The sequence below is a fragment of the Juglans microcarpa x Juglans regia genome, chromosome 8S (genome assembly GCF_004785595.1).
Source record: "Juglans microcarpa x Juglans regia isolate MS1-56 chromosome 8S, Jm3101_v1.0, whole genome shotgun sequence".
NCBI lineage: Eukaryota > Viridiplantae > Streptophyta > Magnoliopsida > Fagales > Juglandaceae > Juglans > Juglans microcarpa x Juglans regia.
In genome coordinates this window covers 14,298,037-14,360,266 of record NC_054609.1, presented here as the reverse complement: position 1 = coordinate 14,360,266, position 62,230 = coordinate 14,298,037, and the positions used below count along the sequence as shown (strand labels likewise).

Here is a 62,230-nt window from a genome sequence, read left to right as displayed (position 1 = left end):
CAAGTCCATGCCACTGTCGTAAGATGATTTTATTTCTAATCTATTCATCATCATACAACTGTCTCTGACCATTATTACGAATTTAGAATATAGAATTTCAGTTTGACTCTTATCCCTCATATGTTCTTCAAATGTATCTGATCAGATGAGACAAGCAATGAACAAGTTTCAATCTCTTATTGAGGACGCCAATATGGAAGAACTGTCATCGGCATTGAGCGAGTTCGAAAGCCTCGAGGATTTGCAAGAGGAGTACATGGTGCAGCTTGAGACTGAGCAAATGCTTCTTATTAACAAGATAACAGAGCTTGGTCAAGAAGTTTTTAACTCATCTCCTTCCTTAAGCAGAAGATCTTCAGGCACCTGAAGAGTTCCTTCCAGTTTTTATGTTGGTGATGATTTCTAGCCTTTGTGTTTAGTATTGCTTACACAAAAACCATCACAGAGAGATAAAGTGTATATGGTTCTATTCTACCACTAATAAGTCTCATGATTCATGATGTACCTTCAAGTCGCGTATATTGAATATGAATGATGTGATAATTTTATGGTATCGAGGGAAGAGATTTTATTTTATTTTTGTTGGGATAAATAATTTTATTCCACCTTGTTAGCTTCTGAAACCATGAAACAAAAACTCACAAAATCCTTACCCATAGATGCTTGGTGAAAGCATAAAAGAATTCTCTCTTCTTTTTTTTCTTTTCTTTCAGAGACCCCAACTTTATTGATATTCTCACTTATGGCGGAAAAATACCGTAAAAACATAATTCTCAATATCCGTATACATATCAGATATAGATATTGCCTCCCTCTCAAAATCCATGGATGCAGTTGTAGAAATTGGTGGCTCTACGGCCACCGCTAGAGCTCTTGTTGGGGGCTCCCACTAGTTTTTTTTTTTTTTTTTATTTGCATGTATTTTTTTTTTTTTACACTTGTAATTTTTTTTTAAAAAAAAATTCACAACATTATTAAAAAATATTTAATCATTAAGTTGAAAAAAAAAAAAAAAAAAAAAGACCATCAGTAAGCCCCAACGGGAAGAGCAGCGTTTTCCTTGTAGAAATTGCTCTAAAGCAATGCTATTCATTCTTTTATGTTGATGAGAGGCTGCTCCCCGTTGGTTCAAATGATAGTTTTTATAAGCACATCACAGTCAAAGGAACAAAAAGGCAAGTAATTGAGGAATAGAGAAGAAACAGAAAACAAGAGAAAGCAAAACAAGAATAATACAACCCTAAAGGCCATATAAAGACTAAAATACTATTGGTATATGTACAAGGACTAGAGTACCCATACTCTATATCTACGAATCTCATGATTATACTTGTTTCGAGAAAGAAAAAAAAAAAATCCCAAATCCAGCATCATCCCTGATCCTGCAGACTTGGGCACTGTTTATGTAGAATATGGAGCTTTAAGCAGTCATTCCAAGGAAAAATAATACTCATTGTTGCAGATGCCTACTTCCAAAGCCGCAATAAATAAATATGAGAGAGAGAGAGAGAGAGAGAGAGAGAGACTTCATAAGAATCATGTTCACATATTTTCTATGCACCGGGGGGTCCACTACAAAATACGATAGACATAAATATTCGAGGCATAAACAACAGGATATGACAGAAGAATCTGGAAATGCAAAATACTAAAGAACTTCAACAACTCATTAAATGCAGCGAGCAAACATTTTTCATGATCATAAGCCGTAACCTAGTTTTTGGAATGGATTTTGTATCTTCTATATAATTCTTCACAACAGCTAATCCATAACCTAGAAACATAATAATGACATTCATCTCTCCCAAAGTAAATCTTAAAAAGGACGTTCGATGCCGTCCTTCCCTTCTAAATAAAATCAATTTCCATAGCCTCATTGGCGCAGTATTTGCTGCAGTTGAAGCACTTGATTCCTTTGCTCCGGAGGCAGGAGATTAATCTGTTCCGGAGTGAGGCTCATGACTTGTTGAAGTAGTGCCTTCTCCATCTCCGGTGTCAACTGGAAATGAGCAGCAGCAAAGTTGATCTCAAGACATTAACTAATGATCCAGTTGATATAAAATTCAAATAGTTGCAGAGATTTTACCGATTGGTTGCGCGCTGGCTGATTGCCAACACCCATCTGAGCAGGAACTACTGGTGGTGGTCCTGGAAGACCTGGATGCTGTGTTACTGTAGAATTCTCGGGCGGGCCAGACATCCAAGAAGATCCTCTATCCACTTGCATGGAATTTCCACCTTGATTGCTGAATTCTGTCCCTAAATGTTGACCTCCTCCCTTGAAAAATAAAAAGACAAAAGTGGATAAGGTAGCACAAAACATTTGCCAAATTGTCGAAACCATTCAGCAAAAATAATTTAGACATGGTTAGTAAAAGAAACTAGCAAGGGGCCATTGTATTGAGCATAAAATAGAAAGGTAAAAAGATTATGAAGCCTATTTCCATTTTTCTGAGGTAACAATTGATCAGGTCAATAAGTTATGCTAGTTTTATCAAACCATAACAAATAGTTCAATATCTGCGATGATGGTGGTGTAGTAACAAAAATATTAATCATTTTGAAAGTTCATCAATGTCAACAAATTGTCTACGTTCTAGACCTTCATATGCCTTTAAAAGAATTTGAACAATAAAAACAATCATTGAATAAATCTCAAACAAACATATAGTACTGAAACTATGCTAGATTGAAAACTCATATTGGTTAAAATATCTAGTACTCTAAAAGAAAATGATATTCATTCTAGATCTATAATTTCAAAAAGTGAAAAAGAAAATGAGATTATGTTATGTCATTTTACAGGTGGCAATATAACCAAATCTAATATCTACAAGAATTTTTGCAGTTTTGAACTGGGCTTTATCAAGAATTACAATGGGCTGATGTTAATTCTCTGTTCACTTAACCTGATTCAAACCAAACACCACCCATACATGACATGAAAAAACAGGTCAATGGTAGCATTTATGTGCGTGCCCAAATCTCACACACTAGAGCAGCTTCATCCATATTATATCAATACACAGCATTTAAGATTCAATAACCTACACCCCAATGACCCAAATCGGAAGAAGTCTCATGACAATCCCTAACTTTAAATTGATGACCCAAAAAATGGAGATCACAACCACCTGACGCATCCATCAACAAGATGATTTTTTTAATTTTTTAATAAGTAAAAATATTGTATATATCAAAAGGAGAAACCAAGTACACTAAATGTATACAAGAAAACACCTTGCCCAAAATGACCCAACAAGCCCCTAATGACCCAAAAAGCCCATAAAAAAACCAACCCAAAGTACATCCAGACCCGACCCCAATCCCTTGTTTCCCGTAAAACTAAAACTCTACCCGAACACCAACCCCAACACCTTGATTCCCGTCTTCACAATGCCCTCCCTTTAGACTTCCCTCTAGTTGAACTGCCACCCTTAGCGTCGTAGTTGATTGCCGAAAAAAGACATTGTAACTCTCTGCTTTTCTTGAAGCTTGATTTGGTTTCAAGTGTGCGGCTTGCCTCGATCGCAATAATTAGTTCGTTAAATTGTTCTTCACATCCTCCATATGAAATTCTCACAAACTGCTAAATCTCGTTAACTTTAGGCAGAATCCAATCTGCTATTGGAGGAAGAGAGACCAAGGGAGCCACAATATCCTCATCAAACTGCACTCCTGACTCTAGACATTCCTCTACACAAGGCACCAATGCCAAACCCATTGGTTCTCCAATAACTCCATTGGTTCTCTCCAATGGTATCGGGGTCCCCATTGGAGTTTTTGGGGTGACAGCAAGTCCCTTCACTTGCTGGGGATATTGATTTTTTAATTAAAAAGCAAACTGGTTCAAGGATGTGCAATGATAAAGGAAAATGGAAAAAATGAAATTTACATCAAATACCATGTCTTTTAGTTTGAAATCACTCTAATTGACTGGGGACCACCACTTTTATCATATCAAATGTACATAAAACTTTGTTTTCATGATCTAAATTCTCATTTTGAGTGTTCCAGGTAAAAAAAAAATTAGGAAATCACATAACCAAACATCTAGTTAAATTGACCATTCATAAATTTGATATATTAGTAGAGACAGTACATGCTGGTGAGTTACCAACTCTTTATTTATGTATGTTGGCAGGGTAAATTTTAAATGGGAACCCAGCTTGTTCAGGGTAGCTCAATCATGGGTATCCAAAACTCTTCCTCAAATCTCCCATCCTGAGACGTTAGACAAAAATGGTTTCTAAACATCCAAGCAAGAAAATGCGTGCATGATTATTTCTATTCCACAAAACCTGATTGTTATCCCCACCAGTTATACAGTAGCATAATTCCACCATAAAAAGTATCTATGAAACCTAGAAACCTACCTATTTCTATTCTTAACAATTACCGACTCTCTAAAGTCATCATTACTTGACTTAGAAATGCATACATATGGACACGGGAAAGCACAGTAAGCCTCGATCTATTTGCACAATATACCATCAGAATGGAGGGCCCTACCTACATACATGATTGAAAGAATCACCATGTAGGGTGTGCTTCAATCTAACATTCCAAGTATAGCTGTGATGTCCATCACAAAGCCAAAGAGAAACGATAAATTCATGCACCAATCAATAATAACTGTTCCCTTCTCATGTATACTTCATGTGCACTTGGGCTATGCCTCCTTTTCTTATGAATAAAATTCTTGATTACTTGTCAAAAAAAAAACTGTTCACAAAAGAATGGCTGGAAATGTAATACTGCGATCCAATGACTAAAATTACAATACCTGATACAATGATTGAGGTAGTGGCTGATTTAGAAGTGGTGGCTGCCCCTGTGGAAATGAAAGCCCAATGCTAGCAGGAGGTTTGCCGCCAGGCTGAACAATTTATTGATAAAAGAGAAAAATTTCAAACAATTTGTAACATCTAATACATTTAGCAATGACAACAATGTGATCTTCAGCTTACATGAAAAAACTGCTGTGACGGATGCTGAGAAGCACCAGGATGTTGGAAACCCACATTAGGCCCCATTTGGGGAGCATACTGATGATGGTAAGCTGGAACTGAAGGTAATCTAGGTTGCATTGGCAATGGTGGTTGAAGTGGCAGATGAGAAATTCCAGGTGTCTGTAGTGCCTGTTGCAACTGGTTGGTAGTATTTGGCATTTGAGGTTGTTGAAGCGGAGGTGGCTGTGAAGAAGAATAAAGAGGAAGTGAAGGGATATTAGGAAGTTGTGATGATTGCGGAAGAGACATAGGGGGCATTTGGGAAGTAATGTGTCCCTTTGGTGGCTGTGGCATCTGCAGGGGATGTGATGACATGGGCTGAGCCTGGAGATTTAGTGCAGGAACAGCAGCAGATGAGACAGGTATCGCAGCTTGATTTTGGTGTTGTTTCATTGTAGGAGGGATCTGAGATGCACCGGTTTGCTCCTGCAGACCCACTTGACCTGGTGATGAGTTAGCAGACTGAATATTTGATGGTAGAATAGGCTGTGCTGATTGTTGAGGATGCTGTGACACTGTTGGCTGGATATTTGGAATCTTAAAACAAAGCAAAATTTAGCAAATACATTAAAGCAAGAGAGACAACCTACAGGGCCAAAGCCTCATAAAGAACAAAAGAATACCGCTTGAGGGGGCTGGACCATTCCAAGCATAATTTGTGCCTGTTGAAATAATAGTATCAAATGTCAAATAAAAAGTTTAAGGTAATATATAACAATAACTGGGAAAAAAAAAAAAAAAAAACTATGCAACTACATAACCATCCATAGCATATATCACCCAGGCATGGTACTATACATCTCATTCGTCAAGAAAACAAAATGATTTCCAATGGGACCTTAACACATTTATAACTAACTTGCAAATTCCTAGACAAGCCATGGGAAAATTGCCTTATATTATTCTCAGATACTAAAAGTATCGCAAGATTGCATAAAGAACTAATAAAACTGGCTGGAAGATGATCCTGATCTGCATTATGTGGTGCATATGGCAAGAGGGTAACAATCGGACATTCGAAGATAAGGAGCGGTCACTAGAGGAACTTCGATCTTTATTTTTCCGTACTTTATTTCTATGGGCCATGGCTATAGATTTTAATGGCCTAGGGCTATGCCTATCTCTACTAATAATATCGTTTACTTATAAATAAATAAATAAAACTGGCCACTGCTCAGCCAACTACACCTTTAATGTTTTCTTGAATTTCAAAAATATATATATCCTAACAAGTTTAATAACTTGTTAATGTATTTGAGAAACATTAGTTTGAACTTGGTATATTACAAGGGCAGGGATAAAGGAAACAAAGTCTCTCAAAGATATATCCAAAATAAACATAAAAGAATTGGCTTTTTCTCTCATCACCTTACCGACTAATGGTGGCTTGATAATAACTTACGGTATTTGACTTTGATATTAGTTCCAGCATGGGCAGAAACAGTCTAGCAAATTGTCACTTGAACTTTGTTATGACACTTGCTAGTGTTCACAATGCCTACACTCTTGGTATATATCTTATTATCCCTAGGATGATATTCCCTATGTTTTTCAATACTTTCAAAATAGAGTTTTAAGGTGTGATTCAGTACAAGGAAAACCATTTCTGAAACAACACGTATTTGTACATTTACCAAATTTCTTAGGAAAAAAACAGCCCACCATCTACAGTTGAATATAACAAGAAGTGTGAGGAGGAAGAAAAGGAAGCAACTGTAGACCAATAAATCAACATGAGTTAAACTTGGCAGACAACTATTTCATATCAGAAATAATAAGTGAATGTTCGCAATCCAAAAGGAAGAACAATTTATATGCCCAAAAAATATGGACCTGTTTTCTCATAAAAATCAAAGACACTCTTCCCTTTCCCAAATCCCTCCCATCATGACAGTTTAGCCCAAGAACTCCCCAAGTTCAAAGGTACCACTTGTATGAAGTTGGTTAAACAAGAAACAGTTCCTAGTGGAGTCTTAGTAAGGTAGTATTTTCTCCGTATTACCAATATGGAATTAGGCGGTTCAGATTATGCAAAAAAAAAAAAAAAAATCAACGCAATCTCAAACAAAAATAACGACATAAAATAGAAAAATATAATAAAAATAACAGTGCTCCTAGATAATTAAATAACACTTGCAAACACCACTTGGACAAATAGATTCAATTTTAGCATTGGTTTAAATGAATTTGATTCTTCAAACAAAAAGAAACAATAACACAAAGTAAAACCCTAATTGCACGAAGTGTTTCCCATTGAAGAAAACACCGAATTTCACACCCCTTCAAAATGGGAAAAAAAATAAATGAAACGAAACAGGTCTATTTCTAAACCTAAAAATAAATACCTGAAAAAGGGCTTTGGTTAGGAGCGGGTTCTGGATGAGGATCTGCCTCGCCTGTTGCTGGTTCTGTTCGATCAGAGTCTGTAGTGGGATAAAACAAATACATTATAGCAATTATATTTTACGAGATATGAGGCGGTAGAAAGTTCCGGAAGTAAGCAAAGGAAGGTAGGAATGAGGAAACAAAATTCAGTTCAAGAAAATTGGAGAGAGAGAGAGAGAGACAGAGAGAGAGAGAGAGAGATGATGGTAGACCTTCATCTGAGACATGATTTCATAGAGCTGGTGCTTAGACATTCCAGCAAAGTTGGCCGATAAGCCGTCGCCGGCGACTTGTTTTCCCGCCATTGTTTCAGAGGGGAAGAGACCGTTTTCAACTTTTCGGGGGAAGTAGGATTTTATTTGTTTTATGTTGGGTTAGCCTGAGCTCACCGGTCGGAGAAAAGGAAATATTTATGCATCGCCTACAGCTGCAGTACATCTCATGTGCTGCGGTTAAAAAAATTAAAAAATAATGTGAGATGTACTGCGAGTTATATGTTAATATATAGTAAGCTTCCGAAAAAAATGGTTACTCTTTTTTTTTTTTTTTCTCTTCTTACTTTCATATTTTAATCATTTTTTTTTCCAAAATAGTTCATTTTAATAATTTTTTGTTACTAAAAGCTTATTTTAATAAATTAGATACAAAAAATAAATTCACGTAATAATATAAACAAATGATTAATTATTTTCTTTTTTTTTAAATAAATCTATTTCTTATATCATTTTCAAAGTATTTTATTTTTACTTATATTAAGTCTCGTTTGGATTTAAAGTTTATCTCAACTTATCTCATCTTAATTTATTTATTTATTATAAATTTATCAAATTGTCATATAAAATATAATAAACAATTTAATTTTTCAATCTTAAAATAATAATAATATAAAAAAATAATATTCTAACAATATTTTATTCAACTTTTAACTTTCATTATAACTCATCTCATCTCAATACACTATTCAAACCTCACCTAAGTCTACAGCAATTCTTTTAGTTAATTCTATTGTAATTATTTAAACAATTTTGATTTCTTAGGGCTGTTTTTTATTTCACATTTTTTTTTTTTACTTGATCCCTTCAAAAAAGAAAAGACCATTTAGTTTTTATTTTCCAATATAAAAAACTATAAATTTAAATAATAAAGGACAAAATCACTCTTCCTTCTTTCATTAATATTTTGTCTTCTTCCCATTAAACCACATCATCCATTCATGCGTTAGAAAAAAACTTCTTGTTTTATGTATAGTATTTTGTCTTCTAAAGTTGGTAATAAAAAAAGATTTGTGTTTAAATAATTTCACACAATCAAGTCATAAATAGAGTTAAAACTACAATAAAATTAAAACACAAACATTTTTCATGTGTGAAGCGACTAGTTACATCAAGAATGGAAGACTATATGAGGGGAAAATGTTCTGTACTGACTCTTATCCTCCTATCTATTTGTGTTGACATGACATTATCCATCAATACCTAAATTTGTAATTTTATAAAACATGAGGTGATTTATTAGTTAAAATCCTTAGAGGTTGCCTTTAAGGTTTTGGTGGTATGCTCTCTCTAGATCTAAGATTTTAATCATCTTAAGTGCAAACATTTTTTAAAAACTATAGATTGGGAGAACTTCTCCTTAAATTACCCAATATATAATTGCGAGAAACTTCTTATCGAGAACTTGTACACCTCAGAATTAGTTGAGAGTTTGTTCTCGGATATCCAATATCAACAAAAATTATTAGTTTATAGACAATGTCGCATTAGCACAGTATAATAGAAGATAAAAGTGCAGTGCATAACATAACTCTTAAATCAGGACTTTAGATATTGCAAGTAATGTCCCTATGCAATAGTTGGGTCTTTTGGGGAGTAACTTTGTTGTCCAAGCATGGAGCCATCTCCCACCGTTGATGGGATGTTGGATCATTAAGAAGACAAAATGTTTTGATCAGCCTTGCTATAAAGTAGAAACCCAATCAAAGAAGAGCAAAACCAAAAAGATGGTATCATGCCAAAAGTAACATATATCATTGAAAAGCCCTGTAATTGTCTCTGATTTCAGATGCATCAAACATTATGCAATTTGGACTTCTGTAGAAGTTCTTATGATAATTTCACTTCCTTTCAATTTTCTTTTGGTTTATTCAACATGTTCTTTTTCTCTAAGTGTCCATTATTGTTCCCAAGTATTCTTTTTTTTTTTTCCAATAATGAGAAGACTAATATTATTTACCAATCTCGAAAATAATATTCTTTTGACGGTATAATTAGGGCTGTAAATGAATCAGTCTGTTCGATAGCTCGCTCGGTACTCGCCCAGTTAAACTCGAATCTGAACTCGACTCGTGGGAAAAAAAAAAACTCACCCGTGAAAGCATATACCCGCTTGATTAGTAAATAACATATACCCGACAAAACTCGACTCGACTCAGTTAAGACTCACTCATTAAGGACCACTCGTTTATGCCCGAGTTAACTTGTTAGCTCGACTCGATTAAATTTCATTCATATATTGATAAATATATACATACACCTATGTATATGTATATATATATATATATGTATTAGCTAATAATATAAGCATAGTACTTTTATAATTAAATATATAATATGTAGCCTAATTACTTATGGCTATATATTGAATATACTTCATAACTATATTTTATAATTTGTGCAATAATTAGTCGATAAGATTTAATAATTTCGTATACTAGTATGTGAGAACTATATATGAAATAAATATATGTTATCATATTATGTGTATGTATTTATAATTTCTGTAGGCATATAATATATTGTTATTATGGATAAATATCAATTAGTTAGATATTAATTATTTATAAATTTTTAAAATCTAATAATTCAATAGAGGTTCTACTTGTTAGTTGTACAAATTAAATATTAGATTTTTAATTTTTTATCTATCTAATTTATTAATTATTAAATCTTATTAAATAAATAAATAATTCAAGCTGAGCTCGAGCTCTTTTTGGAACGAGCTCGACCTCAATCTCGAGTTGAAAATTTAGCTTGCCGAGTTGAGCTCAAACAAAGAATAAATAAAAATCTCGAACTCGAGTTCGAGTTTGAGTATTTTGAGTTAAGCCGAGCTCAGCAAAAGATCAGCTCGATTACAACCCTAGGTATAATTCCTCGTCGACATGCTTGAAAATACAAGTCCCAATGAGATCAATTAGATGTTGAATCACTCTAGTGGATTGGATTATTCATAGGTTTGTGGTGTTCATCCCTACAAAGCAGAATTTTCCTAACGTAAATATCAAAAGACAAAAAGTGTCGTTCAGATTTGGCAGGACGGCTAGTGTGACAGAATTGGCAGTAGAAAGTTGAGAAGCATAGACACGCTTGGGATTGTTCCTTAATTTTCTCTGGTGATACATGACTAGCCTCTTGTAAAAGGCATAAAAAGTGTCAACCTAGCCAAGTCTCTATTCAAATCTTGAGGCTCAATGGATCGGTAACACCATTGAATCTGTAAAGTTCAGTAATAAACACTGCTATAGAAGATTGAATATCTTCATATGCATTCAAAGGGCATCGAACCCACAAAATTCTACAGTTATCCTCTTCTATTGTTGTACAAGAAAAAAATGTGTACATGATTTTAAATGGAAAGAATGAGAAAGAATTCCTATACCATCTTTTCTATTCACACAAAAGAATAGATCAATCAGGAAATCTGTTCTTACTCAAAACATGTGACCAATTGCACTTGTTGATGCTCCTCTAATCAATGGGGAGGATTGTGTTCTTGAATGGTGATTGATTCTTTGGGAGAAATTTCCTTCCTTGGGTCTAGGCGATGTTGTGGTTGGTGCCATTTCACCGCCAGAACTTCTTGGTGTCATCACCTTTGAGCTCAGCCCTCTAACAAGTTGAGGAGACAAGTAAGATCTAGAACAGGCGGCACTTCTTGGAGATAAGTTCACTTGCTCCAAAGCTTGGAACTGGAGCTTTGAGGGATAGTCCCTTACACAGCCAATTCGGGGTCCAGCTCCAGTAGTCCATTTGAAAGATAATTGCTTACCTAATTGATAGGACTTCATTCCTTTATGTGAATTAATCCTTTTGAGAATTGATTCTTCAGGAATGATTTCCACTTCATTCTCTTCATGTTGTTCATTAAACTCGTTCTGCTTCGGAACCATCTGCTCCAGTTCAGAAGGAAATGCTTCTTCTGCCGTTTCATAACCATCCATGGGAGATTCAGCTGGCAAACTGTTACAACTTGATCCCAATTCATTCCTTATTGGTATTTCAAGGTTAGCCAATTTTTTACCAAGCCTTCGTAACCGGCTTGACATGGGCAGTTCCAATGCAGCAGTAGTCTCATCTTCTATCAAATAAGTTCTCTCTTGAATTAAGTCTTCAGCATTGGTCCCTTCAGTCTCGGAGCCACTCAACTTTTGAGTCAAGTCCTCTTCAGATGAACTTCTGAGATGAATACTGCTTCTTTGCTTGCTAAACAATTCATCTTCCTCATCATCTGGACTCATCTGAATGTACCAGAAAATAACATTCTCAGCATATTGGCTTCTAATTATTATCTGTAACAAAAAAAGAAGGATAAGCATTTCCAAGAATATAAAGCCCCATTGTGTTTACCTTCACATCTGTGAGACTCACGTTATTCCCTTTGAGAAAGGTGACAAAGTCCTTAAAATTTTCTTCTGTAGGTCGATAATGACCACTGTGAGGCCAAACTGCCTGATGAAGTAGCGATTATTAAGAAACTGTGGTGAAAATGGAACTATAATTGAACAGAAGAAAAATCTATTAGTTTTTTCCATTCTTCTACCATGATAATTCCTTGAGATATGATGCAATAGCTATACCTTTAGGATGCCATCCTCAATAACTAATCTCCCTGCAGCAGACGTAGCTCCTCCGGCCAAGAAGCTAGAATGCTGGAAAGTACCTTTCTTCTTCTTGCCAACATACAAGGTCATGGATGTGCTTAGGACAAAAATCCACTTGGCATCCTTGTCTTCTTCAGTGGTGTCAAGGAGCTTCTCTGATTGCTTGTAGAAGAACTTTCCATCCTCCACAACAACTTCATAGGCCATCCTTTCCATCTATAAAAAGGTGAAAAAAGAAGGGAGAAAAACTATCATTAAATAACGTGAAAACAAATTAAAATAAAGGATGATAAAGTAAAGAAATAAATGCTTACCGGACCCAAATATTTGATACACTGCTGCTGGAGTTTTGATCGAGGGCATCTTTCAACAAGATTTACTTCCTTCCCTTCTCCTATATCCAGCCTGAATTTCCAAAACCAGCATAATTATATTTAAATCCAAATACTTGACATGTGGAATCAAAATTCTCAGTAGTGAAGGAAAAAATTTTGAGTAAAGAATATTACCAGTAGAAGAAGGGTTCTTTACACTGACAATGAAGCCAATTATCATAGTAATAGTGTAAATTATGTCCATATCGATGCCGTGGGTCAATCTGTTTTAGAAAGATATTAAAAAAAAAAAAAAATCAGTATAGAATGATGAAGAAAAAAAAGACAAATTCTTACGCTAATTTTTTCTGGTGCAATTGACTTACAGCTTCAAGCCAGTGTTGTAAAGCAAGTTTCTGAGCTCTATCATTCTTTGATAAACCTTTTCCGACCTGCAGTAACAAAGAGATGCTTAAACTTCGAAATAAATAACACAACACAAAAGCAGAGCATTACAGCAATATGTTTAAAATTTACCTTGGCCGCTCTGGTTCTTGCTCTTGACCATCGCGAAATGGCAGATTCATGCTTCTCAATATCAAAGAATGATATAGAACTTCTTTTTAGTTCAGCAAAATCTAAGAGCTTCCACCTATCATTAAGACATAATTGCATTAGCACTAGACAGAAAGACATCAGATTTTTGTAAAAAAGGACAGTGTTGGTGCATGTAAACAGGATGTATACCAGCTCTGCTCAACCAGAACTGCACAATCTGCCAGCTTCCTTCTGGTTCGGAAACTTTTGTACACTTTCTGCAACTTTAGTGCAGCCACATCCTTGGGATTAGGGGGATCCAAAATTGGCAATGATTGGATCATCGCCACATGACCATCTGATCTTGGGGATTGATTATCCATCACTTTGTTTTGTTGTATTTTTGACTCAATGTGCATATTATCCTCTAATGAAGGAGCCTTGACTGAGACCATTTCTTCCAATTCGCCACTCTTAAAGCTAGACGATGCTTCTAATTTCATCTTCCCACAACATAAGGATTTGAATATCATGGGTTCAGAATCTCGACTGTTGAAACTGACAGATCGCACTGGAGTTTTTATTTCATCCTTCCCAAAACTGATGGACTTGACAATGATAGATTCTAAGCCATTTTCCACGTCACTGTCATTGGAAAATGGGCAGGAAAAAGAAATCCCCATTTTACAAGGAAAGGTGTCTTGGCAATACTAAAATCAAATTCCTGTCAAAACAAAACGAATACATAGAAGTTAATGGAAGTAACATGATTTATAATCCATCATGAATAGCAAACATATCAAATAAAGGACCATAGCAAGCTGCTGTCAACATGAACTGCAAAAAACTTTCAAATTTGAGAAACCAGAGAAATCTTCAAAAAACAAACAATCAAAATATGAGCTTCGATCTACGAAACCTATGGATTCAAAAGTAATTGATTGGAACGGGGAAAAGCTAAGAAACGCTACTTTCTCTTAATAACATTGTCTATTAGGTAGAACGATCAATGTTTGATATAACTGGGGAAGACAAGCATGTCACTTTCCCATCAACCAAACAATAAGTTGACAATAAACCCAATAGAAAAGACCATGGATCTGGACGACCGATGATCCAAAAAAAAAAAATTTCAAACCGAGAGGAAAAAAAAAGGCAAAACACTTCCCTTTGAAACGCAAAACCCACTACAGAAAACACTAACTACCCATTTTCATTCAAAGAGAAGATTTCTCAAGCGAATAATCTAACGAAATCAGAAAATTATACCATGTCATCATATTCCAACTCACAGCACCCAGAGCACGCATTTCATCAGAATAGGATAAAATAACAAAGGCTGAAGCAGATATATAAATATGTATACCATTCTGTGGCTCCCTCTCAATGAACTAGAAAACAGATCAGCAACAAGAAAACCATACGAGGCAGACCAACACTAAAGAAGGGAACTTCAAAACCGAAAAAAAAAAGTAAGTGCTGTACCTTAAATTGAGGATCAATGATTGAACCAAGAAATGTGTGTATTAATGGAAAATAACTCCGAATTTAATGGGTGGGTGGGTGGGCAATTTTTTTCTTTTTGTTCCTAGTGAGAGATTGGCTTCCAAAGATAATATTGCAAGGAGAGGCTTCTCTCTCTCTCTCTCTCTTTCTATGCAAAGCTAAAACTTGAACGTTTATAACTTCGGACGCTGAGTGTATTACTATTATATAGTGGACAGGAGAGAGAGAGAGCGAGAGAGAGAGTGCCATTTTCCAACCACATGAGCAGGCCAGGACTGGAAGAAGGACGTAATTTGGAAGCCTACGACCATACTTCCCAAAATTTTCCGACTTTTTATTTCCAATAACAGGGCAAAAGAGTTTTATTATCATCATTTCTATACATCACATTTAATTTAATTTTTATTATTTTATTCTTCCTAAAAACCATAAATGTTCATTTTCTATTTTTTTTCTTTAATGGATAAAAACCATAATTCATTTTCCATTTTTCTTTTTATCTTTTTATCTTTTTCTTGCAATTTCCTAATTTTTTTTTATTTTTTTATGATCCAAATTAATTTTTCCTTTGCTTTGTTTCCTTTATTATGCAATTTTTATTCCTGTTAACTTTAGGAATCCAAATGGATCCTGTAATGTTCATAAATCTTGATTCTTGGGATGTTCTTTTGAGAAATATTAAACTTTATTTGAGATTTGACCATTTTTTATTCTCTAGGCTTGGCAATACATTTTTTTTTTAATTATTATTATTAATGGTAAAGGAAAGCACTCGGAATGTACTTTGATATGAAATGGGCAATTTTTAATAGAGCGATATATGCTAATGAGCTTTTACTCGTACTCTTCTAGTCTTCTGTGTTTGGTAAGAAGATTTTGCTTTATTTTCTCGGAAATTGTCATTCTCTCATAAAGGTCAATTTCACTACAAGTCAGAGTGTAATCTTTGGAATTGTTTTCTCTCTTTTATTTTAAAATTATGTTATAAAACTTATATAGTAAGTAAGGGGATGGTAGGATAATCAGATGAAATCAGAATTATGTAAATAGTAGTCAAATGGTTTGAATTGAGTTGTTTTATTGAGTTTTTAGAAATGAGTGAGAAAAAAGTTGAATAAAAATGTTATAAACTTAAAAAAATTTTAAAATATTATTTTTTAAAATTATTTTTGTTTTGAAATTTGAAAAAAGTTGAATTATTTTTTATGTTTTATTTGAAAGTTGTAATAATTAGATAATAATTAAATAAAAAAATTATTTTTTGAAATTATTATTATTACTTTTTTTTTAATGATGTTTGGGAAGGAAATAACTAATGAGATACGAAAATTTAAAATGAGATAAAACTATATGTATTCACAAACAGCCCTTTAATGTCAAAATATATAGTAATGCTCGTCTTCATCTTAGATGTTGTAATCCTCAGTCACATTTCGCGATGTAGCAATTCTTAAATTTTTTTATTCAAGTGATTGATAGAAGAAACCATTCGAAATGTTTCATATTATCAAGTGTGATTAAGGTCTTGTTTGGATATAAAAATACTTTCAACTCATCTCATCTCATCTCATCATTATAATTTTTTAAAATTTTTGTACAAAATATAATAAATTATTTAACGTTTTTAAATCTTAAAACAAAAATAATATTAAAAAATAATATTCTAACAATATTTTATTCTATTTATCTAAAATCATCTCATCTCATCTTATTTTATTTCATTTTATTATCAAAACGAGTCCTAAAAATGATAAAATTTAAGATGAAAAATGATGTGACGTAACTTGGCAAGAACAAAAGTTCAAGAGCTATATACCTAAAACATTAATTTGTCAAATCTTTCAATATTTAAGTATTTTGGATAGTGAAAGCTCAGGGCCTTCGAAACTTCCATGCATTTTTCTGGTAAGCCTCACGCGTTGACTTGAATATCCCACAAGAGGGGTTGGATGGGTTAATACTTAATAGCAACAAAAAGTCCTTTTGAAAAAATAAACAACAGAGAGTCCTTTAACTCCGTTTGGATATATTTCATCTCATCGTTATAATTTTTTAATTTTTATATAAAATATAATAAATAATTTAATTATTTTAAATTTTAAAATAATAATAATATTAAAAATTTATATTTTAATTATATTTTATTCAATTTTTAATATTTATTTAAAATATTTTATCTTATCTTATTACGTAAATGGTTGTAAAAGTTGAAAAGTTTCCTTTTAATTTAATAAATAATGGATACGAAACGTTCAAGCTTATGATGGGACTTCAAGTTTTGTTTTTATATGACCAAAATATATTTATATATATATATATATATATATATATGTGTGTGTGTGTGGTGGTTGATTTAATTAGATCTTTCTGTTAAGCTATAAGGAGACAGAGGAAGATGAATTATTTCCCTTTTATTTTTTAGGATAATGTTCACTTAAAAGAAATTTAAGGAATTCGAATAAGGTAGTTTGATCTTTAGAAATATATAATGACAATTGTGAGTGAGATTTACATATTTTGAGGAAAATTAAATCCTTAAAGTTTTTATTCAAATTAATTCGAGACTCAAATAAGATAGAGATAGATATATAAAATTAGTTTCATAATTTATAACTCTGCACCATAGAATTCGGATTCCAAATTTTAAAATTTCCAAATTCTATTATTTTGACAGTGATGAGGTAAGTGCTTTCCATGTATTCATCCAAATAATTCTCAACCCGAGTTTGTGTACCCTATTTTTGGACCCCTTTCCCCACTAAAGAAAGGGAAAAGCCTACCATCTTTGTATTTCAAAATATGTGGTTTCAATATATATAAAACATTTTCTGTACATTTTGGTCACACATTTTGGTCGGTGATAGGATACACTAGTCGATGCCACCGCCCCCTCTCCATCGCCATGTATGGCCCACGAGCTGGCTCCGCCGCATGCCCTTTTGATATGCCACCAACTATCCCACCTGATTCTAGGTATCTGGCCATGTTTCAGCTTTTCCTAATCAGTTTGAGAAAAAGGACGTGAAGATTTTCGTCAACAACTCTAAAACAGACAACTCCAGTACTTCTTTCGCAGATGCGGATCACAATCACATTCAACAAGTCCATAGTTGGATTTTAAAACCACTATTGTAGTGGTTCCTTCCTTTGCCAAGCCAAGGAACAAGGGCAACAATCTAATTTATTGGTCTATTGCCCATTTATTTTTAATTGTTTTTGTTATATGCATTGCAAATTCTGTACATGGGTTTTTATCAATGTTCCTTTTCCTCACCTCTTGTATTCTCTTTTTTAATTTCAATGCAAATTTGATGAAAACAAAAAGAAAGATAAAATTTGTGTATATAGGAACACTATGGAATAAATAAACTTGACTAATTAATCAACTTTTTGACAAAAACCAAATTTATTTTTCTGATAATATCTTTCTTTTAGAGAAGTAAAAGTAATATTTTTATAATTGTTTTATAATTCTATTTTAAATAGAAGACAATTATGTAAAATAAAATGTATTATTTTTGCCAACGTGGTTCACACCAGATCTACTAGACAACGCATCCCTAAAACCACGTCATAACCTATATTTTCGCCCTTTTATTTTATTCTTGTTTTCTTGCATATATAAATTATTTATTCATAATCCAAGTCATCTCCAACTGTCATGTTGGATCTCCATGCAAAATTGAGATACATTAGACCAACAAATGTTTGTTTTAATTTTCTAATATATTAATTTAATAGAAGTTCATGCCAATTTATATATATATATATATATATATATATATAAGAATTCTATTCATCAGCTACTATTCACTCTCACACTTCATACTTAAATTTTTTTTTTCATAAAATGTGGAGTGTGAGATAATGAATAGTAATTGATAAAAAGAATTTTTCATATATATATATTTTTTATAAAACAGATCATAACCCTTCATTAAGAGAGGACTTACAAAGTTGACTTAAAAAAAAAGTCAATTACAATCGTTAGTTACTTCTTAATACACTTTTATAATTGATATGATCTAGTTTAGACAATAAATCTCTAAAAACCTAAATCTTAAATAAAATACTACCTCTATCCACGACTATTCATTACTAGTTTGATTGCATTCCCATAAAAAGTGTAGCCAATTGCTCAGGTCTTGCTCTTGTTTTGGACATCTTTGGGACATGCATTTCGTAACAGCAGCTACTGTCCACGGACAGTTATGAGACACGTGTTTCACATCTAACAAGTCTATTTTTTCACAAAAACTAAGCCTGGTTTGTATTTGCAAGTCATCTCAACTCATTTCAACTCATTTCAACTCATCTCACTACTATTCATTATGATTCATCAACTTTAACTCACAAATTTCACAACTATTCATAACTCATCTCAACTCATATTCGAATCCAAACGATACCTAAGTCTAAGCCTAATCCTTATCTGTATCAATAATACAATATCCTAAAAAGGTGCACTCCCACAATCTTTATTAATGAAATGGTTAGAAAATTAAAATCAATAAAAAAGAAGAAGAAAAATTCTACATAAAAATCTTACATCACACACTTCTATCTAAATCAATATAAAATTTATCATTTTTATCATTATATCTTAATAATTAAATATTATGTTTAAATAGAAGAGCAATAATAAAAAATCAGATATTGATTAGATAGAGATGAGTGTGGTGTAAGACTTTCTTATAACATTTCTCATTAAAAAAAAAATTAATATTTTCTAGAAAATATGGGATAGAAAATATCAAACACAATATTAATTAATTTTCATATATAATTACGTATACCAAAAAAAAAAATTAATTGATGGATTTTGTATTGAGTTTGAACCATAATTATTAAGGAGACAATAAAAAAATTATTTATTTCTTATAAAAATATTTTCATCGTAAATAATAATTATCTTCTAAAATAATGCTTGTTTTTGGGGGAGAGATAGAGAATGGTATTGACTAGAAACCACAGTTTTAAATTTCGTACCGTACCGGCCGGTACGGTCGAAATTTTTCGTTTCGGCCGTCCGGCCGGTACAGGTACTATACCTGTTCCGTACCGGCCAAAATACCGGTCGTACCGGCCGGTACCGGTCATACCGGCCTAAATTTCGGCCTGTACCGGCCTATATTTCGGCCGGTACCGGCCGATATTTCGGCCTGTGTTTTTTTTTTTTTTTTTTTTTTCATTTTTTCAAACTACAAACTTATTTTTTAACCCTCAATTCAGACTAGACTATTTATAATTTATATATATATATGTATTTGTATATAATTTATTTATAAATAGACTATTATTTTAGAATATAATTTTTATATGTATTTATATATATAATTTATTTATAGATCGACTATCCCGAAACGTTATCCCGAAACGCTATCCCGAAACGGTACCGGTACCGAAATATTTCGTTCCAGCGCCTTGACCGGTACGGTATTCAAAACATTGCTAGAAACACTATTTCATAGCAGTAATCATTCCATTATATATATATATATATATATATATATATATTTTGCCTTTATTTGTTTTCTAATAAAGAAAAAAAAAACGTATAAAAAGCCAACCGGACATGATGTCATACTTTGATTTGAATTGACTTTTATTTTTATGAATTCCTGAAGGGTTTACTCATTTTTCAACAAAAAGTCTTTGTTCAATATTCTTTACTTTTTCAAGTGGATGTAGATTTTGTGAGCTGGATTCAGCAAACGGAGATGATGCTAAAATTAACAAAAATAACTCAAAAATAATAATAATTTAGATATCACACTCTCATTTCCATCCCTTATCTATCAATTTTTAAGAGGATCCATAGATCGAAAAACTATTATATTTTATTTAATAAGATGAAAGTGAAATAAGATTAATGTAATATACAACGGTAATAAGAAAATAAAAAAAAATCTATTTGTATATTCTACTTTTCACTGAAAAGAAATTCATAAATTCATAATAAAATAAGAAATACCTTTACCATAAAATGATTTTATAAAAATAAATTTATAAATTAATTTAATTTGACGTAATTCGTTATATTATAAAATAAATATAATATATCATATAAAATTACCTTAGGCCATCTTATTGGATTAGCAATTTCAAAAGTCAAAGTTTGCCTAATAAGTCATTTTTTAACTTTTGTCTAATCACTCAAAACTTGAACTTAAATTAATCATCAAGCTCTCTATAATAATAAAATATTATTTTTGTAGTCTCCAACAATCTCTAATAATCATTTTTATTTTTATTTTTACAATCTAACAATCTATAAAATTGATAGAAAATTATATGAACTTGCTACAACAGCAAGTCATATTTGTCTTTAGCTTTGGTTTTACTGTATCATGGGCTGGATGGCTTTGACTTGACTAATCCAATGTAATCTAATTTATAATGATTTTAGCTTTATTAAGAGTTCAAGTAGTATTTAAGTTACGTTTAGATGTTGAGATAATTTTAGATGATCGGAGTTGACATGTGAAAGATAATATTTGGTGAGTTCATCCAGATGTGTTCAAATGTAAATAAGTTGATAAGCGTATTTAAATATAAAATTAGATTGAGATAAGTTTAAATTTATTATAAAAAATTAAAAAAAAAAAGATAAATTTTATTAATAATTAATTAAAAATGAATTGAGATCAATTTGTATTACAAATATAACCTTAATCTTAAGCTAATCCAACGAGAAATAATGATCTTTGTTTATAAAATGAAAAATGTGCGGTGACAAAATTAGGGAAGGTACCGCCCAACCAAGGATAGGACAGCACATACAGCTGGCAGCTGGCTAGTTTGGTAATAAATACGACAGTTGGGTAAGGACTCTGGAGTACTGAAACGCGCTTAGGTTTTTATCAAGTAAGAGGCACCGACCTTTAGATCAGCCAGACCCTTCCTCATTCCACCCGCCCGTGGCCCTCACGTGTCACTCTAGAGTCTTGGGTTGACTGTTTCTCAACTGCTGATTTGCCTCTCACTTGCCAATTTATCCGAATTTTTAATTTCTTTAATCGGTAATCTTACGACAGAGATCAAGGAATAGTTTAAATTTAGAAATGAATTGGAATGAATCGAGAAATAATAAAATATAATATTTTTAAAATATTATTTTTAATATTATTATTATTTTAAAATTTAAAAAATAGAATTGTTTATTATATTTTATGTAAAAATTTAAAAAAATTGTTTTAAAATTTAAAAAAGTTAAATTATTTATTATATTTTGTATAAGAATTTAAAAAAATTATAATGATGAAAATGAGATGAATTAAGACGGTTTGTAAATTCAAACGAGGTCTAAGGAATTCACTAACAAATATTTCAAGACTTTCAATTACAGTACGTCCATTTGCCTTCAAAATATCTTTTAAAATGGTTCTTTCTTAGTAAGACTTGATAGAAATTAAGAAATTAATCTCAAAATTTATTTTTTTTCCTTATATTTATATTGTGGTTATTGTTTTGGAATATATTCCCCTAATATGTATAATTTTTTATTTAAATAAAATTAGGATGAGGAAGAAGGGGAAGGGAGAGAGAAAAAAAAAAAAAAAAAAGCACCGACCGACGGCGATATATAGATAATGTTTGGTTTTCGTGTCGTGTTGCACGAACTACGACACTGCTGGAAAAAGTCAGCCTAAGATGTGTTGACGTTTGCTGGATTTCGCTAATTTTCCCTATCCACACAAAATCCTCTCCCTGGATCCTACTCAATCTTTTATATTTTATATATATGGAAAATTTTATTTACAATTTTGAGTGAAAGATTGTAGTTTTATTGATAAATGAGTATTAAAAAAAATATTATTATTTAATTTGAATTTTTTTAAATATAATTATATGAACTTGAATAAATAATCTCTATTTGAAAACTATATATAGACTAACTATATATATATAGTTGTCAACTTCTTTTTTCTTTATATATAGAGACATAATGTGACGTGGAAAATATATAAATATGTTATGTACAAGTTTAAATTTTAGAACATCAACGTAAAAACGATTTTATTTTGTCTAATTTATTTTATCTTATTATTATAATTTTGAGCAATGTTATATAACCTCCGCATACCATATTTTTATAAAATTTCAAACTTTTTAATTTTTTTAATTTCTTTTTAAGTTTATTCTTTTTAAACTAATTTAATTCTTTTATTTATTATTTATATATTAAATATTTGTTAAAAAAAAAAAATTAAAAAAAGTGTAGTGTGTGGATGTTGTGTGAATAGTAAGAGATTGCGTAGATTTTTTCTATAATTTTTTAAAATTTTCACACAAAATATAATAATCAATTTAATTTTTTTAAATTTTAAAATAATAATAATATTAAAAAATAATATTTTAAAAATATTTTATTCAATTTTTAACTTTTATATAAAATTATCTTATCTAACCATCTAAACGGGATTAAGATATAGAGACATGTCAAATAGAGTTTTAATTTTTTTTCTGAAACGAAGTACAGTCACAGTTTAAAAAAAAAAAAAAGGTTGTGTTAACGTATGGTACTTGTAAATAGTATAACTTTATATTCAATTTTTTCTTTGTTTTAAAAAAGTTATTTTGGAAGTAAAGAAATATATGAAATAGTGTATACGTATTTCACATATTTTATATTTGGTGGTTTATTTCATGAATATACAATAAATTCGTAAAATACGAGAAAGATGTATATTTCTTTTTTTCTTATTCTTATCATTCTTATTTACACCGATATTATAGTATTTGAAGTGTATTTTTTAATCTTAATTATTTATTTATAATCCTATTTAAAATATATCACATCAATCAGTATCACTAGAGATTATACAAATCAAATATAAAGAGTAAGGTTGCCATATACAATATAATATATAGAAAACCATAACGAGAGAACTTGTAATTTCAAATAATTAATTCTATATATAATCATAAAGTGTCGAAACGTCGCATAATAGTTTTGAAAAATAATAAGGTTTACTATTAAAAAATTAAGAGTAATTTTACATATAACCGTAAAATGCGTAAATAACGTGCAATCGTTTTAAAAAAGAGTGAGGTCTACTATTAAAAAATTATTATTTTTTTCATGTAGATCTCATATTTTATTCATTTTTTTCAAAGCGATTACGCGGCGGTTGCACAATTCACGATTGCATATATCTTTTCTTAAAAATTAATTTTTTCATGTGAATCTTATATTTTATTCATTTTTTTCAAAATGATTACGCGACGATTGTACAATTCAAAATTGTAAATATTTTTTCTCATTTCAAATTACATTTGTTTACGTCAATTTTAAAAAATTAAAGTGTTATGATGGATAATGCAAGGTTGGGATCTTTCTTAAACTCACGAGGAAAAGACCTTGTACACTAATATTTACATCTTATACATATAAATATAAATATATTTCTTTTAAATGAAAGAAAATGTTTGGATAAAATGCTGGCAAAAAATGTATTTTGTGCAGATAAAGATAAGATCCAAAGAATTTGTGCAGGGAGGGATTTGACTTTGGATTGTTTTGGGTGTTATGATGGGTGGCTATCTTCTCCCAGTTATTCTTATTAATTATTATAATTTTTCAAACTTTCAAATAAAATTTAATAAATAATTTAATTTTTTCAAATATCAAAACAAAAATAATATTAAAAAATTATATTCTAACAATATTTTATTTAATTTTCAACTCTCATTTCATCTCAATTCAACTCACTATCCAGACCTCCACAAAGATTGTTTGGAAATATGTTTCATCTTTTCTCATTTCATTTCATTTCATTTTCAAATAACATTCAAACATAAACACTTTCAGTTTAATTATTATAACTTTTTCAAACTAATCATTACAACTTTTTTAAATTTCTAAATAAATAAATAAAAGAATTCAATTTTTTCAAAATTCAAAATAAAAATAATATTAAAATATTATATTATAACAAATTTTAACTTTATAATATTTTTTGTTCAATTGTTTCTCTCTTATTTTCCAAAATTCAATAAATACTTAACTCAAATTATCTCACTATTATTAGTATTTACAAATTATCTTACTATCATTCACAAAATTTTCATCTCATCTCATTCCCCAAACATCTCAATCTGATTTGGTTTTACAAATCTTTCAAACCATATAATTTGATCTCAACTCATATATAAATACCATTCAAATGCAAACATTTTTCAATTTCAAATTTTTCAAATTTTAATTTTTTCATCTAATTATTATCTAATCATTACAATTTTTTTAAACTTATAAATAAAACAAAAAAATAATTAAATTTTTTCAGATCTTAAAACAAAAATTATATTATAACTTCTTTTAACTTTATAATATTTTTATTTAATTTTTTATTTTTTATTTTCTAAGATTTCATATAATATTTAAATTCAAATAATTTTATTACTATTTATAGATTATCTTATCTCATCTTATCTCGTATTTTCTCACTATACAAACGAGTCGTAAAACTTACATGCTCTAAATTTATACGTGATGAAAAATAACTTTGAACTGTTATTATTAAAATATTATTTTTTAATATTATTATTATTTTAAAATTTAAAAAAGTTGAATTGTTTATTATATTTTGTATTGAGATTTGAAAAAATTATAATGATGAGTTGAGATGAATTGAAGTGAATTTGATAACCAAACGAAGCCTTAATTTGGCCTGTGGGTGTGCTGAGAAAAAAAAAAAAATTGGCCTGTGGGTGGGTAGAACTCGACTAGCAGTATACCCATGGAGCATCGTCCTTTTTCCCTACACAACTGTTTACTCTCTCTCTCTCTCTCTCTCTCTCAACAAGATTTAAGAACTTGTCAAGCAAGTTTATACAAAGTCTTGCACCTCGACAACTTGTCCAGCAAGCACAGACAGACTCTGACTCGATCGTCAAATCAAAAGACGAAAAGTGCAAGTCTTAGGATTACAAGGTCAGCTGTAATGTTTGTTTTTCCTTTTCTGCCCCTATAAAATGTTACACTCTTTTGACAATCATAACCATGACTGACATCTTCAACTTTTTTCTTATATTGTCCCTTTTGAGATGCATGGAATGTATATTGGGCTATATTGACCCATTATTTAATCCTTAAAGTCAATCATTTTTTTTTTTTTTGTTTCTAAAAAATAATAATCTTCACCGTCACTGCCACAAAACATAACAAGAACTTTGTTCATAAGTGTTTAATAAGATAAACTTAAACCTTTCGAGATGGACTCGTTTGTTTTTATAATTCATTTCAATTCATTTTATCTTACCTCATTTAATTATTATAATTTTTTTAAATTTTTACATAAAATAAAATAAATAATTCAACTTTTTAAAATTTTAAAATAAAAATAATATTAAAAAAAATATATTCTAACAATATTTTTATTTAACTTTTAATTTTTATCTCAATTTATCTCATCTCATCTGTTGAAACTAACGATTCCAGTCTTTTATTATTATCAGTAGAAGAATAATATCTTAAGAAGTACTACTACAATCATAAAAAAAAAATCATAAATATTATAGCCACGTCATCAAATATTATATAACTTTACCGTAAAAATAATTTTATAATCTGATGTATCGCATTAAACCAAACTAGTTTATGATTTACTTGTGTTAAACCTTTTTGTTGGTAAAGAACTTTTATAATGCTTGTGGCTCATTTAGCGGTGCCTTTTTTGACTAAGCATTAATATTATTGTTAATATCAAATGGGTATTTATCTTTGATGATAGATTAAGTTAATAAGCAATTGTGAATTTGACCATATATAATTAAATACTTCAATATTTTTCAAATTCAAAAGTTTAAACTCACAAGCTATGAATAATGTATTCATTAATTAATGCTTAAACATGTATAAACTGACAAGTAACAAAAACAAGGGAATGTTAGAGTAAATAATACGCAAAACTGATCAATTTTTTTTGAATAAAAGCTTAAGGTTGACTTTATTTTGAGTCAGGCATAGACCCTAATTTTATGAAGGTTAGGACTAATTAGGGTTTGATGATCATGAGCACAATTAACACTCCAACTCATTTTTTAACCCTAAACCCACAAAAATTAATTTCCTTCAAGTTACCATACAGTTTCCCACTGATTCACCTTTCCTTCAATGTCATTGACTTTAGTATTTAACACTAATTATTATCAATTAGAAAAGAAAATCTCATCAACTTGATAATTACTTATAATTTATAAAGATCAAATTGCTCTTGTAGTATTTAATGTAAGTAGAGAGAGCGAGAGAGAGAGAGAGAGAACTAGAGCAAGAGAAAGCACAATAGGTGCTCGAAGAAATGCTGCAAAGGGCTTTGTATTTCTGAAAGCCCATAGGCCATATTTATACTACACAATTTAAGTAACCAGCAGTTCATTTATCAATGCATTTGAGGCAAATTTCATTTGAGTTTAGTAACTAACAGGGACCACACTATTCGGTTAAGGAGAGGCACGTCCAGTGCCTTCTAGAATATTTTCTTTGGGCATATTTTGTGGCAGTTTAGCTGTGGCCTTAATACTCCCCCGCGATCCAAGCATCAATGAAACAATTGTTAGGCTGGATTGAAGTTGAGCAAACCGAGAGGAAGAGAATGACTTGGTGAAAAAATCTGCAATTTGATCTTTAGAAGAAACAAAGGAGACTTGAAGAGACTTGTTAGCTACACGTTCTCTAACAAAGTGATAATCAAGTTCAATATATTTAGTTCTAGCATGCAGGACAAGATTATGAGAGAGATATGTAGCCCCCAAATTATCACACTAGAGTGTGGGGGCAGCCTTAAGATTCACACCAAGCTCTTTTAAAAGGGATTGTAGCCAAATGATTTCAGATGTTGTATTAGCAACAGCTTTGTATCAGCATCTGTTGAGGAGTGTGCAATTGTTGGCTGTTTCTTAGAGCTCCAAAAAATAAGGTGGGTATCAAAGAAAATGCAAAAACCTCCCGTAGATCAACGGTCATCAGGGCAACCAGCCCAATCAGCATCGGAGAAAGCATTTAAGTGAAAAGAAGACTTGAGACTGAAATGAAGACCATAATGTTGTGTATGACCAATATAGCGCAAAATTCTTTTGGCGGCTTGCCAGTGAGGCAACCGTGGATAATGCATATATTAACAGACCCAATTAACAACAAAGGAAATGTCTGGCCTAGTAAAAGAAAGATATTGAAGACTACCCACCACATTGCGATAAAGATGGGGATCCTCAATGGAGGGTCCATCCAGTGCATTGAGCTTAGTTGATGGACACATAGGGGTGGACACAGGTTTAGCTTGATGCAAATTAGTTCAGACAAGCAGATCAACAATATACTTAGACTGAGAAAGATATAAGCCAGATGACTTACGGGTGACCTCAATGCCTAAAAAGTAATGCAACGGGCCAAGGTCTTTGATAGGAAATGTAGTGCCGAGTTCAGAAATGAATTCAGTGACCAAATGATCATGTGAACAAGTTACTACAATATCATCTACGTAAACTAAAACATACATAGAGATAGAGGCAGTACACTGAATAAACAATGAGGAATCAGATTTCGAACAGTGAAAACCAAATGAAAACAGATGATCAGCGAGTTTGGAGAACCAAGCCCTAGGGGCTTGTTTCAACCCATAGATGGATTTAGTTAACTTACAGATATGAGTGGGAAGATCTAGATTCATGAACCCGGATGACTGTTGCATGTAAACATCTTCTTTGAGGTCATCGTGCAAAAATGCATTCTGAATGTCCAGTTGAAGCAATACCTAGTTGGAAGTCACGGCCAAAGAGAGGAGCAATCGAATCGTAACAGGCTTTACTACAGGACTAAAGGTCTTCGAGTAATCGATCCCAGGTTGCTGGTGGAAGCCTTTGACAATCAGACGAGCCTTTCTCCCTTCTAAGGTTCCATCAGCCCTCTGTTTGGTCTTAAGGACCCATTTAGACCCAAGGACATTTGTAGAAGCAGAGGAGGGAATAAGGACCCAAGTATTATTGGCTAGAAGGGCATGAAATTCGACAACCATCGTAGCACGCCATTCCGAGTATTTGGAGGCTTCGGTAAATGAGGAGGATTCTTCTGGAATGGATGAAGATGAGGACAAAGTGAGAGAGACCGACAGCTTTTTGTGTGGCCAAGGAATGGTGCCATCCTTTCGGATTAGTGGGCGGTGAATGGAGGCTTTCGAGCGAGTGGCCATAGGGTGTAGAAATGAGGTTGGACCGAGAGAGTGAGACTCAGAGGGCACCGAAAATTGAGGGGCATGATGAGAGATGGACGACAATGGCTACGAGGGAGAGAGAGGCTGCGTGGGAGAGAGAGGCGGCGTAGGAGTGATAAGGGTATTAGGGTTAGGTATCAAAGGAGAATGAGAGACACGTGTCTGAGTTGAGAGTGATGGGCTTGATGTTTGGGTAGAAGATGTTGGGGAAGGAGGCATGGCAACGGGTCGAGATGTTGTAGAGGGTGGGCTGGACGGGTGAGAAGAGGAGGGAAGGGATGAGCCTAAGTGTTGAGAAGAGTTTGGGCTTATGGGTAAGGTAGAGTCCAAATGATGATGATATGGTAAATGGAAGGGAGGGGAAGATATATGTGGGTTGGGCGAGATGGAAAGGGCCGAATGTGGACTATGTGCTGCAAAGGGAAAGTTGGGAAAACAACATCACTGGATATATAAGTTCTACCTGTAGGCAAATGAAGACAAATATACCCTTTACGATCTGGACTATAGCCCATGCAAACACAACGTTGAGAACGAAGGTCCATTTTATGTTTATTGAAGGGCCTTAAGTTGGGCCAGCAGGCTACTCCAAAAACTCTTAAAAAGTTACAATCAGGAGTTTTTCCAAATAATTTTTGAAATGGAGAGGATTTTTTAAGGACGGGTGTTGGCATGCAATTAATCAAATAGATCGATGTTTGAAAGGCTTCAACCCAATATTTTTGTGGAATGGAAGCATGAGCCATGAGAGATAATCCCGTCTCAACAATATGACGGTGACGTCTCTCAACTGTGCTATTTTGGGCATGGGAATAGAGACACGTGACCCTACGAAAAATGCCAAGAGAATGAAGAGCATATTTGCGGGGGCGAAATTTACCCCCCCAATCTGATTAAACGGCGCAGATATTAGTGGAAAAAGAATTGGTAACATATTTATGAAATGCAAGAAAGACAGAGGAAGCACTTGATTTGGTTTGAAGAGGGAACATACAAATATATTAGCTAAAATTATCAACTATTGAAAAATAAAAGTGACACCCTAAGGAGGAAAGCACAGGCGCATGTCCCCACAAATCTTAAAACAATAACTAAGAAGGTTTGGTAGAGACAGATAGTGATGGTGGGTGGAGAAGAGTATGACACTTTGCTTGAATACATAAGGAACACGGGGAGACAAGGGGACTGGGAGTAAAAGGAAGATTAAATTGACATAATGTATATTGGGTAGTCTTGTAGTTAGGATGTCCGAGACGTGCATGCCAAATGGAGGAGGTAGTGCGTTCACCCAAGTAGGCCATAGGAGCAGCAGAGATTTCCAACTGAGGTGACGGCACCGGTAGAACATAGAACCCATTATCCATGTTGCCCCGAAGAAGTTCCACTCGAGTGCGAGAATCCTTTACAACAAAAAAATGAGCATGAAATTTAAAGAAAACAGGATTGTCAGTACAAAATTGGCAAACCAAAAGAAGATTTTTCGTAATAGAAGGGACATGAAGAATTTTATTGAGTAAATAATCGCCAGTAGGAGTAGATAATTGACTAGAACCAGTGTTGTGAATTGGGAGTGATGAGCCATCACCGATGCTGACACTGTCTGGGCCGCTGTATAGAGTAGATTCCAGGAAGAGATTTGCAAAGTCTGAAGTGAAGTTGTTTGTGGCAGCTATATCTAGGAACCAAGAATTTGTAGAAGGTGCCGGGTTGGGGAAAGTGGTGGTGAGGTTGGCTGTATAAGTGGAGGAAGTAGGTGGGGATGGTTGATATTCTTCATAGTGATGGTAGCATGTTGTAGCAGTATGTCCCTGCTTATGGCATACCTGACAAGTAGGTTGAGAGGAGTTTGGGTATTGGCCACCCCTTCCTCGACCATGTCGACCTCCTCGATTTGAGGTTGAGTTGCGGCCTCTCTTGAATAAGAAGGGTGGACGAATTATTGTGGCATGGGCAGCAATGGAAGAACCAGAAAGCAGAGTATTATGTTGATGAGTTAGACGAGCTTTATGATTCAAAAGGTAGCTGTAAATTTGTTGTGGAGAAAGGGGATCTGGTCGAATGGTTATAGCAGAGACTACGAACTCATAATCTGAGCCAAGTCCTGCAAGAAGATATAAAGCAAACTGAGAGGGAGGGAGAGGATGACCAGCGGCTCCAAGGGAGGCCACCATAGAGGTAGCTCGATTATAATAATCAGTCATGGATTCGGAGCCCTTCTTAAGAGTGGCTAGTTGAAATTGGGTTTGGATTACATGGGCTAAGGACTGGGCAGCATAAAGATCCCGAAGGGTAGTCCAAATATGGTGAGATGAAGGGCAATCCAGAACATGTATTCATTAATTAATTAATGCTTAAACATGTACAAACTGACAAGTAACAAAAACAAGGGAATGTTGGAGTAAATAATACGCAAAACTGATCAATTTTTTTTTTTAATAAAAGCTTAAGGTTGCCTTTGTTTTGAGTCAGGCATAGACCCTAATTTTATTAAGGTTAGGACTAATTAGGGTTTGATGATCATGAGCACAATTAACACTCCAACTCATTTTTTAATCCTAAACCCACTTGATAATTACTTATAATTTATAAAGATCAAATTGCTCTTGTAGTATTTAATGCAAGTAGAGAGAGAGAGAGAGAGAGAGAGAGAGAGAGAGAGAGAGAGATGTTAAAGTTGTTGAATTTGAAATAAATAGTAGTCACCTACGTTTTCTAGATCATTTTGTTGGATCTATGATTAATAATAATCTAATGATATAAAATAAAATGAGAAGTCTACTTGCATAAAAGAGTTTCATAAAAATAAAGCTCATAAATTAATGTGATTTTATATCATACGTTAGATCTATTTTACAATAAAATTAGTTTTACAATCTGACTAACACAAAATCACGTCAATTTATAAGTTTATTTTTGTAATTCCTTTTGTAGTTAAAGCATTTCTCTATAAACATCAAACAATATTATATATATATATATATATCTCTATATATATATTTATATGCATGCTTCCCATTGTGAAGTACAATAGCCAAGGAGCATGCATGATGCTAGAACATCTACAACTAAACAAAACAAAATCATGTTTGGTTGTTAAACTACTTATAAATGCACAGAATGTGGTAGCTCTACAAAAACACTGACTCTGTTTCTAATAATTCAAATTTCAAAGGTCACTACAAGGGTTTTGTTTTTTTTGCTTTAAAACCCACAACATGATCAAATAAATAATTCAACCAAAAGAAAAAACAAATGATTCAACAAAAACCATGGGAGTCCATTGTTTTCTTAATGTACTCTTAAATCATTGACTAAAGCATTTAATAAAGAGAGAAAATCATCAACTTGGGAGTCATGGGGTCTTCAGAACAAGTTGTTGTGGCTCAAGCTCGTACGGCTGGGGTCGACGCTCATATCAAACTTTACCTAATGAGCAAGTTGGCATATACTTTCACAAAGACAAAGCCATCCCCAAGTAAATACCATTATATATTTAAATATATCATTATTATATATGCATGGACGGTCACGCTAAGCGACTGGCATACACACTCGTAATTGAGCTAGCCTCACATCTCTAGAGCTATCGCAGTATGAGAGGTTCTATACGCGGATTTAGATACGTCTCATTGACTACCTCAATTAGAATTAGTTCCAACAAAGCTATAGTCCGTTATGGAGCCATTAATCAAGAGTAGGGATGCTTTAATCAAGAGTAGGACTCACTTCTTCAAACTCCTTGTTCTTATTATTATAATTTACCAAAAAATAAAAAAAAATCTCATTTAGGACTTGCATAACAAGTTGCAAAGAAAAGTAATCATACCGACACAATCTTTTTTGGAGATTGCTACACCCACAAAAGCTTTTTACCTTCTGCCAAAAGGCAAATGTTTTTTTTTTTTTTTGCTTTTTTTTCAATCATTTTTTTAAACACTTTAAATATTTTTAAAAAATATAAAAAAAATTATAAATTCATTTAAAAACACTTCCTCAATCACTAAGTAAAAAAAAATTTAAAAAAAATAATAAAATGCAATTCGGCAGAAATTTTCAGGAATAGTATTTTTCATATTTTTTTTTGTGATTTTGTTTTAAATGGAGAATATTATTTTATTAAAAATATCCAATTATATAAAAATAAAATTGTTAAAAAAATGTTGCATTGGACGGAGGCAGCATTTGATAGTACGGAAAATCAGATGTGACAATAAATGTAGTTGGTGAGAAGCACGCACGAGTTAGAAAAGAAAATGTTACTTTGACGCCTAATTTTGACACTTCTTATATTTTAATTTTTTTTTACTTAATGATTAAGTAAAAATATAAATTTATTGATTTTTTTTATATTTTTTAAAAATATTTAAAAAAATATATAAATTAAAAAAAATAAGAACATGAAATTGTGTTAAGTGGCACGCCAGCAATCAATGCTGGCAGCAACCTAGCACTACTCGAGTTAGGGCAGGTTTGGGGGATGAGATGAGACACAAAATTCTCATCTCATCTCATCTCATCATTACACATTTTTTAAATTCTCATATAACATATAATAAATAATTCAACTTTTTCAAATCTCAATTCACCTTTTTCAAATCCCAATACAATAATAATATTAAAACACAATATTTTAAACTCTCAAACAAAATACAAAATTTTCATCTCACACTCCAAACCTGCCCTTAGAAAACATGATTGTTCTTCCTGGATTTTCCAACACATATGATACTAGGAATTTTAGTTGGGTTGGAACATGTCTATTTCCACCTAATAGTGTTGAATCTAGCTATGCAAACACTTTCTTCCTTTTCACTTTTCTTATTTACAAGTCAGTGTGTAAATACATTATATTTGTTTGTGTAATTCATTATAATTATGAAAATTGTCTAATACTAATAACCTTTTTTTTCTCTTTTAAATACTAACTCAATGATGTGTTTGAGTTATCAACAAGCAAACTTGTAAATAGATTCGTTCCTACTTTCAAATAGTGTCATCAGTTGGCACTCTCAAAATTGTAAGTGTAGCCATTCTTCATCTCTAATAGGTAGGGTTGGCAATTTGGAAGGTCCGGATTTTTCGACCCAAATAACAATCCTAGACATTCTTGATATACACAAAAATCAAATAAAATGAACTTACAAACTGACACGTCTTAATGCAAAACGTCAGATTGTAAAATTTTTTTTGTTGAAAAGTAAATCTAATGTTTCATATTAAGTCACGTCAATTTGTAAAACATAACTTAATACTTTTTTTCCCCAATTTGTTCCCCTTTTTTTCATTTTTTCCTCTTATTTTCCCACGTCCTCCCAATTACAAATAATATAAAGATTGGAGTTAAATATTGCAACATGCATTTTTAATAATTACATGATGGGTAAATACTATTGATCTTATAATTGGGGGTATATTAGAAATTATGAATATTATAACTTACATATTTAATAATTGAGTTGAATATATATTTTTTTGTTTCAAATTGGATAATTCTATGATGGGTAAATTATAAATTATTTGGTTTTTAAGGCCATTTACCCATCTGTCGCTTGCTTTGCCCAATGTAAAATTGCTTGGCTTGACTACTTACCCTTCTTTACTATTGCAGGGAAAAATGGCAACATTCAGATCAAAACAGGAGCAAAGACAAATAATAATAAAAGGAGATTGGGCCTGTGACATTGCCGACAACCTTCACTTACTTGATTATACGGTACCAAAGTACTACTTTTAGTCCTTATAAAAAAAAAAAAAAAAAGTACTACTTTTAGTCATGATTCGCAAGCATGTCTTCAGATTCTTACATTAGGATAAGAGCGCCATTTGTAATAAAAAAGTGAGAACAATTAGGAGTGTAAATTTAAATCGAAAAATCAGTTCAGACTGGACCGGATCGGTTTTATCGATTTTGAATCGGTCCGGTCTGGGACAGGTTCTTAGAATGTAAAAACTGGCCGGTTCCAGTCCGGTTCCTGTTTTAAGATTTTTCGGATCGGACCGGACCGGTTGATAAAAAATAAAATTTGTATATATTATGTGTAATTATAAATTTTTATGTGAAACATTTATATATAATATATAATTATATATATTCATATATGAAATAATTTCTTATTATAATTTATAAATTATTACATAAAATGTTAATACTAAATCACTAAAAGTTTATAACTAATACTAATAGTCTAATATAGACTAATGACTATAGTTATACTTATAATTCATACTACAAGTTTTTACTAAAAGTTTATAACTAATACTAATATATAACTTATATCTATACCAATAGTCTAATATTAATACTATTATATAGTCTAATATATTAATAAAAGTATAAAACATATTTTTTTAAATCAGTTCTTTTTTTTTTTATAAACAAATTTTTAATGATAAATTGTGAAACTTACATTTTAAAAAAACCGAAAAACCAGACCGGACTGGACCGAAACCGGTAAAACCGGAAGTACCGGTTTAGGAGGGTAACCGGTGCATAATCGGTTTTAGAAAATACAAAATCAGTACATACCGGTTCGATTCTAAATTTTGTCTAAAACCAGACCGAACCGGACCAGTTACACCCCTAAGAACAACATGAAAAAGGGTAAAAGAAAATCACTATTTCCTTTATTTTACAGTACCAAAATACTAACGATGTAAATAAACAAAACTGCTCCGCAAGCCGCTCGATTCATTTATTAAATAAGCCGTTCGTAAATACAAAATTATTATCAATTATAAAGAATGCAATTTGTATAAAACTTGATTTCACACGTATAAATCTGAAAAATTTCGTATTTATTATTGTTTATAGTATTGAGTTTATATTTATAATGAAAATACTTCAATATTTATAGAGATTACAGGAAAGGAAATCATGTTCCTAATAATGAACATGTTACTTGAATCTTTATGAATATAATTGTAGACATATGTATATACAAACTTTATAAAGATATTAGCATAAAGCCAATGTTTGTTTGTCAAAATTTGTAAATAAAGTTAAAAAATACAATATAAATAATCTATAATTTTATTTAAATGAACCAACTCGCGAACAAGCTTGAACTCTAAACAAGCTGCTTGTGATCATAAAATTAAAATACAAACTCGATGAAAAGCTTGAGCTCAACTCGTGTTTGATTAAAAATTAAAAGAACAAGGCTTGCCCACCCACTACTCGCTTGAATTCGACTCGTTTAAAACCACATGCATACCTAAGGTTTGTACCTAACATTACTCTTTATATAAGTTATAAGACTAGAAATAATGAATGTGTGTGTGTGTGTGTGAGAGAGAGAGAGAGAGAGAGAGAGAGAGATATAATAAATGTATGAGATAATAAAAAAACCCTGTGCATACCCAAGGCTTGTACCTAACAAGTCATAAGACTAGAAATAATAAATGTATGAGAGAGAGAGATAGAGAGTCTTACCTACACTTTCAATGGTAGCAATTTAACCAATCTATCTCTTCATGAGTTAAAAGGCTTAAGTTAAAAAAAATACCAATAAAAATACTGCTGTTAGCCATTATCTGCATATTTTCACAGCTGCCAGAAAAAAAGGAAAAAAGGCTAGAAAATAGTCTGAACTACAGATATCGCTACACCAATGAAAACAGCACTGGGTCATATATGGTAATCCAAAAAGCTTAAACAAGCAGCTAAATTTTAACTTGGCAGCCAACTCCTTAAGCAAAAAATTGCTACAATAACTATATAATTTTTTTTGTAAAACATAACTACACATGCATAAAACTTAATCAGCAAAGGCAGAAAAGTTGAATACATACATTTTCACAAGTAAATAACTAACTGAAAATAGCAACATTCAACCATAAGTCTATAACTTCTCTAACTTTTATTTCCCACCCAAACAGCAAAGAATATATCTAGTGAGATGAAAAATGAGAATTGGGAATTGTCCAAGTGCTGACAAGCTGCTCGAGTAAAGTTAGAGGTATAAGAATATCTTCTTAGAAATTGTTTATGGTAAAGAGCCAATAGATTCTCTCTCTCCCTCCCCCCCACCCCCTTCCGGGGGCAAAAAAAAAAAAAAAAAAAAAAAGGCTGCCCAGCATAATATAATTGGAGTTAAAAATTGCAAAAATTACCACTCTTTCTAGAATTTTTTTATTTATAAGTAAACAATTGTATTAATAACAAAAGGCTTAGCCCAAGTACACAAGAGGGTATACACAAGTTAACACCTATCTAGGAAGAAGAAAAAGAAACAAAAAAGTCATGAATTTCCCATTACGATCTACAGCTATGGCCCATAAAAATCACTCTTTCTAGAAATTTTAGCTCCACTTATTACAAGTTCTTTTGACCCAAGCTCCACCTATAGCTATGTACAAGAGGCAGATGATCAAATCTTACCTGACTACAACGTATTCTCATCCAAGCAGAAAGCAAATTCAATTTCAACTTTCAACTAAATGAATTGACAAGGGTTTGAATCATTTCATGGTAAAGAACCAGGGAGAAAAGTTTTCACTTTAATACGCAAATCTACAATATAATACTGTAGATAGAAAAACTTGGAAAATTTTCCCAAATAGGTAGATAAAAAAAATAAAGGAATGAAAACTGCAACAACATGCAAGCAAAACAGAAAATATGCATTAGGGTGTGGTTGCAGATCAGAGAAGCAAGCCTAAAACAAGAAAGAGAAGGTTAGAATACTGCCTTTTCTGGCTTTGACAGAGAGAGAAGCAGACGACTTTGACGAGAAACTTAGAGTGAGACGAGAGAGCACCAGAGGATACTTGAAGAAATGGCCCCAAAAGCCATAAATGTCCTTTTTTAATTTCTACATTTTAGCTTTCTGTGGTAAAAGTTTTGACACTATCTATCACAGTTAGGAGTAAAAGCGCTGGTGTCCCAACTGTTCATGTAAAAAAAGTGAAGCATCCCATGTAATTTCTAGATAAATTTTGGACCGGCTATTGGACTCAGGACCTCGAAACTCCTAGGAGCAACACAAATAAAGCATCCCCTTTAAACAGGGAGTCAATCTGCACAAAATCCCAAAAAGCTTCTATCCACATTAAAAAATAAAAGCAACACTAAGATCTCCAATTGTCATGCGCCTTACACATATATGATACAATACACCCTAAATCATATTCGTTTCACCAGAGAAGCAATACTTAGAGATTGCAAAGGATGCACCAAATAAAAGCCATGAGCAAACTAACTATTATCTCTCAATACCTGATTCTTCCTCGGTGAAAGACGAACTGATATCAGCATTTCCAAATGCTAAAACTTCGCAAAAAGAAACAAATTAAAACCCCATCTCCTTAGGATCTTGCCCCATTTTGGGGTATCCATTATACTCCAATTTCATGCCCAGCGTTGCGGAAACGGCCCTAAACTTGAGCCTCAAAGCCTCCATGAGTTCTTGAACACTCTCACTCTCTGGGTCAAAAACTGGGTATTTTTCAACCAACTCCTCCATCTGCTTGATCATCTTTTGGATTCGATCCGAGAATCGAGTCTGATCGACCCGGATGGCAAAGTTCCAGACGTTGATACAACCGCGGTAGAAGCCAAGCTCCTCCCCAGCCTCGAAGCCCACTCTCAAGCCCACTTGTTGGGCCTCCTCTTTGCCAATGACTAGACCGTGTTTGTAGCCATCAGAATACCCTTCCTCAAAGTGTGTTTCTTCCAAATGCAGCGAGGATTCAAAGATATCCTCCATTTCTGTCCAAGAAAGAAAGAAGCCAAAAAGTTTAGCAGAAAGACAAATGAATCTTTGTATGGATTTAATATGTACACACATATGCAGCAAGGAAAGTCCAAGCTGCGCTTAGGTTAAAAAAAAAAAAAAAATTGGTCATGATTTCATCTCATTTTTTTTAACATAATCTAATTTATGATTTTGGAAGGGTTAAAATCTGGCCTAGATATGATTCAAACAAGGGATATAAGTTTTAAAGACAGATCCAAATCCTTCTCCCCAAATCCAGCCATGCAAACACACCATTAATGTCTTTTTAGAGTCATCAAACAAAAAAAGCTTAACAGAAACTCTGCCAACAAAAATTGGAAAAAAAAACACACAAACTGTAATGGCCCACTTCCAAACGGACAAAGTTCCCTCTGAAATGTGGGAACCTAAGTAAAAATGTTCACAATACGTTAATGTCTAAACTAAATTTAAGTATCTATTTTACTCCTTAAAGTTAGACCCTAACACTAAGATCTGCTAAATTTGCCTCAAAAAGAGAATGTGGACTGCCCTCAAGAAAGATGATATTTTTGCTTTCCTAACCCCTTCAATAAAATGATAAACTTACCCTTAAAAACCAATCTGTAGAGCTCCCAAAGTTTTTAAAGCTTAATACAATAACCAGAAACCTGAAATTTATAAGATAAAAATACATGCTACTACATAGTACCCCTCCGAGAATCAAATCACTCATTCTTAGACAGAAATAATCGTAGTTTGTGATATCCAACTTTCTATTCATACTGAAACATACCATTGGACCAGACTTTTTTTAAAACTCCTTGGAAAAATTCTGCAATCCATTCTAAATCCTACCTTATGAACCTTTATCACCAAAAAGTCAATATTTATCTAAGAAACATTAATTTCTCCCCATGTTCCAATCTGGTCACAGTATTCAGAATTAAATTATTACAACTTCAGTCCTTGGACCAAAAACTGGTTTACTCTCTAGCCAAAAAGAAAAGAAAAACACTGCAGCTCATTTAATCCAAATATTCGTATCAATAAACTTTGGCCTTAAAAGTTTCAGCCGTTCACATGAAACCCCCACCATTGGATATATGCCCACATACGTACACAATAGTTTTATTCTAAAGAAGATTTCAGTTACATTATGATTTCATCAACAACCAATCGTGCAATCCAGAATTCATTCAAACTCAAAAACCCACGGTAATTAAATCAAACATCTCAACAACATAGATTAGTATAGTCATCTCACACTGAAAACCAAAGCACTGAATAGCTAAAATAATGAGTTCTTGAAAATTACAACGAGGAAGTCATACGAATTGACACCCAATAACAACTCCATACTCATTTGAGATTTAACGGAAATACAAATTGACAAAAATTCTCCGTGGGTAACTTCAGACGATGAGGGGTTGTGATGTGGCGGCGTTTTGCGATGTGGGATGGAGCACTGATAAAACCGAAAGCGTGTGTGTCTGAGAGAGAGAGAGAGAGAGAGAGAGAGAGAGAGAGAGAGAGAAGTACCCCCAATCCTTGACCTTTGAATCCAACGGAGATCTAGCCCTAAAGGGTGAGAGCTCTATCTGCCAACAAAATCGATCGTGGTTTCGAGGCAGAGAAAATTTTGGAAAATTCTATACTCGAGCCTTTCTTTTTAAAACACTGCTACACCCTCAAAGGTAGCAGTGTCCCTTAAAACACAGAGTCTCCTCTTTCCCACTTCACAAATCGAGTCCCTCTTCCGCACTTCTCAATTTCGCACAGCTAAGTTTTTTATTTTATCTTAAAACCGAATGCGGTGCCTTTGGGCGTTTTACACCCCCAATGGGAGGGTACCACGTCATTAATCCATGATACTTACATGCTTCACTCTCCGTTCCTCTCTCTCTTCGACTTCACTCTCTCTTCCTCAGTCCGTTCCTGAGTTCTTCCCTCTCAAGCCCTAGATTTCCTCACCGTCGATTTCCTCTCGCCCTGTTATATTTATAGAGGGAAAGAAAGCAAATTACAGAAAGGAAATGTGCACCCTCCTTCCATGAAGTCAAATGGATACTTCAATCCAAGCCACCTCAACATGAACATCTTCTCCACCATTATCAGTAACAGCATGAAACACATAAAGCCACATTTCAGCTTTCATGGAATAAACGTGTACCAAAGCGGGCAATGACTAGTTTCATGTTCTTCTCACAAATGGAAAGAGAGTTGAGTTGGGTTTGATGGCATTAAGCAAGTTCAAGGAAAAATATAAGCAAACCCAAATCATAGCTGGCCCCAAGTAAAGAGGCACATGAAATTTGTAAATCTGTAATAAAAAAAAGATGTTAAAAATAGGAATAAAACAATGGAGATATAGTAGCATACCTTTCTTGACTCTTGTAGCAGATTGCGTGCCAATTCGAGACTGAGAAGAATGTCGAATCCAGAGAGAGATATCTCAGATCTGACCCAGAGGGATCTCCAAATCCGCACAATCTTTTCCTAGAAATGTGGTTAGCCTTATGCACCCAGGCTAAGGATAGAAAACCTAGGAAACTCTACTTTTATGTTTTTAAAAATCTCTCTATCAACTTGTTCATGGCCAGGTACTTCTTCATTGTCTTTATGCATTTCTTCATGTTCCATTGATCCATTGACTAATATTCTTGAGATCTGCTGTAGCACTTTTGCAAACTTTTTATCTTGATTCTCCCTATCGATTCTTGCAGTTTCCTGCTGCTGTACCAGAACAGCAATTGTATCCTCAAGCTGCTTTTGATGTTGATCTTGTTGCTGTCGAAGATTATTCAAAGAATCCACCACTTGTGCATAGGATCACGTGCCTTCAGCCATGACTGCTGATACCCATTGTAGTGAGCCCCTTTTCCTGAGTATGAATTACCAAGACCTAGAAAGAGAAGATCCAAGAAGTAGAGAGAGAGAGAATTACAGACGAGAATGCGAGGGAATTTCCTCTGAAAACAATTCATACTCATTACTTCATTGCGTCTGTTTTTATAGTTGACAATTAATAGAACGGCACCGTATTGTACTAGGTTACACTTAACACAACGACATCGTTCAACTACACTTCATTAAGCCAAAATGACAACTAATCTCACCACGACTTGTCCTATTGCTAATTTCTTAACTAACAGAACTAACTTCCCATTCTTATTTCTGCTGCTGCATGTGATCCTTCGCACGAGCCTTCAACAACTCCAGCTGCTGCTGCGCACAATCTCCTCAACAATGCTCAACCTCTGGACCCTTACATACCCCTCCCCTTCACAGCACCTTGCCCACAAGGTGAGGGTAACTATGCCTCAATTGCCAATAAGGTTCCCACGTAGCCTGGTCAGCATCAGTTCCTTCCCACTGAACTAAAACTTCTACCACTGCTCTGTTGTTCACCTTCCTGCTACGACGCTGTAGAATAGTCTGAGGCTCAGGTGCAATTTCTCCTTGAACATCTACTAGAGGCAATGTTGTCAAAGGAGAAATATGTTGTCCAACTTTTTTTTTTAAACAAGAGACATGGAAAACAGGATGTAGCTGTGACTGTGGAGGTAACTCAAGGCGATAAGCCACCTGTCCAATCCTTTCCAAAATTTGAAAAGGACCAAAAAACTTAGGTGATAGCTTCATGTTTCTCCTTATTGCCAAGGACTTCTGTCTATAAGGCTGAAGCCTTAAATAGACCCAATCCCCTACTGCAAAAGTTCTCTCAGTATGCTGTTTATCATATTGGAATTTCATTCTCTCTTGTGCCAACAGCATATTAGTCTTCAAAATGTCTAATATCTGTTCACGAGACTTCAACAATTCTTCCACAGCTTGATTAGATGAGAGACCTGGAACATAGCCTCGAAGTGGAGTAGGTGGAACACCATAAACTGCCTCATAGGGAGTGAGCTTAGTGGAGGTATGGAAACTAGTATTGTACCACCATTCAGCCAAAGCCAACCACTCAGACCATTGTCTTGGTTTATCACCTGAAAAGCACCTTAAAAATTGCTCTAAACACTTGTTTACAGCCTTAGTTTGACCATCACTTTGGGGATAGTATGCTGAAGAATAAGCCAGATTGACACCTTGTAGCTTGAAGAACTCATTCCAAAAAGAACTGAGGAAGGTAGAGCCTCGATCTGATACAATGGATTTTGGCACGCCATGTAATTTAAAAACATGGTCCAAGAAAACTGAGGCCACTTTAACTGCTGTGAAAGGATGTTTTAAAGGCAAGAAATGAGCATATTTTGAAAGCCTGTCAACAATCACCATAATAACTGAGTAGCCTTTAGACATGGGCAATCCCTCCACAAAATCCATGGATATATCAGTCCAAACTGCTTGAGGGACTTTCAAGGGTTGCAGCAACCCCGATGGATGGACATTTTCAACTTTATTTCTTTGGCAAACTTCACACTCCTTGATTAATTTCTTTATCTCAGTCTTCATACCAGGCCAATAGAAGTCAGACCTTGCTCTCTGCAGTGACTTATGAAAGCCTGAGTGACTTGCAGCAGGGCTTGCATGAATAAAATACAATATCCTGGCTTTTAAGTCAGCAGAGTCAGGAATATACAACCTTCCTTTCTTGAACAAAACTCCTGCTCTAATAGAAAATGATGAATTTGTTATAGGGTCCTGTTGTAAAATCACAAACTGCTGCTGCATAACTTGATCTTCAGCATATGCCCTTTTAATTTCTTCTACCCAAGTAGGGTTTGGAACATATATGGCTAGCACAGAATGAACATTCTCATACTGATCTTTTCTGGACAAAGCATCTGCTACTTTGTTTTCCACTTCCTTTTTGTACTCCATAGAAAAGTCATAGCCAAGCAACTTAGAAAGCCACTTCTGTTGAGCAGGTGTTCCCACCTTCTGTTCTAACAAATACTTCAAGCTTTGATGATCAGTTCTGATGATGAATGAGCCACCCAACAAATAAGGCCTCCACTTTTTGATTGCCAAAAGAAAAGTCAAAAATTCCTTTTCATATGTTGATAACTGCAGGTTTTTTCCCCTTTAAAGCTTGGCTTAAGAAAGCCAAAGGCCTTTGCTCTTGAATCAATACAGCCCCGACACTACTGCCACATGCATCACATTCAATCACAAATACTTTAGAGAAATCTGGCAATGACAACACAGGAGGCTGTGTTACAGCTTGTTTCAATTCTTCAAATGCTTTAGTTGCTTCCTCAGACCATTTAAAAGCTTCATTCTTCAACAAAGCTGTTAATAGAGCAGCTATGATGCCATAATCTCGAATAAACTTTCTGTAGTAGCCAGTCAACCCTAAAAACCCTCTCAATGCTATAACAGATTTCGGCACTGGCCATTTGACCATTGATTCTATCTTTTTCTGATCTGCCTTGACCCATTCTTTAGAAATGAGATGCCCCAAGTACTCAATCTCAAGGCAAGCAAAGTGACACTTAGATCTCTTTGCATACAATTGATGGTCTTGTAAGGTATTCAAGACAGTGGCTAAATGCTTCAAATGGGACTGCAAATCTCTACTGTATACCAGTATATCATCAAAGAAAACAATGACAAATTTCCTTAAAAATGGTCTAAAGACATCATTCATAAGACCTTGAAATGTGGATGGTGCATTAGTGAGTCCAAAGGGCATTACAAGGAACTCATAATGACCCTCATGTGTTCTAAATGTTGTCTTGGAAATGTCATCCTCCCTCATGCGAATCTGATGGTAGCCTGACCTTAAATCGAGCTTGGAAAAAACAGCTGCCCCAAAAAGTTCATCAAGCAATTCATCCACCACTGGTATAAGGTATTTATCTTTAATTGTGGCCTCATTAAGCACCCTATAATCTATGCACATTCGCCAAGAACCATCCCATTTCCTCACTAAAAGGACAGGTGAAGAAAATGGTGACTGACTTGGTCTAATGACACCAGATTGTAGCAGCTCCTTGACTATTTTTTCAATTTCAGTCTTTTGGTAATAAGGATATCTATATGGTCTCACACTCACTGGTGTAGAATCTTTTTTAAGAAGTATTTGATGATCATGAGACCTCTGTGGAGGTAAGCCTCTTGGCTCATCAAAAACTGGCTGAAATCTGGCTAACAGATTCAAGACATCCTGAGGTACATCATGCAACACCTCTTGAGACTGAACTGCAGTTATTTGCAAAAATATTCCCTTCCTCTCCATTGAAGAGAGTTTGGCAATCTCAACATCATCAACAATGTTGCTAGAATTGGAAGTTAATGCCTTTAAACAAGTCAAAACTCCTTTGTAAGTAAACTGCATACTTAACTTGCCAAAATCCCAAAGGATAGGGCCTAATGACAGCAACCATTGAACTCCCAACACTATGTCACAACCCCCCAAATTCAAGGTAAGTAAATCAGATACAAAGATTGTACCTTGTATATGTAGTGCTACATTGCTACATTTCCCATCACTAGCCACCATATCACCATTTGCAATTCTGACTTGCAAAGGATCAGATTGCTGTATTGCCAGTCCACATTTACTTGCCACTGCAGTATCCACAAAATTATGGGTACTGCCAGAATCTATCAATATAGTCAACCTCCTTTTCTGAATATGGCCAAGAATTCTCATTGTTTTTGGACTTGGTGTTCCCACCAAGGCTTGAACTGAAATTGAAGCAACACCAGCAACTCCTTTCATCTACTGACCATCATTTTCTTGTGACTGCTTAGTTTCTTCCTCTAATTCGCATGCCTCCATCTGAGATAAGTCCATACCCTCCAAAACATACACTCTTGGTTTTGCACATTTGTGGCCTTGATAATATTTCTCCTCACAGAAATAACCTAGTCTCTTCTTCCTTCTATCTTGCATCTGAGTTTCGGAGATCCTTTGGAAAGGCATTTTAGAAATAGCCCGCCCTCGAGGAGGTGGTCCCAAAATGTAAGGTGCCTGCATTGACTTCTGCACACTAGTCCCCGACTCATATGAGGTGGTCTTCCACACCTTCCTCGTGCTCCAAATATTCTGTTCTTGAATCTTGGCCAATCCAAATGCTTCATGCAAGTTCTTAGGATTAAACATCTTTACAGTAAACCTCACCTCATCTTTCAAGCCACTTATAAAGCAACTTAGCTTATTCTTCTCAGAGATTCCTTTGAGTCTATTAGAAATCAAATCAAATTCTGTCTTATAGGCTACTACTGTACTTACTTGCTTCAACCGTGTAAGAGCCTCCATTGGATCATCATAAACAGATAATCCAAATCTTACTTGCAATGCTTGAGTAAATTCATCCCAAGAACGAAATAGACCTGCTTCAGTGGAATTCTGAAACCACACCAAGGCTTCCTCCTCCATATAAAAGGAAGCAAAGAAGATCCTTTGTCTTGGAGGTACTTGATGGTACAAAAAATACTGGTTAGCTTTATACACCCAGGCTACAGGATTTCCACCAGAAAACCTAGGAAACTCTACTTTTATGTTTTTAAAAATTCCTCTATCAACTTGTTCACGGCCAGGTACTTCTTCACTGTCTTCATGCATTTCTTCATGTTCCATTGATCCATTGACTAATATTCTTGAGATCTGCTGTGGCACTTCTGCAAACCTTTTATCTTGATTCTCCCTATCGATTCTTGCAGTTTCCTGCTACTGTACCAGAACATCAATTGTATCCTCAAGCTGCTTTTGATGTCGATCTTGTTGCTGTCGAAGATTATTCAAAGAATCCACCACTTGTGTATAGGATCGCGTGCCTTCAGCCATGACTGCTGATACCAATTGTAGTGAGCCCCTTTTCCTGAGTATGAATTACCAAGACCTAGAAAGAGAAGATCCAAGAAGTTGAGAGAGAGAGAGAGAGAATTATAGACGAGAATGCGAGGGAATTTCCTTTGAAAACAATTCATACTCATTACTTCATTACGTCTGTTTTTATAGTTGACAATTAATAGAACGGCACCGTATTGTACTAGGTTACACTTAACACAACGACATCGTTCAACTACACTTCATTAAGCCAAAATGACAACTAATCTCACCACGACTTGTCCTATTGCTAATTTTTTAACTACCAGAACTAACTTCCTATTCTTATTTCTGCTGCTGCATGTGATCCTTCGCACGAGCCTTCAACAACTCCATCTGCTACTGCGCACAATCTCCTCAACAATGCTCAACCTATGGACCCTTACAGCTTGAGGAGCGAGAGAGAGAGAGATGAAACAACGATAAAGAGTTTCTGGGCAAGTACACGGCACCGTGTCGACAGAGAGAGGAAAAGGAGAGAATGAAGATTGAGTCCCCGTTTTTACTACAAATTTATCTCATCTTATCATTATAATTTTTTTAAACTCCCACACAAAATATAATAAATAATTTAATTCTTTCAAATCTTAAAATAATAATAATGTTAAACATTATATTATAATAATATTTTATTCAATTTCTAATAAAACATTTCATTTCATCTCATTTGAACTATGTAACAAAAAATAAAAAAAATTATAAGATAAGTTTCCACGTTTCGCTCCCACCGAAAATTCACTACGTTGGACACGTGTCATCCTCCTATTTGAGTGTTTAAATCCTCCAAATACACCTCATCCGACCTCTGTGCCATTTAGATGTTAATTGTTCTTATCTTATCTCATCTCATATCAATATTTAAATATGATTTAAATACAAATATTTTTTCATTTTAAATTTGAAATTTTTTTATCTAATTATTTTATAATTATTAAAATTTTTTCAAACTTTCAAACAAAATATAAAAAATAATTCAATTTTTCTAAATCTTAAAATAAAATTAAAATTAAAAATTATATTATAACAAAATTTTAACTTTATAATATTTTATTCAACTTTTTTCTCTTTCATTTTCTAAAACTTCATAAAATATCTTAACTCAAACTATTTTATTACTATTGACAAACCATTTCATTATTAGAAATGACAGTTGCAGTCGTGAGTGCACAAGAGCCAGACAATCACTTTGAAAAAAGTAAATAAATATAGGATCTACATGAAAAAAATTAATTTTTTAATAGTGGACTCCACTATTTTTCAAAACAATTGCATGGCGCTTGCACATTCCACGACTGTTTGTAGCATTACTTTTTCATTGTTATTTATAGATTTTTTGTATCTCATATCATTTTAACGTAAAAACTAAACAGATTTCGCGCAATTCTTTTGAAAAAAAGTGAGGTTCATTATTAAAAATTTAAGTTTTTTTATGTGAGTCTCGTATTTATTCACTTTTCAAAGGGTTTGCACGTCATTCACACACTCCACAATTGCAAATATTATTTCTCAAAAATACTGGCCTTAAGAACATGCCCGATTTGGATACAAAAGTCTCTCCTACTCATCTGAGTTATTGATATCACTCAATATAATAGGTTGTTATATATATAAGAAGTTGATATGTGAAATCACTTAAAGTAAGTTGTACAAGGTGGTAATATGTAACACGACCCGTGATCCCAACACAAACACGATAAGAATTTAGTAAGTTTACGTTTGATATAAATGAGTTTGGATCAAAACAAGTTGACTTGTTAAGACATGATTAATAAATGGATCAATAACGGATCAACATGCCTAACCCGAAATCAATCTGCAATAACCCGTTTACATTTTATTTCAAAATTATAATTTTACTATTTATGTGTTGTAATATTGATATTTTTTAATATACTTATGTTTTTATTGTTGAGACTGTAATTCTCAACCTATGTTCATACTTGTATTGTTGGGTTGTAATATTGATTTTATTATAACTTAAAATCTTAAAAATATTGATTTTTTTTAATACGTAGTCTTATTATTTTTTTGGAAATATTGTGGCTACTAATAAATATATATTTTTACTTTTATATGAAATTATGTCAATTATGTTAAATGAGTTATACGGGTTAGTTCAACAAATTTACATGAACCATGTTAAAATGAGTCGTGTCGTATTGTCCAATTTCTAATTAATTATTAAAATGATAAAAAAGGGTGACACGACACCACTTGTAATTTAAATGGATCGTGTTTGGATTTGAAAATCTGACCATTTAGTTTAATGGGTCGTGTTTGGATTGATCCATAAAATTGAATGTCCATAACTTGATATGTCACAAACACGACCTATCAACACAAAGTCATGCCACTCCTATTGTTGTATTTGCATATATGACTGTGAATGAAAAGAGAGAATCATATTTTTAGTTTAGACGATAAACTATATTTTACTTTATTAGTGTATATATATATATTTTCATAGTCACGAAATTAACATATATAGTTTCCAATTAAGAAAGAGTTGTATTTGTAGCTTTGAGTTGGTCTTGATTGTATTCTATACGATTAGGGGTGTAAAAATTAATCGAAAAACCGGACCCGGGACCGTTTCCTTAGTTTCAAAACCGGCCGATACCGGTCCGTAGGGGTGGGCAGCGGGGCCCCGCCCCGCCTTCGTTAGACGGGCGGATCACCCCGCCCGTCAGATGCGGGCGGCGGGGCCACCCGCCCGCATCTGGGGCAACATTCGGGGGCGGGGGCGGGCTTGGGTGACCCCCGCCCCGAATATATATAATTATAATTATATATAATTATATTATATACGTTATTTACATATATATTAAAAAAAAAAGAAAAAAAACCCAAGCATTAAACGACGAGTTTCATGCCTGGGTTTAAAATTCCCAGACTTAAAACTGAAACCCAGCCCCCCCTTTCTCGCCTCTGCCCCGATTTCTTTTTCTCACTCTTAGTCGCTCTCACCTCTCTCTCTCTCTCTGAGTTACTTCTCGCAGCCGTGAGCTGCCGCCCGGTCCGTCTATCTGCATCGCCATCCCCGTCGCACGACTCGGACTCCCACCTGGTTCCTCTCTCTTCATCTCCGAAGGTAAGAAACCCAAATTCGACACTTTAATTTTTTTGTGATTTACATATTTAATGGAGATTGGAGGAATGATGGGGTTTAGCGGAGATGGATGATGGGATTTTGTGAATTGTGTGCTATGGAGTTTAGATTGTGCATGTGGTTTGATCTTTGAAATTTTGAATGACTCCCGTGACCCGTGAATTGTGTGCTGTGAATTGTTTTTTTTTTTTCATTTGCATTATATAATGTGTGTAAATCACTGAATTTCAATATTATTGTGTCTAATTAATTCGGATTGGAGCCCTAAATTAATTTAGGGCTCCAATCCGAAACCCTAAATTAATTTAGGGGTTTTAATCTTTGAAACCCCTAAATTAATTTAGGGGTTTAATCTTTAAAATTGCTATGCACTAGGGGTTTAAAAAATTAATTTAGGGGTTTAAAAACAGAATTTCTTGTTCCCTACCAAATTGAACCAAAAAAAAAAAAAAAAAAAAAGAATGCACTAGGAAATTTCGAAATTCAATATAATGAATTAAGATGAAATATATATATATATATATATATATATGAAATTATGAATGTCAAGTGGTACTTTTTTTTATTCTACTTTTTTTTTTTTGTTCATTATAATTTATATAGTTGCTATGCTTATGCCTTATAGTCTTTCAAGTTATAAATATATATATATATATATATATATATATATATATATTATGAATGTCAAATTCATTTGAACACAAAAGAGTATTTGCATAAACATATTGTTTTAGTAAAAAGAAAGCATTTAGGGTGACAAGACAAAGCCCTCAACAAATTTGGAACATTCATACTAACACAATAATTATGGTGCATGCCCATTATCGATATGGACATCCATCCTTTTGTAAAGCGACCATAATCATTATTATCTATTCATATCAACATCTCATCCCTTGTTTTGAGTTGATTTCTAGACGTTTCATTTTTATTGTATTGTATTTAATTTCTTTATTTAATTTAATATGCTCGGATGTGATCATTTTTCTTAATATGTTGGTTCAAATTTGTCTGTTTTGAGTTCGGGGAAATAATTAAAATAGTACAATAAAAAATAACTAAAACCACTACAAGTCTTTTTATAACTTGAATAATTAATGTGTCTTTTTAATGCCTAAAATTTATGACTTTAAATTTTTTACAATTGTTTGATGAATTATATGGTCTAATTTTTTATTCTAATTTTTTTTTATGTTCATTATATATTTGCTTTTCTATAATTTCAGATTTGTTGTTTGCTTGAGTTCATGGATATGCCAGCAGATTCTAGTGCGAGCTCTTCTTTCCAGGCCGAGGGCACCCCTACCCCTACCCCTACACCTACACCTACACCTACCCCTCCTACTCAAACCCCTACCCCTAGCCCTACAGCACCTTGCCCCGCCTCCAAGCCCAGCAAGAAACCTGCTTCAGTAGTTTGGAGTCATTTCACCAAACTAGAGGATGGTGACTCAAGTAACCCCCAAGCCAAGTGTAACTATTGTGGGAAAATTTATGGATGTCACTATAGGAAACATGGCACCTCACAATTAAAGGTGCACTTAGAAAAGCAATGCAAAAAAAGTCCAATATTAAGATCATTACAAGACAAAAGCCAATCTAGGCTAAAAATTGGACTTAAAAAAATGGCGGATGGGACTAGTGGGGGTGCAACTTTGAGGGGGTATACTAAGTATGATCCCGATGAGTGTAGAAGACACCTAGCTCGTATGGTCATAATGGACGAGCTACATTTTCAAATTGTTGATGGGAAAGGGTTCCAAGCGTATTCTCGCTACTTGGAACCAATGTTTAATATTCATTCTCGCCACATGGTGGCAAATGATATAAAAAAACATTATTACATTGAAAAGGAGAAGTTGATGGGTCAATTGGCGGATCAATTTGTTTGTCTCACCACTGACACTTGGACATCGATCCAAAATTTTAATTATATGTCTTTGACTGTGCATTTTATTGATTGTCATTGGACATTGCAAAAGAAAATTATAAAATTTTGTAAAATCACCGATCATAAGGGTGAGACAATTGGAAAGGCCTTAGAGGCCGCAATAAAGGAGTGGGGGTTGACCCGAGTGGTTACAGTCACAGTCGATAATGCCTCGTCTAACGATGTTGCATTGGGACATCTAAAGACCTATCTTAGAGAGGCAAATAAGACACTCATGGGTGGTGAGTGTCTGCATGTGAGATGTGCGGCACATATTCTGAATCTGTTTGTCACTGATGGTTTGAGAGATCTTCATGACTCGATTGCTCGGGTTAGGACTGCTGTGAGATGGGTGAGATCTTCTCTTTCGAGGTTGGACAAATTCAAGGTTGCTGCGAAATCTGCGGGCCTAACATCTAAGAGGGGCCTTTGTACTGATATGCCTACACGATGGAACTCAACATTTCTGATGTTGGAGGCGGCCCAAGTATCCCATCATTGGAGAGATAGCCCGCACACTTTTGGTCATCCCTGTTAGCACAGTAGCCTCAGAGTCGGCCTTTAGCAGGGGAGGACGTGTATTAGATTCATTTCGGAGTTCATTAGCTCCTGCCACTGTGGAGGCTTTGATTTGCACTCAGAATTGGATCAAGGGAACTCCAATTCATGTTCCGGATGTTCTTGAGTATGAGAAGGCCGACGTCGAGGAGGATAGTGATGATCAGTTTGGATCTGGTATTTATTTTAATTTCATTTTCTAATTTCTTATTTTAATTTATTTATTTTCATTTAATTGGTATTCATTAATTTGATTTCAAATTTAATACTTATAGTGATACATGAGACGACGTCTACGGCTACCTCCGATGCAGTATGACTTTGTATTGGACCCACCATTGTCATGGTTTGCACAATTTCTTCCATAATTGTTTTTTGCATTTAAAATTTTGTTTCATCTTTATAACTTTTTAATTCTAATTTGTTTTATTTTTAACTTATTAATATTTCAGGTTTTATAACTTATTGACTTTTATGATCTTGATTTTCAGTCTCACAGCAATCGACATAACTCACTACTTAGTGAACTCACCGCTACGGCTCCACCCCAAAATCAAATTGATCAAATTGAAAAATTATGATTTTGTTAATTTATAATTAATTGTAATGTTGCTACAATAGTTAATTGTACAATTTGTAATATTTATTTCTTTTAGAGGAGTTTGTAATAGTGTAATAGTTTATTAGTTCTCTTAATTTGTATAATTGTAAACAAAATATTTTAGCATAGTGCCTTACTGCCTTAGTAATGATTACTACTTAATTAGTTAATAACGTAATAGTTCAATCTATGATTCTATATATATATATATATTTTTTTTTCCTGTTTTTAAATCTATATACTTTTTAATCTAAATAATGGGCTCAAATGGCCCAAAAACGAATTCTGGGCCCAAAGTGGCCCAAAAACCGATTCTGGGCCATATAGGGCCCAGAAAAATGTACTGGGCCGAAGGCCCAGTTTGGGGTGCGGACGGGTGGGGGTCCACCCCCGTACCCCGGCCCAATGGACGGGGGACCCGCCCCGCCATGAGGGGGCGGGGGGCGGGGGAGGGGTGGCCCCGCCCCGTAGGGGGCGGGTATCACCCCTACCGGTCCGGTTCTATGCTTGTTAGGATTGGACTGGTTCACTTTATGATATATTTTAAATTAATTGTTTTAATATTATTATAATATAATATTATTATAATTTATAACATAAAATTTTAATCTTAAGCATGAAAATTTATTTGATCATATGCTTTAAATATAAAATATATATATTAATAACATTTTATGGCCTAATAAACTCTCAACATATTCTTTTTGATAAATACATAATACATTAGTATATTAATTACATTTCACTTTAATTAATTAGTACATATTCGTATACTAATGCATATTAGTATATTAATTGTATTTTATGCCCTAATACTAATACTATTAGCATTAGTAATCCACTTTAAGTTTATATATAAATAACTATATAAATCATTTTAGTATTATTAGTTATACTAATACTATATCATTATATGATACTATAGTGATATAATTATATTGATAGTTATACTAATACTATTATGTGGTTACACTAAATTAAAATCATTATAACAAATACTAATATAAAGTTATACTAATAAGTAATCACTATAACTTTAAGTAATATCTATACTAATACTAATATAGTTATTGTAAGGAGATTTTGCCCACTTCACAAAGCCCACTGGGCCTCGGCCCAATGCCAAGCCCAAGGGTTACTAGGACCATATAGAGAACAAGGTGTTTACTAGGGAAGGAAGTCAAGTAACCGATAGGACAGGTCAGCTTGATATCGCACGACCACGTTCCTAAACCTGGGGACTTGCATAGGACACAATGGAAAATGCAAAAGACCCTCGATCCATTGACATTAGAACATCTACGGCTCATAAGGGATAAAAGCAAGGCCTGTAAATCACGCCGCATTAATGGCGCCACTACTGAGCTACACGTCACATTTATGGTGCTGTCGCAGAGCCACGTTGCATTAAAGGACCCTGACAACATAAACAATAGGAGGGGCGCGAACTTTGTAGAGACAAACACGATCTGCGCCTCTCCCAATTCATGGTATAAATAGCAAGCTCCAGATACGAGAAGATCTCTCGAATCCCTAGACTCTTTTACTTATTTACAAACTTCCAAAAGAATTTACTAACTTTGACATCGGAGACTTCCTTACCTTAAGGCCGCCCTCTCCTAGTTGTCTTCCCTATTTGTCTTTTGTAGGCCCAATTCTAAAGACCTGAGTTGTCAGAACTTGGCCTAATGGCGTGCGAAATAAGACGTTAACATTGATGTCTTTTCGTGGGATCTTTATTAGGTCTTATGTATACTTCGCGCTCCTGAGGTAACCCGTTCCAGACAACTCGGAAGCTCGCCAGTATTACTAGTGACATGAAAGTTAACCAGCAAGAGAACCAAGTTCTTGGGAGTGAGAAGGGCACAGTGGAAGAAAGCTATGCACACACCCGTAAAGAGATGCCTATGAACGATGAGGTAAGCAAGGCGTATACTGGGAGGATGGTTGCACCTTGCCACTAGCTCCCGATTGCACGGAGGTCATAAGTGAAGTCTGAGATGAGCAGTGGCTCAGGAAAGTGAAACCAATCGAGCCATTGGAGCTCATTCTTCTCAACCCAGATTGACCAGAAGTCGGGGCAAGGATTAGCAGCGAAATGACAGCTGAAGCCCGGAGCGCCATGCAGCAACTTCTCGCAGAGCACCAGGACGTGTTTGCCTAGAACCACGAGGATATGCCCAGAATAGCGTCCGAAGTCATACAACACAACCTTAGTGTAGACCCAAAAGCCAAAGGAGTGAGGTAGAAGCGTTGAAGCGACAATGTAGAAAAGAACGTCGCCATAGTCGAGGGAGTGGACCATCTGCCGAGCGTGAGATTCATCTGAGAAGCCCATTACCCGGAGTGGCTATCCAACTAGTGCTCCTAAAGAAACTGAGCGGCAAATGGAGAATGTGCATTGACTTCACCGACCTCAACAAAGCTTGCCCAAAGGATAGCTTCCCACTTTCTTGCATCGACTGATTGTCGATTCCACAGTGGGTCACTGTATGCTCAGCTTTATGGATGCATACTCGGGGTATAACCAAATTCGTATGAACTCCAAGGATGAAGAGAAGACTTCATGCATCATTGATCGAGGCTTATATTGTTACACGATGATGCCCTTCAAGCTTAAGAACGCGGGCGCCACCTACAAGCGGTTGGTCAATATTATGTTCAAAAACTAGATAGGAAGAAACATGGAGGTCTACGTGGATGATCTGCTAGTTAAGAGTGGGACCATAGAACAATAGTTGAATGACTTAAGGGACGCTTTCGCAATACTACGACAGTACCAAATGAAGCTGAACCCAGCAAAGTAGGCTTTCAGTGTCAGATCAGGAAAGTTCATAGGATTCATATTCTCTGAGTGCGGGATCGAAGCGAACCCTGAGAAGGTGGAGGCCATCCTCAGCATGGCCCCACCCTGAAACATAAACTAGGTACAAATGCTAGCTGGGCGAGTGGCCGCCCTTAACAGGTTCGTGTCAAGATCCACCAACAAGTGTCTGCCTTTCTTCAAAGTCTTGTGGAAAGCACAGGCATGGGATGGCTAGTGCAACCAGGCGTTTGAAGCCCTCAAGAAGTATCTCACGAGCCCACTGCTCCTCAACCAACCCCGATGTGGAGAAATGCTGACCCTGTACTTGGCGGTCTCCCGTTAGGCTGCCCCCTCGGCGTTAGTGTAGGAGGAGGATGGGGTCCAGAGGCGGGTCTACTAAACCACCAGGGCATAACGGGGGCCGAAGCTAGGTACCCCCGCATAGAGCAGCTTTTGCACTGGTGGTAACTAGGCGCAAGCTACGCCCGTACTTTCAAGCTCACCTAGTGAGGGTCCTCACAGAAACCCCCCTAAAAAAGGTGCTACAACAACCAGATGCCTTAGGTCGCCTCATGAATTGGGCAGTGGAGTTGAGCAAGTTCGACATTGACTATGTGTCATGAAACACCATCAAAGGGCAAGTGCTAGCAGACTTTGTCGTTGAGTTTACCAGTTTCTTGGCAAAGAACGATGATGCACCACCCGTGAAGCGCTGGCAAGTATTCGTGGATGGCTCATCTTGCTAGGTTAAAGGGAGAGTGGGAGTGCATATCATCACGTATGAGGGAGAGGAGATCAAATTAGTGTTCAAAACAACGAACAATGGGGCGGAGCATGAAGCGCTACTTTTAGGGCTAATGGTAGCCAAGTCTCTGGGCGCCACTAAGATCGAAGTACAGGCTGATTCTCAGGTAGTGGTAAATCAAGTACGATGAGAGTTTACTGTAAAAAAAGAAAAGTCCAAAAAATATTTAGCGCTAGTAGAGGCCGAGCACACCCATTTCAAGTATTTCCAGATTCAGCAAGTGTCGAGGGCAGAAAATTAAAAAGCAGACAAGTTGGCATGCGTGGCATCCGGATAGGAGGATTACGCATGCCCCTTATAGCGTATATGAGAAACCAGTGCTTGAGGGCCTACCCGACCGGGAACTCCCATCCATTGCCTGACAAGGCGAAGAATTGGTCGTTATACCCCTTCACAACAGTTTGCTGCGCCTCCAACTGAACCAACTCCTGAACCGGCTGGAAGCCGTAGAGGTGTCGGCCCTTCCTTAGAATGTTGTGAGCAATAAAGAACCCATGCTTTGTGAGATCCAGGAAGTCTAACCCGACCTCCTCCAATGCATGGCACTAGATGCCGCAGCACGACACAAGAATCTTCCACGAGCTGGGAGGAAGCTGGGCAGGTGCCAACTCGAAGAAGGCCAAAACTTCTCTCACTGGCCGACAAAAAGGCATCCTAAGGCTGTAGGAGAACATGTCGGTGTACACTACGACCTTGGTGCCAAAGCCCTTGGATTCCATCGCCCCTTCGATGGAAGAAGGCACCACGAACTCTACTTTTGAAGGGACCCTATAGGTCTCCTTCAACAACTCCAGTTTGACAAGAGTCATCACCGATCGCCATGTAAATCCGGCGATTTCCTCTAGGGTTGCACCACTGTGGCCAATGGTAGCTCGAGCATCGCTAGAGGACCGAACCTGTCCAAAAATGTCTGAAGATTTTTTCAGAGCCATAAAAGTTCAGGAGGAAAGTAAAGGGGTTTCGGGAGAAAGTTGAAAGAAAACCAAGGAACAAAGAACTTAAGCAGCTAGCAAGGAACACAGAGAACAAAGCAAAAGAAAGAATGAGTGAAATGAACTTTTGCAAAGGAGGAAGGGTCCTTATATAGGCAAGATTGACGTTTGAACTCCCGATGCAACATTAACCCATGTGTCTCCCAAAGTACCAGAATCCCTCGATTACCGCAACTTCCACAGAGAACTGTAAGGAGACTTTTTCCACTTCACAAAGCTCACTGGGCCTTGGCCCAATGCCCGGCCCAAGGGTTACTAGAACCATATAGGGAGCAATGTGTCTACCAGGGAAGGGAGTCAAGTAACCGATAGGACAAGTAAGTTTGACATCGCATGGCCACGTTCCTGAACTTGAGAACTTGCATAGGACACAACGGGAAATGCGGAAGATTCTCAATCCATTGACATCAGAATATCTACGGCTCACAAGGGATAAAGGCAAGGCTTGGAAACTACGCTATATTAATGGTGCCACTATTGAGTAACACGCCACATTTATGGTGCTATCGCAGAGCTACGTTGCATTAAAGGACTCTAGCAATAGAAACAGCAGGAGGGGCACAAACTCTGTGGAGACAAAAACGATCTGCACCTCCCCCAATCCATGATATATATAGTAAGCTCCATGTACGAGAAGATCTTTCGGATCCCTAGACTCTTACTTATTTACAAACTTCCAAGAGAGTTTACCAACTTTGGCATCAGAGACTTCCTGGCCCGAAGTTTGTCCCCTCCTAGTTGTCTTCCCTTTTATCTTTTGCAGGCCCAATTCTGAAGACCTGAGTTGTCAAAGCCTAGTCCAAAGGCGTGCGAAACACGACATTAATAGTTATACTAAATTACTATAACTAATACTAATATATAGTTATACTAATACTAATACTATTATATAGTTATATTAATCACTAATTCATTATAACGAAATCACTATAACTATATATAGTATTAATATCACTATAACTATATATAGTATTTATAAAGCAGATTTTTGTAATTAGTAATAGATTTTTAATAAAAAAAATTTTTTAAAGCAATTTTTTTTTTCCTATAAACAGATTTTTATGAAAAATTTGTATTTTATTAAAACTGAAAAATCAGACCGAACTGGATTGAAACCGGTAAAATCGGAGGTACTGGTTTAGATGGGTAACCGGTATGTAATCGGTTTTCAAAAGTGCAAATCGGTGTGTACCGGTTCGATTTTAAATTTTGTCCAAAACCATACCGAACCGGACCTGACCTGTTACACCCTTACATACGATGAGTGGGTTGCAATTGCTAAATTATTCATGTCCATTTTAACACTTTCATATTCTCCATCATAATTGCTCCAACCAAAGGTGTCATGATGCCATTAATTAATGTTCATAGTGGGAATTAACAGTAATAAATCCATAGGTTTATGCTTTATTCAGCCTTTTGAATTACCTTTCTTGTTGTCTTTTCTCTTACTTTTTGATTTTTCACTATTTCGAAAGGAAAGTACTGCTCAACCTATACTTTCCATCATTCCGAGAAAATCACCTATAAAGTCACCTATAAGTGTAATGGTTTTTACAAATTGTTAGTGAAATACACAATAAATAATAAAAAATTACAATAAATCAACATTGAAACGAAACCAGTTTGGACTGAGGCATGAAAATCTCACATTCTTTAAGGAGATTCAAGTCCTCTGCGGTATACAAAATCTCAATTTAACCGATGCAGCAATGCTCCTATTGACTTGACTCCTTTAGGATACAACAGCCCAACTGATTTTCGTATAGCTTGAACCAACTTTGCACAAGTGATTGAGCTCAAAACTCCACCAATGAAAACACCTTTCTTTTTGTCTGGAAATATTCTAAAAAATATGATTTACACACTTTGCTTTTTCTTTTTTTTCTTTCAAAAACTTCACACTGATTTTATGTACGTTCAAGACAAAAAACACCAAGTTACAAAAAATACCAATGCTGGATACACACTATTAATGCCTTAATTTGCACAATAAATCGGATGAGAGGAAAGAATTATCCCTGACCCACAAGACGATTCGGGTTTTGATACAGTGTTCTTTGCGTTCATCCATAAAATAAACAGCAAATAGGCATAAATAAAGAGAGACAAGAGGATTTACGTGGTTTGGCATAATGCCAATGTCCACGGGTTATTTGGGGACGAAATCCACTATAATGGGTGATTTTACAATCTCTCATGGCTTACATATCGCACAATACAATGGAAAAATTTAAGGGAGATTATTTGGAGTCGCTATGTGTGGTGAAGTTTGGCGTAGAGAGCTTCTGTGGAGAGATCTTGTTTTTAGAGAGCTTGTCGAGAGTCCATCCATTTTGTGGGGGATCTCCTCATATATATAGATGTTCAACTTGCCTTGTGAAGCCTTTTCTTTTCAGGAGTCTGAGTGCCTTTCTTTTTAGGAGTTTGTGTGTTTTTCATCTTAGAGGTTTTAGCCAACTAGTCCTATCTCTTATTGGCTTAATCTCATAACTTGATTTTTCGCCTTATCTCGAGACTAAATTATAGGCTGCTTATCTGACCCCTACAGATGCTCGCGATTCTTAAGGGTGATTTGCTGGACAAGAAGACCTTGAAAATCTTTAAGTCAATACTCTGCAAAATAAATTTAAAAATTGATCCTTGGTTTCCTATCTGGTCCCCGACTTTCTGTTTGTTCCCTAGTGTTATGTTTCCCTAGTGTTATGTTTCCCTAGTGTTATGTTTGTTTTTGGATTCTCTATTTGTTTTGTGGTTTTCTGGTTGTTTCCTGATTTTTTGTTTGTTTTGTGCTAAGCAGTAAGGAGCTCAGCTTGGGGAGAAAGGCGGAAAGTGTACTCGACTACATTAGGGTGAGCGTGAAGCTCTACTTTGGCAGGAGATGTACTCAACTACATTAGGTGTGAGCGTGGAGCTCTACTTTGGTGAGAGATGTACTCAATTGCATTAGGTGCTAGCGTGGAGCTCTACTTTGGTGGGAGATGTACTCAACCACGGTAGTGGCGAGTGCGGGGTTTGGCTTTGAGTTTGTTTATTTGTGTAGAGGTTTGCATGAGATTGTTTATTGTCGCAATGAAGAGTGCATATTTCTATAATTTGTTTTTGTGTGTATTTTTGTGATCTTTTTACTTTTGCTGGTAGTAGTGGATTTTCTGCCATTTTGGTGTAAATTTTTGTTGGTGTTCTCGCTTTGTTGTTTGTTTGTAGTAACCCGCGCTTAAGTGGTCAGGTTGCCCGTCGACCCACTGGATCCATCTTAGGCGGTTGTTAAGCCCATCACTCGTTCTTGAAGGACACCCATGCGAGGCGGTTGTAGTGCTTGGTGACTCGTTCCCAAAGGTAACCCGCTGGCTGTAATTGTGGTGCGAGCATAAACACTCGGCATTTGTTAGAGAAAATGATGTGCTTATATTGCTATCCATGTGAGAGAGGTCGGGCAGTCTACAGAGTTGCCCGCCTGTTAGGCACCTGGGAGGTCAGGCTGTCCTTATCCTTTCCCACCTATTGGCTGCACCGCGAGTCTTTGGACTCGACTTTGGTGGCTAAGTAAGGGAGTCATGGGTCTCTTGACCTCCACGCCCATTGGCTGCACTACGGGTCTTTGGACTCGACACTGGTGGCTCACAATAGAGGTCATGGGGTCTTTTGACCTCCACGCCTTTTGAGTGCATCGCGAGTATTTGGACTCGACACTAGTGTTTGAGGGCTGTTGTTCACCGCGAGTCTAGGGACTCGACTTTGGTGGGGCCGTTGCTCACCGTGAGTCTATGGACTCGAGTTTGGAGTTTGAGGGTATGCCTGACCGAATCGTTGTGGCGGGAGGCTGAGTTCGGTCGTCTTGAGAGGTTTTACGTAAAACTAAATAAGTTTGAGATTTGTAAACCTGAGTCATTCTGCTAGAGTGTGGTGAAGGCTAGTGACACACGGGCGATGCTCGCGGGTAGCCATGCTTTGACATTGATGAAGGCCTGGGATGCCCACATACCAAACTGTCTATTCTGATGAAGATAGATTAAGATGCCTGAGAGGGGCTTTGTAAGCCGTGTTCCGCGCTGCGCAGGTGATTTCTTGCAAAGTATATTCCAGAGTAATTTTGCTGCTGCTTTAAATTTTTCCCTACTAGGATTGTTTGTTGCTAGAGGAGTTGGTCTTGTTGCTAGCCCAAGGCGTTGGTCTTGCATAATGGATTGCTGAATTTTTGCTTGCCAAGAGGCATTGATCTTGTTTAGTAGTAATGAAATTGCTTTCATTGCCGGCCAAGAGGCATCGACCGTCATGGATGCAACCAACAACCGGGAGATATTATCTGCACATGTGTGAATCTGTTGAGGTGTTGCTCGCCATGGGATGGCGAGATGCACTACAGTTGCGTTGGCTGTTATGGCCAGGAGCTTCCCTGGCGAGCACTGGTGAAGGTGGCCAAAGAGGTTTTCTAGCTAAGTTGTGGCAAGGGGATCCCGTGGTGAGCAGTTTCTTGACCTACGGTGAGGAGCTCTTATGGCGATCAGTTTCTTAACCTCTATGCATGCCCAGTAATGGAAGAAATGAACGTCGTCGGTTTCTAAGCACCTTGCCCGTGGACTTCTAGCTGCTGGTGGTGCGGGGGTGTCACCATGGCCACCTTCGGTGGTGTGCTATGACATTATAGTGGAGTTATGGTTTCAATTGACTCCTTTGCAATGCGATAAGGACGTACATACTGGTGGATTGTCTACTTGCTGGCGTTCAACATGCTTCAGGCTTACCACTGACAACAGACACTATTGCCTGGGTTTCTGGTGTCCCCCTTTGCGTGACGCTATCGCCGGCAACTCTAGGCAGTAAAAGCTCACAACGGACAACAATGTTGGTGTCGATCTCCTGGAACGAGTGTTGGTGATGGTGGCTGGGGGTGACTGCGTTGCACTCAGAAACCACCACGCTGGCAACAGAGTATGCCAGCGAGCTAGGCGGTGGTTGAGTTGGTTTTGTTGGTGAGCGACAGTTGGCGTTGAGTGGATTTCCTTTGGTGCGCACGGGCGAGAATTGCGAGGTGCATGACAAGGAGCTTTAGGGGTAGGGAACCACCATGCCGACGACAGACAACGTCGACGAGTAAGGTGGTGGTC

At 35.0% G+C, this 62,230-nt stretch overlaps 4 protein-coding genes across 6 annotated transcripts in view; 1 reads left to right on the top strand and 3 right to left on the bottom strand.

The window, feature by feature from the left end:
• LOC121245106 (synaptotagmin-5-like) overlaps positions 1-576 on the top strand; it is an 11,305-nt gene extending 10,729 nt beyond the window's left edge. Inside the window, exon 14 of the mRNA XM_041143419.1 lies at positions 146-576. Within this exon, the coding sequence (XP_040999353.1) occupies positions 146-367 (222 nt within the window). The 3' untranslated portion in view covers positions 368-576. The remainder of the gene's footprint in view (positions 1-145) is intronic.
• A 953-nt stretch (positions 577-1,529) lies between these two features.
• Positions 1,530-7,803, bottom strand: LOC121245105 (cleavage stimulating factor 64). Of its 2 annotated transcripts, none has more exons than XM_041143417.1 (7): positions 7,610-7,803; positions 7,358-7,435; positions 5,636-5,674; positions 4,971-5,549; positions 4,787-4,879; positions 2,087-2,278; positions 1,530-1,999 (listed from the first exon to the last, which is right to left on the bottom strand). In XM_041143417.1, exons 1-7 carry the CDS (start codon positions 7,700-7,702, stop codon positions 1,874-1,876), a joined length of 1,200 nt encoding a protein of 399 aa, XP_040999351.1. In that variant the 5' UTR covers positions 7,703-7,803; the 3' UTR covers positions 1,530-1,873. The 2 variants fall into 2 exon arrangements, with proteins under 2 accessions (XP_040999351.1, XP_040999352.1); XM_041143418.1 differs by having other exon boundaries at positions 4,971-5,534.
• Positions 7,804-10,942: 3,139 nt separating this feature from the next.
• LOC121245104 (IQ domain-containing protein IQM2-like) lies at positions 10,943-14,884 on the bottom strand. 2 transcript variants are annotated; one of them, XM_041143415.1, is made up of 9 exons: positions 14,613-14,884; positions 13,338-13,851; positions 13,128-13,242; positions 12,977-13,042; positions 12,786-12,874; positions 12,591-12,681; positions 12,253-12,492; positions 12,023-12,124; positions 10,943-11,913 (listed from the first exon to the last, which is right to left on the bottom strand). In XM_041143415.1, the coding sequence occupies exons 2-9, from the start codon at positions 13,808-13,810 to the stop codon at positions 11,107-11,109; spliced, it is 1,983 nt and encodes a 660-aa protein (XP_040999349.1). In that variant the 5' UTR covers positions 13,811-13,851; positions 14,613-14,884; the 3' UTR covers positions 10,943-11,106. The 2 variants fall into 2 exon arrangements, with proteins under 2 accessions (XP_040999349.1, XP_040999350.1); XM_041143416.1 differs by lacking the exon at positions 14,613-14,884 and adding an exon at positions 14,397-14,540.
• Positions 14,885-38,133: 23,249 nt separating this feature from the next.
• Positions 38,134-38,550, bottom strand: LOC121244244 (protein LTO1 homolog). The gene has a single exon (XM_041142261.1). It carries the CDS (start codon positions 38,548-38,550, stop codon positions 38,134-38,136), a length of 417 nt encoding a protein of 138 aa, XP_040998195.1.
• Positions 38,551-62,230: the final 23,680 nt, after the last annotated feature.

Coding starts and splice junctions, on each gene's coding strand:
- LOC121245104 (XM_041143415.1), bottom strand. CDS start 13,810: ATGGGGATTTCTTTTTCCTGCCCATTTTCCAATGACAGTGACGTGGAA. Junction 12,682..12,785: donor AAAGAACCCTTCTTCTACTG/GTAATATTCTTT, acceptor TTGGAAATTCAG/GCTGGATATAGGAGAAGGGA. Junction 12,125..12,252: donor TTGAGGATGGCATCCTAAAG/GTATAGCTATTG, acceptor CTACTTCATCAG/GCAGTTTGGCCTCACAGTGG.
- LOC121244244 (XM_041142261.1), bottom strand. CDS start 38,550: ATGGAGGATATCTTTGAATCCTCGCTGCATTTGGAAGAAACACACTTT.
- LOC121245105 (XM_041143417.1), bottom strand. CDS start 7,702: ATGGCGGGAAAACAAGTCGCCGGCGACGGCTTATCGGCCAACTTTGCT. Junction 7,436..7,609: donor AAATCATGTCTCAGATGAAG/GTCTACCATCAT, acceptor ATCCCACTACAG/ACTCTGATCGAACAGAACCA. Junction 5,550..5,635: donor TGGTCCAGCCCCCTCAAGCG/GTATTCTTTTGT, acceptor CTTTGTTTTAAG/ATTCCAAATATCCAGCCAAC.